Raw genomic sequence first — 72,089 nt, forward strand, 5'->3', positions numbered from 1 at the left:
GGCTGGATTATCCCATGAAACATGAGGGTTTATAACTCTGGATATTCTTGTTACTTTTATCAGTGTCCAATCCTTTGTGAATCATAAGCTCCTGACCTCACTGGTATTTTGGGGCAATGAGTTTCACAGGTTAAACATGATTTGTGCAAACAAGTATCTTCTTTTATCAGTTCTGAATTTGCCATCTTCCAATTTCATTGAATGTCTCCACTTGTCCTTATGTTATGACACAAGTAGAACAGAAGCTTCCAATCTACCTTCTCCATACCATTCTTATTTTATATACTTTTATCTTATCCTGTCTCCTCTTCATCTCCTCTCTAAGATAAGCAATCTTCATCTTTTCAGACTGTGTTATAGGAGTCTTTTCGTGTCCCTACTCAATCTTGTTGGTGCCATCTCAGAATCCACTCCATTACAACATATAACTTTTTTTGCAGGTGACCACATAGATCTGGGGAGAGACACACACAGTACAAACTCTTCTCGCCCATAAAACATGTGGCCTTAAATTTCATGATAGCACAGCCCATTGCCACCAGGTGCTAATTTTCCTTCATTTTTAAATTCCTTGGAAGACCACACTGTCCTATACCATAGCCAAGGCTGGTACATGCCTAGAAAGATGGACCGAGAGGCTGAGCTTTGCTCTGTCTCTGCGTGAGCATCACCTGCTCTCTGCACCTCACGCCTGTCCCAGTTAGTTGCTGTGTTACTTACAGTATCAGCGCCTAGAGTCATGTGGTTACATGGGACTTTCCTTTTGTATTGAATGTTTTTAAAAAGATTCAATCTCTCATCCCAGTGGCTGGAGACCAAAGCCTGGAAACGGGACCTCAAAGGCTCAGCCGCCCAAAGGCAAATCAAAATAGTTGAGTTCAGCCCCGCCAGCGGCAGGCGCAGCCAGGCGCTCCCAGGTTGGGGAAGGAAGGACAGACAGACAGACAGACACACACTCACTCACTCACTCACCCCCCCCCCCCCCCCCCCGGCCGCGCCGGCCGCCGCGAGTCCAGTTCCCTGTCGTCACTGAGCCAGTTCCACGCTCAAGGAAAGGGCAAAGTACCCAATACCAGCATGGCCGCTCGGGCTTCCATGTCGCTTCACAAGCCTTGTCACAGGCAAAGGAACCTCCCCTCTGCCCTCATCTAAGATGGCTCCTACACCCTACTACAAGACCGGCTACGCCCGGCTCCAAGATGGCCGCTGAACGCGTATCTTTACAATAAGAAGACGAGCGATTTGCCCGGCTCCAAGATGGCCGCGGGACGTCACGCGCCTCAGTAGAGGCCGCTCCCTTACAGGCGGGGGCTTCCGAGCGTCTCCCGGAGCCAACCGCTGCCGGAAGTGGTGGTTAGTCGCGTTGCATGCTGGGAGAAAATGGACTACGTGGGCGGTGGGGGGAGGGGAGTAGGTTGGGCCGAGGCGGGCCCTATCGCTGCGGGCTTTGACATGGATTCCCCCTGATGGCGGCCGCCCCGGGAGGCCCCAGATAACCCCGGCCTCGTCCCTGCGCGGAGCCTTCCCCTGCCCGGCCATGCCAGGCCCAGCCGCCGGGGAGGGAAGAGCCCGGAGGTAAGAGACGGGGCCGGGGCGCTGCGCCGGGCTCGGGTGACAGGCAGCGGGGAGCGGAGGCGGTCCGGTCCGGTCCGGTCCGGGCTGAAAGGTGGCTCCCGGCCCTCCCCCGCCCCTGGGGAACGAGTCCCGCGGCCCTCTCCCGAGAACCGGCGTTGACTCAGGAGACACCCGCCACCGCTTCCCCACCGTGCAAGACCCCTCCCCACCCCCCCCACAGACTAGGGGCACAGCCACGGCTGTGAGCGCCAGCCTGCGGGGGGGGGGGGGTCTGAGACCGCAGGAGCCCCCCACCCCGCCGCTTCTCTGGCCCTGTGTCGTGTGTGGGTCGGGTTTCGCCGGGGCCGGGGCCAGGCTCTCATCCTCTGACCCAGCGGCTGGTGTATGTGTGAGTCTGAGCAGGGCCTGGGAGTACCTCTGGCTCCTCCACCGTTTCGTTTCTTTCCCCACCCCTGTGCCTGGCACTTCGTGGTGAAGAAGGAGAAGGTGGTTTGAAGGGCTGTTTTCATTTTAGATTTGTGCCCCTCCTCCCAGAAAAGGGGAGAGGGGAACCTTCTGAATGTCACTCTACTCCCACAGAGGAGTTAAGGCTGCAACACTTAGCTAGTATAGTGATAAATGCTGTACAAAATCTGAAGTGGAAACAGATCGCGTCCCTTGGTGTCTGTCCTTTAAATCAATAGATGGTCTTTATTAGAGGCAACTGTCACGTAGACAGCTGCTTTCTGTTTAGTTCTCACTGTACTGTACTGAATCCACACATCAACAAAACTCAGTTGTCTGTTGGAGTTGTCTCTCTAACTAAAGGTCAAACAGAAGTCTTCCATTTATCTTGGAAGATATTATAAAGTAGTTGCTTAAGATGGGGGTTTCCTTTTAGAAATGGGATTTTTAGCCCATGTTTTGCTGTATTTAATCCTATTAAGCGCTGTGGCTGGAGGATTGGGTTGAGTTGTGTATGATATGCTATTGGAAATTAAGTTGTGCTGTGTTGTTCACCACCCAAACTTTTCTTTTTGTCTTCTATGACAAGGAATGCCAGACATAATGTTTTAATAACATTCCATAAACAAATGTAAAAGTACTAAAAGTCATGTTATGCTGTTTTCAAGCAGAGGAACTCTGAAATGGGCCAAGAAACTGTGAAAATGCTAGAATGATTCTGCTTTTTATTAAATTTCAGTGTGTACCTGATTTCAGTATCATACGTGACTATCCAATGCACTAACAGTTGTTTTCGTATTAGAGATGGTCTCTAAAGAGTAAACACAGCAATGCTGAAGTTACTTCAAAGTGGTCAGTGAAGACAAGCTGTTGGCTGCTTGTTAATAGTGGTCCTGCCTGACTGTTTCACTCTTGTCGTTTCAATTTCATTTCAATGTACTGCAATATGCAGTTACTGTTACAGTGAACTTCTGCTCATAAGTGAAGTTGTGCTGTAGAAAAAAATCATTAAAAGAGGATCCCACTATATTGCTAAGTAAGTTATTTGTTTCCTCTGTGGTTTAAATAGAGAACTGCATTTCATTTGAGCTACTTTTTAGTTGTTGAGCTCATTATAAAGTGGTCTTATTGGGTGCTGATTTAAAAATGCTACTGTTCTGAGAGGTTTATCTTAATTATTTCCTTTTCATTTATTCAATAGCTGTACTATTATAAAATAGACTTTTGGAAAATCCATTAGCTTCCTTCAGCATAGGAAAAAATGCTGGGTTATATACTATGTGAGTGTGTGTATATGCACACACAAACTTGCATTTAGGATGCAGTGTTTTTTAAAGTCTTTTGTCTTAATTCCCTAGTATAACAACTTCTGTACCTGAAACCAGAGATATAACTTAAAGAATACAATATTAACTATTTCTGGGTGGGAAAGAGGGAAGTTACTTTGAGTACTAGTAGACCTCTTCCTCATGTGTGGTTGACAGTAAATAAAGTGCAGGTAAGAACTTAAAGCAAATTGAAACAACATTAACTTTCATCTGCAGAAAAACATTAAACTTAAGTAACTAAGCAAGGATACTCTAAACAATAAATGTAAATTTGATGTTTCTTTGGCAGATGAAGTTGATGTGAAATACACAAAGCACAATCAACATTTTCTTTATGTATATGCATGTTCTGTATATTGTCCTAACCACAGGATGCTATGCCTACATTTGTATGTGGTCTAGAAAAAAATAAGCTTTACTGACAATTGTTCCATTTTAAGCACTAATCCTGACTAAAACTTTTTGCTCTTGTTTTGTATTTATTTTAAATAAAATATCAAAGTAGGGGTTTTTTGTTTGAGCTGCAATAGAGACATTGCACTCACTGTCTTTTAGGGTCAAACCTATAGTTTGACTGTCTTTTAAAATATAATTTGGCTACACTTACATATTTATCAGACTTTCTAAAATCTTATATTTTTATGCTAACTAAAAAGCATATAGAGGCAGGGAAAAGATAAATATAATACCTGTTTGGGCACTCATAGATTTTGTATATACTAGCCATTTCTCCTCTTTGCTATCACTGTTCTGGCTCTGCTGGTGGGAATGCTAGTGCAGAAGGCTCTCACAATCACTGTCATTTTTACAACTGTATTGTCTAACCCTACTCAGCTCTGGATATTTAGTGGTTAAAAATACTGGCAATTGCTATTGCTTTGTGTTAGGTCCCTATCATTGCATAGTGATGATAATGGGGAAACTTTAGGGGAAAAAATCTAGTGCAGACTAGGGAATAATGGCTGCTAAAAGAGTCAAAAGAAGGAGTGGTGTTTTGACTTAAGTACGTGCAAGTGTTTGCAGGATCATGGCCTAAATATGTGTTAATTTGTGGTGTCTAATTTTCTGTAACCAACTGTTTCAGTTAGTAAACATTTTCATAAATTTACATTTACTTTAATCTCTCATAGAATAGATCTAAGTGTTCAGACTTCCTTTTTTAGGTTAAATTAAACAAACATACAACCTTACATTTCTGCTTGAATGTCAAAAACTGGTTTTTTGGCTTGGTAGATTAGTGTTACATTTTTAACATCTAAAATAGACAAGACTATTCATTTTCTATATTTTAAAGTACTTGCAAAAGACTTGTGCATTTCACAGATAGGTCTACCTAGCCTATCTTTCCTAAGTCTACTCACTTTTTATTACCCTATCCTTCATAAAATATACATAATGTCCTCTTAACAAATATACACTAATAGTTTACACAACTAGCAGGCAGGAAAAACAGTGTTAAAAAACTGATGTCAGCTCTGGCTGTCTTCACTATACTCCGCAGAAGAATTGTCTATAAAATATTAATTCCATGTCTTTTTGCAACAACTTACACCATGTCTTTATTTTACATTTTTTTCCATGTAGTGACACATCTAACAGTTTGTTTTTTATTGAGGTTTTTTTTCTTGAAGGCTTCACAATATTGTTTTCTAATTTTCTTATGGAAAGTGTCTTCAGGAGGAGAAATACCTTCTCAGATTTCCCACTGACATTAAAAAAAATCTTCAGTCTTCCCCTTTATGTTCAAACCAATCAGACTGCACTGTTCAACTGCTCCTGCAAATGAAAAGGTGCTTGAACAGTGTCTTGTTTTGAAGTGAACTACTTTGTTTATAGTAGAGTTTCTTCTGGAAATATTTTTTCTAAATTTAAAGGTTTGGGTTGGTGCTGCGGGGAACAGTTATGTATTGGCAAGGATATTTGCAAGGTGATTGAATAGGTCTCTTCCATTTCTATGATTCTAAAATCTATTAAACACATTATTCAAATTCTTTAAACCTAAAAATTCTTTTCTGAATGAACAGAAGGAAGGCAACTGACTCCATTCACATTAGGAAGCAGGTAGCTGGGGAAGGAAATGTGAAACCTAAAGTTCATGTTACCGTTAGAAGACAATGGAAAACAGAGTTTGTTGTTTCAAGTCCTGTATTTATGCAAGTATTATGGTATTCTTAATATACCAACTATAGATAACATCAACTGATAAATGATGAATGATGTAAGTCTACTCTTACTAAGCCAGTTTAGTACAGCTGATGATTTTTTTCTTATCCCTTGAAAACATTTTTTTGTATGTTCAAGGTAATGTTTATTTGCTTTAAACCTGATGAGCTGTAGCAAAATAAAGGAGAGGCTGCAGGGGCTCTTCTGCCTATTGCAGCAGTACTCCACATACCAAACTTTGTGTGAACCTTACAAATGAGAATTCACCTCTGGTCTGATGTCATCTGCTTCTTGTTTTATTGCATATTAAGCTTGAAGAATTTGTTATATGTAGTTCAGAGCATATCGTTCTGAAATAAATCTGTAAGAACAGTTGACCCTGAGTAATCTAGTTCTAATCCCATGTAATCCAACATCTAAAACAAATACTTTTTAAAAATAAATTTAATTTTTATTTTTAATAAAAACAATTTATATCTGAGTTCCATCATGAAAAATCTTTCTGATTGGTTGAAAACTGATCTAAAATGAAACTTCAGAAGCAGTTAATGCTAAAATTTGAGTCATCTTGTAATATTTACGTGTCTTATGGATTAATAGTTCACATTGTGTAACAGTACCATGTGTATTACTACAAATCTAGAGCTTAAATTGATTCACAGCAAATGCCTGTAGATAGCTATATGAATTAAAGAAATTCTCCCTCTCTGGTAGTGAAGTTTTACAAGATATAGTAACTGAAACTCAATTACTGATTATTAGGGTAAAGTATTACATCTGCTTATGTTGAGGGGATACTATCAATTGATTTGTGGGCCAAAAATTTACATTGTATATTTAAAAGTTTCCAAAATCTGCTACGTCTAGAAACATTCTCTTAATTTCAGTAAAATTATTTTCTTGTTTTAAAAAAATTCCTTAGCCTAAACATAATGCTAGTTCCTGAAAACAGCAAAGTAAAATTTTAGTCCTATTTGATTGCCCAAATTGAGTGAAATACAAAAAGTAAAACAGAAAAATTGTTTATTAACCATGAAACAGTTTAAAATCTAAGATATTATTAGTAACCCAGGAAATGACTTTTTGCATATTTTTCTAAACAACTGTGTCTCTTGAGTTTTGTTGTTTTTAATTTTCTTTTTACAACCTAGCACTTGCTAATGGAAGTCTTTGCAGCGTATTTTAGAGCTTACTGCAACCACAGATAATTGATGTAAAATGTTTATAAAGGGATTCAAAAGAAAATGGTATTGATTATTTAAAAATGTAGTGTACATTATGTTTTGTAAATATAAGCAGAGACGAGGACAGTACATATTTTTAGACAAAATGACCCTAGTGGAAGTAGAAAACAGCTATTCTTCTCAACTGTTCAGTGCGTTCAAGCACTAATGGTGTTCTGGAACTCCTGGTGCAGAAAATCTTACTGTTGTGACAGGGATAGAATAAAAAACATTGATTTATTTTTCAGAGCTGTCAGTGGTAAAAATCTTTTTGTAGATGTTTTTTTTTTTAAACTGGTAAATTATAATACTGGAAAGAAAATTAAGCTTAGTAATTAAATTTAGAAACAAATTTATTACAATTTGATCAATAACTCTCTTCCTATGGTGGTTTTTTGTCATAGGAGAGTTAGGAATCAAATGATGGTCTTTTCTATCACTCTAAAACAAATGGGTTTATATTCTTTATGTACTGCATCTCTAATTTTTTTGCCATTTTTTCTTTCATTGTTACCACATCACCAGTGCATTGCCTAATGTTCTGAAGTTATTCTTTAGATAAGTAGAAGTACATGCTCAAGTCCAGGGCTCTCCTCTCTATTCCTACTCTCAAATACATCACTTTGGCAATGTTTGCTTTGCTGTTGACCTAGGTGCAGTTGATATTGCATGACCTGAAATTAGTGCTGATCCAAGGCTTCCACCGTATCTTCAGGGTCATGGGGAAAAAATTAGGATTTAGCTTAATAGACTAGTAATGAGTACAGTTATGAGAGAGGAAGCTGTCTTTCCGTAGAAAACAACACTTTGCTGCACTGAGGATCCCAAATCTCATTCTTACTGAGGTGGTTTTTGTTCCTATTTAAAGACCTCTCCCCCCTCTGCAAAGCAGGAATAAATGCTATTGAGGAAGGGGAGAGAGCAGAAGTTAGTGACTGAATCTATTTTCCTGCCAATGCAGGTTTTTTCACCTAAAGCATTTAAATGTTTTGGTGATTGGTGCAATAGAAATCTCCAACAGAACATTTTCTGGACTTTTTTTTTTCCAATCTATTTTCAGCTGTCTCAAGTGATAGGCCTTCTTCACTTCCCCTGGGAGAATCAAATACATTACAACCAGATATGTTTTATTGTTGGAATGTCTTGCTAATCAGCTTCAATTTTTCATTTAACTTCTTCCAGGTCTTTTAAAAAAAGAACTAAATAAGTTCATGGAGGATAGGTCCATCAATGGCTATTAGCCAGATGGGCAAGGATTGCTGTTTGCCAGAACCTGGGAATGGGTGATGAAATGGATCACTTGATGATTACCTGTTCTGTTCATTCCCTCTGAAGCACCTGGCATTGGCCACTGTCAGAAGACAGGATACTGGGCTAGATGGATCATTGGTCTGACCCAGTATGGCCATTCTTATGTTCTTAATTATACTTTTTTACCATCTTAAATAGTTCTCTCCCTCCTTGATATTTACACCTTTAAATATTTCTCCCTTTAGTCATAGCTTAGACATCTTTAGTTCTTTTCTTTCCTCATTAGTCAATCCCTGGCCTCATAATTTTGTAGCTTTTCTACGAGCTCCCTCTGAAATTGGGTGCTCAGAACTGAGCACACTATTTTGAGTGCTGTCTCAAGATGCATAGAAAAGGAGGTGTACCCTTGCAGCCTTTGTGTACATCTCCCAAAATTACATTGGTCTTTTTTGCTGCATTATCACATTACAAACTACTAATACTTAACATTTCACATTGTCGAAGTATTACACGAACATTTTCTTCCCTCACATCAATAAGAATAGTGTTAATGTTATCCATTCTTTGCTACAGATGGCGGAAACTGAGATACCATGATGATAGCTGAAGGTGAAGGGCAAAACTTAGAGCATGCCTACACAGCAACTAGATAACTGCGGCTGGCCCATGCCAGCGGACTCAGGCTCACAGGGCTCTGGCTGTGGTTCTGTTTCATTGTCGTGTAGGCTTCTGGACTTGGGGCTGGAGCCTGAGCTCTGGGATCCTCCCACCTCATCAGGTCCTAGAGGCTGGCCTCAAGCCCAGAAGTCTACATAGCAATGAAACAGCCCCGCAGCCTGAGCTCCGTGAGCCCCTGATATCTCAGTTTCCACCATCTGCAGCAAAGAAGGGATAACATTAACACTATCCTTACTGATGTGTGGGAAGAAAATGTTAGTGTAATAGTTCGACAATGTGAAATGTTAAGTATTAGTAGTTTGTAATGTGATACCCTTAGAGGGAGATCTATGGGAGTTGTAGTTGATGTAACTTATGCTTTGTTTTCCAGGCTGCCCAGTATGCAAACTGCACCCACCTGCCTCCTACACGTTGCCTATGAATTTGGCCCACAGTTTAAATATAAAGGAGGCTTAATTGGTGTAACTTGCAAACTAAGGAACGAGATGTAACTAAGAGAACTGTGTGTGAATGTGTAAATTTAAAACAAGGGGTGGCCTATTTTACTTTACACCTTCTTAGTTTCCAAGGAGTTGGTGGAACATATACATTACACAAACTCCCACTCCTTTATACTCACACAGTGTTAAGTGCTTCTAGAATGGTTGGAGGGATCTGAGAATGTCTTATACCATCTTAAAAATCATGTTTGAATTTGGGTCTTAGAAGTTAAGTGGCTTATCTGAGAGAGACAGAGAGTCACTGGCAGAACTGAGTTTGGAAATGGTACTTCCCAAACCTATGCTTAATCCACTGGGCCACTCAAACCTGTCAAATATCACTGGCCTCTTTCAGCATTACTGCATTCCAGTTTTCACTTTCCCATTGCATATTTGTATTTCAGATTTACTTTCCTGAGATGTATTTGCTTTCATATTTTTATATTAAAAACTGATGAAACTAAGAGCTGGTATAACACAACTCACCTTGATCAATATTAAATATTCAGCTTTATTGCATTTGTTTACCTCTAAAATAAAAACAAATGTTCATTTGCATGGTGGTGTCAGTTAATCCTTTTAACAGCAGTGAGTTTGTCAGTGGTTTCAGTGCCCAATTTACTCTCATACTGTGCATCAAGATACCTTTATAATTGATAGACATTGAAATCTAAAGTTACAAGTTGAAAACTTGAAGCCAGTTTGCAACAAGTCATGTAACAAGAAATTAAACTTGGCATTTAGTGGCAAATTTAAGCCATTGTTTTAAACAATAATAAATCTTTTCTTCTCCAAATATGTATTCTTGCACTTTCTGCAGAAATAGTGAAGACCGTGTTTCTGTATAACTAAGTATATATATCAGTATAAAAGAAGTAAAACATTGTAGGCTATTCTGAATATGGCCAAACCAATTTTATTTGTAAAATATAGCTTAGACGTGTGGTCAGCTCTGGGAGAAGCTATGTAACTTGTATCATGAAACACTAATATTGACTGATCAAAAGGAGCTTTATGTAATTCAAATGGAAACGCAGTCCTCTTTTAACACACAAGCCATTATGGGGGAATCTGAAGTGGTTGAGAAGAAAGAACTAAGACTCCTCAAGGTACAAACAATCTGGTCCTCTGAGTTATGGCTACACTACAGAAATTATAGCGGCACCTCTGCGTGACCACTGTAGCACTCTTAGTGCAGACACTCTTAGCGCCCTCGATGTAATTACCCTAGCTCCCTTGAGCAGCGGTAGCTATGTCAGTGGGAGAAGCTTTCCTGCCAACATAGCGCTGTTCACACTGACGCTTAAGTCACTGTAACTTGGCATTTACCGGGCTGGCTTATTCACATCCCTGAGCGACATAATTTATACCGGCATAAGCTGTAGTGTGTACATAGCCATTAGTAAGGGGAAGTCAGTTACCTCTTTGTATTGGAGATTAAGAAATAAGACCTGAAACAACAATGTAGCATATGCATGACACATGTAATATAACCACTGTTTTTTCTAATCATACAGATATGGAAAGGTCACTAATGGTGGTTCAATGTTTTTCTTCAGTATATCTCTGAATAGGCACTGGAAGTTAAAATTCGCATTCTGTGGGGGGATAGGATTGTGACACTTCAACCCGGTTCACTTACAGTAGCAATGTTGGGCATGATCTTTCAATTTTTATGACTTTGAATACAAAAAGAGATTTGGAGCTGCTCAGGAGGAGGAGAACTATTGTTGAAGATACATTTTGTACTGAAAATAAACTGATCTCTCTGGTATATCTTAGTGTCATTCTAAAAGTGAGTTTGTGAAAGTGTCCAGGCAAACAATGTAGAGGTGAACAGTCAAGGACACATTCCATTACCTCACATTTAAAACAAAAACCAAAAAACAGCTCTACTGCCAGAAATCCAAGTTAGTACAGTCTTCAACCCGTGGAAAAAACTGTCCCTTTCGTCCTCTCTCACGTTGGCACTTTCTACAAAGAAGAATCCATCATCCTTATTTTAAACAAATTGCTGATAAAAGTCTGTTCATAAATTCATGTTTCCAGAATGTTCAAATGATTGGATCTTGAAAAAAGCTCTTCTAAACTTTATAATTAATCCTTTTATTTCAGAGCCATCTACAGGGCTCCAATTGAGTGGGCCCAAGCCTTACCCAAAAATAAATGAAATACCGGTTTTGCCAGATTGTATAGGTCTAAAGTGTGATTAAGAAGATGTTTAAACTGAAACTAGAGTTCTCCATCACAAAAGATAAACCCACAATTCTAGCTCTTAGACTTCATTTGAGATGTCAGACAAAAACAGGGATTAACAACTAAAGACATTAATGAGGAAAGCTGTCATGATGAAAAGCCACAGATTTTATAGAATGTTAGCATCTGAGTGAATGATGGGATTCACTTCAATAGTTTATGGCTTAGGAGGGGAAAGCTCTCTTGCTGTAAATCTTTTTTTTTTTTTTTTTTTTTTATAAATATTCTGAATTTTTTAGAAAGAAAATTAGCCTATGGGCAGAAAATTCTAGTGGTTGTTCCCATTTCATAGGGAGAGAAGACAGTATGGCCTTCTCTTAAATTGAAAAGTGTAATCAGATTCCATTTTTGCCATTTAAATTAGCCATCCATTGGAAAAAAGACACTGAATTTTTCCACTAAAAGCATTTTTCCATTGAATTTTTAATTTAATATCCTTTTGTCTTCAGGTTCTTGAAAACTGATTTATCCTTTTACATACTGTGATGCACATCTCTTATGCCCATGTGAATTAGTGTATACATACTATATATATATATATGGAACTCCTCTTAGGGTTACCATATTTCAGGTTCCCAAAAAGAGAACACTGGGAGGGGGAGGGTGGTACTTGTGGTGGGGGTACTCACTAAAGGTGGGAAGCTGTGTTGCTCCCTGTCACAGTGGCAGGTGGCTGACACAAGTCTAGGACACAGTGCCAGCCTTCAGCACCTCCCTGCAAGACCCCCTCCTCAGGGCTGGTGCCAGGGGCTGGGAGGGCCAGATCCAGCAACCGTGGCAGGGGAATGGATCAAGCAGCTGCTGATGCAGATGAGGGACCAGTCTGGAAGTGGACTAATTGGGGCTGTTTCTGAGCTGCAGTGTCTGCTCTGAAAAAATTCTGGACATTGCCTGTTTGAAAAATCTGCCAGGACGGAGGCTCAAAAAAGAGGCAATGTTCAGGAAAAAACTAAACAGTTGGTTTATGTTATTCCATTTCAGTGGTTGGCGAAGTGATCCCTGTTTTGTTTTTAAAATGCTTTGAGATAAAAAAGCACTATGATATACACATGTAAAATCATCTTTGGTAGGGACATCATATAGCAGTAAGAACTATGTTTCTTTGGAATTCATTGGGTTCTTGCTGTTTATTTCTCACCTGAAATCCTAATCGTTGGTGTTTTACATCACAATTGTTAGCTGTGGAGATGAATGTGATTTTTAAAAGGATTGACTTTCTGTGATGAATAAGCAGCAGGAACAGTGAATCTGATTTCATGCAAATCCTTAAGTTTAAAAAAGGCAAATTCTGCACATGTGGTGGTAGTGCAAAGTAGACAAAGGCAGAATGTTTTCTAAACAGAAAGCTTTCAAGTTTAAGCAAGGCTTCTGCTCTAATTATTTGAGGATTTATTTTGATGCACCTTTCTATTAACAACGAACATTTGAAATAGGAGTACAGAGGTTTTATGCTTTCACTACTGACAGTGTAGCTGTCTTGAACTCAAATCTCGTTTAGTCAATGTCTTGTGGAATCTCTGAACTAGTTAGTCAATGTGGTGACATTTTAAAAAGTTTACAGAAAAAATGCTAGCAAGAGATATCCATATCTTGCATAAACTAGATGAATTCTCTAATTACCCTTCTCCCCCAGTCATTTATTTTCCCTACCTTTGTTCATATCCATGTACCCCTGATGATGCAGATGGAACCCATTTCTCAGTCCTTCGGTGCTTCTTTGCCAACCAGATGGATCATTGAATTGTATAAGGCTGAGCTGGGCTCAGTTTCACAGCAGGGAACCTACCAGCAGTGAAATTGACATTTTTGTTAGTTTCACAGTGGTAGCTGTGAGCTGGGGCTGTAGAAGAGAGAGTAGCAGCCATAAACTGATAAGAATGACAGCCACTAGCTGAAGTACATAAGGCAGTGTCTACACAGACACTGTGTCGCCCTAGCTACACTAAGGTAAGTGCTATGCCTCTCATGGAGGTGGAGTTATGTTGGTGTAGCAGGCCACTTACTTTGGAGGAAGCAGCATTCTAGTGTAGACCATGACATGATTAGGGCTATGTCTACACTGCAGCACTAATTCAAATTATCTTAATTCGAATTACAGAAAGCGATTTATAGAAATCGCTGCAAACTGTCCACACTACAGTGTTTGTGCTGGTTTCTTGCATCCACACTGGCCAGCCTTAATTCGAATTAGAAAGCAGTGCAATGTGGGTAGCTATTGCACAGTGCAGCTAGCCACAGTGGCTGTTTGGAATACTGTCTTCGTCCCAATATGCAATGCTTCTTCCCCTGCCCTCCCCCTTCTCTCCCCCCCCCCCCCCCGGTCGCCCCAAACAAACAGGAAAAGGTTTTTCACGCTGTTTTTTTCAGTCCCCCACAATCACCATTGCTGCAGAGACATGGTGACAGCTGAATTGTGCACTGTGATTCTGATCCTGACAAATACAATGCCGCTTATCCTGGATTACTTTAGAAATGTAGGAAGAAGGACTCAATGAAACAGTGTTTCAACAAGTAGCATTCAGAATAAAGTGTTCCCAATGTTACATTGTATCTAGCTAATGATTTAATTTAAATATGTAGCCAATGAAACAAAGTGGTCCATGAAACAATGTATCTAGGAGATGTCCTCTCTGCCTGTATTACAAGCCCCTACAGAGATCATCTGTGGGTGGTTTGATGTGGGTTTTGGGGAAAGCAAGGCTTGGATTTTAAAAAGTTTGAGCAGGCACTCGCAGCTTGCTGTGGGTGGGGGGGGGAAGCAAGGCTTGGATTTAAAACACTTTGACCAGGCACTTGTGGCTTGCGCTGTGCCGGGGTGGGGGAAAGCAAGGCTTGGATTTGGGAGAGGGTACTGAAATGGGGCATCATGGGATACAGTCCGGAGGCCAATTAATTCGAATTAAGTCCCTCTGTGTCCATACTCTCACTACTGCGAATTAACTGATGCACTTCAGGCGCTACTCCACTTGCAGAGGTGGTTTTATTGCTGCGAATTTAAAGGCTCCTTAATTCGCATTAACAACGCGCTAGTGTAGATGTGGGAGTAATTAATGCGAATTAGGGGACTTTAATTCGCAGTAAGCCACCACTGTAGACCAGGCCTAGGTCAGCATAAATTGTTTAATGTGGTCTTAACTCTGTAGTGTAGACCAAGCCTTTGTAAGTGGCAGAAGTAAGTGACCTGCTACACCAACATAATGACTACCAGCTGTGAAATTGACATTTTTGTCCCTTTCATGGCACTGTCTGCTGCCCTGGGCAGGTGGCAGCCCTGAAGTTGAAAAGAGTGTCAATTTCATAGCTGGTAGGCTTCCTGCTGTGAAATTGAATGTGCTGGGCTCACAGCTGGGGCTGTCATGCCAGGGTGGATTGGGGGCACCAGCTGTGAGCCCTGCGCAGCTGTCAGTGCCCCGCAATGCCCCTCTTCAGTTGGTGCAAGTGCTCCTTTTGAAGACGAGCACTGGCAGAAGGAGGATAGTGTGGACATCAACAGCGACAGAATTACAGTAGTGGCTGTAGGTCAACCTAAGTTAAGTCGACCTAATTTTGTAGTGTAGACAAGCCTTTTGTCCCTGAGGTCAGGAGGGGGAAGCATCCTATGGGTTTCCCTTCAGACAGTAGTTCAATGCTTCTTTAACTAATCAGAGGAGGTCATATTGATTGAGGCTGTAACCCTCCCCCAGCCATCCTCTATGCTGCACATGCATCTTCTGCAGACTCTAGCTTCCAGTTTCTACCTATTTAAAGAGGAAAGTTTGGAAAAATATAACTTGGGTTTCCCACAGCATATCCCATATTGGGGTCAGATAAATCAAATCCTTACTGTGGATTTTCCTACAAAATATCATAAACCTCAGCACTTCACCTATCTTCTATGCTGTAGTAGTTTTATTCTTGTTTTGCTAGTTGTGATAAGAATGTATGAAAGGCACAGTAGTACTTATACACTTAGCTCTTTTCTAGTTACAGATGTTCTACTTTGATGGACTGACTTTGTATTGTACTGTCAAGGGATTTAGCTGCTAACTGAAAATTCAGATATGATGAAACTGTCAGAATTGTCATAGGATGTTTCATTAAAACTTGTTTCAGTGACTTTCAAAATATGATTTTTCTTGACCTGATGATTTTCTTTTTAGAAACAATTTTAGAACAATCTGATTATCCAGAATGGCTTCAAAGTGGAGAAATAAGTAGTAATCTAGCTTTTAAAAAACATTTGCTTACTGTTTTGAAAGTTTAAAGATTTCTTGGCTCTCGTGGGAGTAGGGAACTTCAATGTCAAGATAACCGAAAGCTAGAATGTCAACACAATTTATGCCAATTTATATTACAATACCTGATTTAAAAAAAAAAATGTTCTGCAGAACTGTTGGGGTATTTTTTAAAAGTTTAACAAATATTTTAAAGTATTTTTTTACTTCAGTAAATCCTTTGATTCTTGAAACTGATGTAAATATTCTTCTCCATTGCTTAGTTTTGCAATTTTGGTATATCATTTTGTGTGGTTTTTAAAGAAAGCATGGCATTACACATCTCTTTGGATGGCTTGGGCAGAGGGGAGAGGAGAACATGCAGTATACATGGGAAGCATTGGGATTAGTTTGATGCTGCTCCAGTAAGTTTTGTTACAAAATTAAACTCTGCAATAATGTGATAGAAAATTACTGTTCAGGTTTGCAGTATTGTGTCACGGTTTCAGGGTAATGGCACCTATATTTTCCCCTTCAGGGTCCCTCAAGGGCGCCCACCTAAAGGTTTCTGACTCCAAGCCATCACCTCTCCTGGCTGGAGGCCTACATCTCATTCCCTTTTAACTGAGGGTTTTAAGGTGGCACAGCTCCCTGATGTACACTGCAGTATCCCCAGCAAGCCAGTCTCCTTAAAAGGCTAATGCTTGTGCATTGCTTTCTCTCTGAGGGCTATGACTAGCATGTTGCCAGCAATTGCAAGTTACCACATGTTTATTCTTAGGATAAAACATTACAGAGAAAGCATATTATTTAAAAAAAAAAAAAAAAGCCACACAAACCAAAACCCTACACACATGCTCAAAAGTTCATGAGAGATCACCCCCAGCTCCAACATAAGGTTCTGGTAGGCCTCAGTCCTTCAAACCGCACAGTTGGGTTTTCCTGTGGTTACAAGTTGACATCAATCTTAAGATCAGGAACCAGAACCAAGGCTGGGCAGATCTGCCATTTGTTTATATAGTTTGTGCCTTTAGTCTTCAGTCTCCAGAAACAGTTGATTGCCCTGTCTTCATGATCTGGCTTCTAAAGGCTGGTTTGGTTTTTGGGTTTTTTTGCATAACCAAAGCTGTGGCATTACCCATTCCCCAGAAATCCATTTAACACATATTGGCCCAAAAGTCCATTCTTGTCTGACACATTTCAATGTAGCCATTTGAACTCTTTACACTTCTTAGGGTTTCACATCTGTTGCATGTTGTTCTTCAAATATTGGATCTCGGCCAAAGAGCTATGTTTGTATTTTTCCCAAGGAGCATATTGGGTTCTTGGAGCCCTCTCTCCTCTCATGTCCTTTCCAGCCATCTCATTCACCCTCTTCAAGGTCCATTTCTTTTGGACTGATGAGGGCTGGTTGTGGCTCTTCCTAGAAAAGCCAGTGCTGCTTCTGAACCAGTGGTGTGGGTCAGTTTCTTTCCTCCAGAAGCTGTTTCCTGCTTTACAGCCCTTCCTGTCTGCAAAAGAGAATGATCAACCTTGCATCAGCTTGGATTCCCAAATCAGTTTAGTTGCATTTGGTAAACCTAACCCCTTTATAATTTATGCATGGTTTAGTCCACTGGTATTCAACCTTAGATTCACAAACCCAACTGTATTTGCAAGGGCAGTGGCAGTCAGGTTAGAATCAAACATAACTAATTCCCACTTTTTTAAAAAAAGGCAAATTAAAAAGAAAAGCCCAATATTTTGGCAGGCTGAAGCAAGGATGAATCAGGATGGGGGAATGATACTGCTGCCATTCTCCACTGCTGCTCCTTTCTTTACCCCAATCCCCAACACCACCACTACACACGCTTCCTGCATCTCACTAAGCTCCAAGGATGGTGCTGCTTACAGATAAGTAGGATTCACAGAGTCCAGGTACAGCTCAATGTTCAGCTAGCTCCCCTCCAGCTTTTAGTAGTGCCTTTCCTCAGATGAACATAATTAATATGATTTGAGATCAGCAGGGTTAGCACCTACTATACAATATCTCTATTCACAAAGCAGCACCAATACCCCCACAAACACACATCCATTAGCAAGATCTTTCATATTATGACTATTTTTACTGTAGATTTAAGATTTATAAAACATAATTGTCATCTGGGTGCACTTACTATTTAATCATCAGTTACTTTTTTTTATAACCACAGACAAATTTGGGGATTGGAGACACAAGATGTAACAGTTGGTCCTGTGGTTGCAAAGCGAGAAATGTTAAGAAGCTCAGATTTAGTGGATTGAGCACAGGTCTGGTGTAACCAGGGATTCCTGTGATCTCACTCTGTCACATAAACTGAGCAACTGAAGCAAACTGAAGCATTGTTTAGGTTAGGCATAGTCCAAAGAGAACTTTAACAAAGTGGTAGGGTTACATGGTTGTCGTTCTTCATCCAACTCAATGCTGATCCAGTGCCCTTTCATGGTGGCATCTTTCAGATAGGAGTTAAAGCTGAGATCCCAATCATTATGTGATTAATAGATTCCATGATACTTTTCACTAGAGTAGGGATATTTAGCAGCTATATCTTGGCCAAATTACATCTTCAGTATTTTTGTTTCTATGTAAATTTACCCACCGTGTTGTTAGTATTCATATGGTTTTACTCTTCAGTTTTACTGCATAGACTATTACAGGCAAAACTTCACCAAATGTCTGAATCTCCTTTTTTTTTAAATTGACTTCTGTATCATATCTGTAACTCAAAGCCTGCGTTTCAGGAGAAGGAACTCCAGGCTGTCTTTCACTATCCAGTCAGCTCCTCTCCCTCTTTCCCCTACCATTCCAAAGCTAGGGTCCTGTGGTACTACCTTTGTGAGGTGAGTGCCATGCAAAGGGGGAGAAATCCCCACTTTTTTGATGCATAACGTATAAAATGGCTGAATATTGTCCCATAATCCACTATACACCCAAAAGATTGTGGTGTGTGATGGATCAAGGGTGTTTTTTTTTTTTTTTTTTGCACATCTTGTGAGTCACAGCCAAGAGAAGTGAAGAACCACTGGAGCCCATTTTGACCACCTCTCTGGGGAGTTCCTTAGTTTGTCAAGACATGTTTCATGTCTTTGGGATTCTTTTTGGTGTGGAATCTTGATGCAGTTAACAACAAGTCTTAACTTTGTGGTGATTTTTGTGATATATTAAAAACCCACCCCAAAACTGAAGAACTAGAACATTTAACTCATGCTGTTTTTTTCCCTCTTTATAAAGTCCTATGGAGTCATCAAAAATCTACATTTTGGCCATTCTTCCTGGTAATTGGTTTGTCAAAGGTACATAAAACACTTCCTCTCTCAAGCAGTGAGATAAATGTGGTGCAATCTGTAAGACATTTTGCACATACTTTATCTGATGGCAAAATACAACTTTCCCTTTAATAATGTTGCCCATGTGCTGTTTAGATCAGAATAAAACATTATACACAAATTAACAATCTAACATTTTTACAGTTTAGGTTCTCCTTAAACTGCATAATAACTTTCAATATTTTATATTATGTCAGAAAAGTAATAATGTCCTTTTTTCCTCTTTAGGTATAAATTAACCTTCTAAAAGGAATTAAACAATGGAACCAGACATAATTCGGATGTACTCTTCTTCCCCTCCACCACTAGACAATGGTGCTGATGACAACGATGATGAATTTGGGGAATTTGGTGGATTCTCTGATGTTGCCACTTCTGGCGTAGGTTTTGCTGATTTTGATACACCAGACTACAGTAATTCAAAGGAAGAATTTATACCCACAAAATATTTTATGCCAATTCATAATTACTCTGACAATGTAGATAATCTTGCAACCTTTACCTCTGTTAAAAATGGTAAAGATAAAGACTGCACTGCAGAACTTCCTAAATCTGCTAAAGAACGCTCTGATATATCAACTAATACCAGCAAAGAAAAATGTAAGTCTGGAATGTCAGATACTTCCTTTGATATAAGTCTGGAAGATGTAAAGAGAATAGGGGCACAAAAAGAGAACATTGGGAAAACAGAGGGTTTCTCCTCTGAAGGTATTAGAACTGATATGAAAGTTACAGGTCAGGACCAGCAAATAGATATTTGTAATGGTGAGAAACTCCCATGTCTAGAAATTCTAACAAATGGGTTTGCAGCATTGGACACTGTAAATCCTCAGGGAACAGAAGATCTGGACAGCGTCAGTGACTCAAAGAGACTAAAAACTACTAGCATTCATAGCACCGAGTTAAGTGTAGACTCCATGCCTAGCCGAGCTGAGGATTTTGCAGATTTTGCTGCATTCTCAAACAAAGAAACAATCCATTTAGAAGAAACAGGACATAAAATATGCAAAATTTTTAATGAAAGAGAAGTACTGATTTTACATGAAAACAATATAATAAATAGAGTGGCTGAACAATGTTCTATGAAGGAAGTGTCTTCAGATAGAAGCTGTGAATGTGAAGGAGAGACTTGCACTGAAGATGAGCAGGCTTGCATTTCCGAAACCTGTTTAGTAGATAATGAAGTCAGTAGTAATTGTGAGCAAGACCCTACAGCACTGGAACGTAACGACTTCATCATTTGTAGCACACCTCAAACAACTGAGTGTTCAATAGGCACCACTGAAAATGCAGAAAACACTGAAAGGCAAAAATATTGTAACATTGGGAATGGCAAAGAACTTGATTTTTCTGGGGTTTCTGATTCTTCAGAAACAGAAAGTATCAATTTTACTAAAATTCAAAACCCCACCAATCCTCCAGAAGAAAATGATTTGTGTAATTCTGAAGATGTAAAGAATGGTGAAAGTAGTGTTGAATTTCTGTCTTGTAGTGACACAAATGAAGATGATTTTGGTGACTTTGGCACAGTCAGTGGTGCATCTCCTGCTTTTATTAGCGATACTCAAGAATCAGTGCATTATTTAAGTTCAGAAGAATCTTCTGAACAGTCTGCACACTTCAGTGAACCAAGTGGTGAATTTGGTGATTTTAGGGATACATATATTGTGTTAACTGATGACAAACAAAAGTTAGATCAGCCTGAACTAAATCAAATTTTAGACTATAGAGCTACCGATACACTTTCTGGCTTGGAAGTCCCACCTCTTCCTGAGTTGGAAAATGGAGATAATAGTGAATTTGGAGAATTTGATTCAGTGCCAAAACCTCAAGATGAGTGCAGTGCTTTTCAGGACTCTGATGACTTCGCAGACTTTAGTTCAGCTGGTTGTAACCAAGCTGCAGAATGGAATGCTTTTGAAGATGAACAAAAAGAAAGCTGTTCTTGGGCTGCTTTTGGAGATGAACAAGCTGCTGAATCTCATTATAGAAAAGAAACATGGCAGTCACATAGGACAAATGCATCTCTTAGTATTGACAGTCTGGTGACCCACAAGACTGACAGTGTTGCTTTGGCATCTTTCCATGGAACTGCCAGTAGGCAATCTCAAGAATCAGCACCTTCAATTCAGGTAACTTGCTATATTTTGTCCCTTTTGGGGATTTTTTAAATTGCTTTATAAGGCTTGATTCATTCAAAAGTGTGCTTTTTTTTTTTTTTTTTTTTTTTTTTAAATAATCCATTGTGCATGCAATTCTTTCCCAGTACACATTTTTGCATATGTGTAAACAGTAGCTTTTGTTATTTCACAAAGAATACTTGTTTATGAGAATTTTTGTTAGATTCTTGGAAAATGTATTCATTTCACAGATGTATTCCTCTGAAAGATGTAGAACTTCTTTGAATTTTCCATTATGAGATGCCCTTACAGACTTGCCAATATGTCATCTTTCAGCTGTTTCATAGATTTCCTTACTATTTTGGGGTATAGAAACAGCTTCAGTGGCTTTCATTATAATTTGATGCACAGAAAATGTTGTATTTTCATAATACAATGATGTTCTTTTTAAATCGGTACTTTAAAAAAGTATGTATATTGTTTTAAAGTGAGTAATTGAAAGCTGATAGACTACATTTCTTGAAATGTAGTCTAAGATAAGTGACTGATAAACTGATCACCAATATTAATCTTTTAAAAATTTGATAAAAATGTAAAATGCTTTAAGACTTTTATTTCTGTTAGTTCCTGTTCATGCTGTCCACTCTGACTTCCTAGTCATGAGCAGTCAGCCTGTTGCAAAATTGTTCCTGGCCTAATAGTACAATACGCCCTATGAAGTTGTTTCCCCAATGCTTTAAATCTTAAAGTCACACTAATTAGAAAATTCAAAAGTCAATTGTTATGAAAACTCCTATGTAAGATACTGCCGTAATGTTTAACACACCCTTCCCAAATTAAAGCTATTAATATTAAAGAGTGATTTTTTTTTTTATCATTGCTATACCTAAGCAAGAATTTGGGGATAGATGACTGTTCAAAAGACACTGGTAAAATTCACTGCATTTTTGCCTAATTGTGAAACTAAATACTAATTTCTAACTTGCTGACTGGGCTTTTTCATCAGTCATCTGATTCTCTTACATCAGGTTAGATGTTTGACTGTGGTTGTATGTTCTTGACTTAAGAACAACTGTACTGAGTTTAAAACTCCTTTAGCTGAGCACATACTATGTAGTTGTAGCTTTGTCGGTCCCAGGATATTAGAGAGCCAAGGTGGGTGATGTAATATCTTTTATTGGACCAACTTCTGTCAGTGAAAGAGAGACTTTTGAGACACACACAGTTCTTCAGGTCTGGGAAAAGTACTCCAAGCATCACAGCTAAATGCAAAGTGGAGCAGATTGCTTTTGCTAAAGAATTTGTTTCACCTTATATTTAGCTTCACAGCTAAATATTCCTTTATTTAATTTATAGCTATCTGCTTTTGTGTGCTCACTTATTCAACACAATTACTGTTTAAATGCAGAAATTATACCTGTATAGTGGCATGGTGGACATCGTTTCATGAAGGGGAAAACTGAGTTATTTACCAGTATCTGGAGTTCTCCAAACATCAACTCCACAGATCATCCTTCATTCCTGTTTCTCTCTGGAATCTATGTATTCTGGACACAGAACAGACAGCAAGGTTGCTATGTCTTCTATATGTAGTCTTAGAGCCATGAGGTGCATGAATCAAGGGATTTAGCACTATGCTATGATCTATGCTAACTACTTTAATGATTCTCGGGTCAATTTTGATGTTGGCTTAACTACAAGAGCTGGCTGTAATGGCTACTGTATATTGAGAGGAATTCAGGTATTAATAAGTTACCCACTTTTGCCTGTAAAATATGAATTATATATTGGGGGGGTGGGTTAATTTCATATAGTTGGTACTAAACTAGTGCAATGCTTATGTAAACATAACAAGATCACAAAGGCACAACCAGGGGGTTTTAAGGGCAAAATGAAACTCTTGGCTCTGAACATATTCGGTTCCGTCAGAAATTTAATTTTTGTAGTATTAAACAGATCAACTATGTCAAATACTTAAACGTTATTTAATTATTTCTGGAATTTGTAATTAGGGTAGTCTCTCTTTAAAATAAATTGTCCCAGGTTGCAGTTTTTGAAGGAGACCTTCCATGCTTCTTGTTGCAAGTAGACTCTGATGTTGCATAACTTCATCTGTTCATTGCTGAAAACAAATATTTTGACATCCTATTTACTGGAACATTAAAATAGTTTTCCCCCTTCCCTAAAACCAAAGGCTGATGGGCAAACATTACATATGCTGTTTAATATCAAAAACTTTCAAAGTGTCCAGTAACTTCTCATTTCAACTGTAAAGATCCAATAACAGTTATTGCAATATAAGTGTCAGGCCTGCTTTAAGTATAAGGTCTTATTCTAATCATTGTATAGGGTTAAACGTGATACTGCACATAGACTTCTTGGGACAGAGACTGTCATCTTTCATGTTATAGGCATGGAGCATGTTGACAGTGCTTAACAGTTAATCTAATTCACTGATTGCTGCACAACAAAACCAGTAAATCATCTGTTCATCCCTGAGTGTTGAGATGTATGGTGCAGGCTATTTTCTATTTCTTTTTAAATCATACAGAAAAATCCATTACCACGAACAACCTTTTAGATATTTAAGAGCAATCCTCCCACTTCCCAACACCTTTTTAAAAACTGTGAAAATAGTACTAATAGTTTGGTAGGCTTCTATAGACATCTAAGTAGACAAGACCAGGTCTGAGCCTGTAGATGGATAATTCCACTGACTTCAATAAAGCTACTCAGATGAGTAATGGCTCTCAGAATCAGGCACTATAGAGAAAACAGAAAAACAAAGGATGAGGGATGGAATGCAATTTATTATAGGCAGAGCTGGCAGCAACACCTATAATTAAAGTTGGCTAACACTTTCTGCTACAAGTCCATGTAGTCAGTTGCTTGTAATTTGCCAAACTTGAAACGTGGGTAAAGGATAAGAGGAGATGAAAGAGGAATAGAAAGGGACAGACTGGGTGTTGGCGGAGGGACAGGGGCAGAAAGATCTGTATCCACTAAAGTACGCTTCTCCCCAGACCTTCAATAGCATCCAGGATTCTAAAGTCAACACCTCTCTGCTGTCTAAAAATTATTTGTGAAACCCACTTGTAAAGTGTTTCATTTCCCGCCAATGACTGATCCACACAGAGAAGAACAGCTTACTACTGCTACCTTTTCCTCCATTAGCTCAAGCGTGAGAGGTCTGTGCTGTGGATCTAAAAGTTCCAACCCCACTGATATCCCATCGGCAGGTCACTATGGTTTCACTGCATGGAATTCCTGTGTTATAGTTTGCTTTTTAAAAATATAGGAAACTACATAAAAAAGATCTTAAGGATATAAAGCCAAGCACTTAAAACTAGGCAATGTCAGAATGCAGGTTGCCTGTGCAACATTAATACTGTCTCCTTGTGCATATATAATGCTCCTTCCCCACCTCCTACCCCTACACAGGACTCTTGCCTCATGCAGTGCACAGGATTGGCAGTGCTTGTGGAATGAATTAGGGTTGTGTCATGAAAATGGATATCTGTTGGACCTGAGCTCATTTATTGCCGTAGTTGGAAGGCAAGGGACTGCAGGAAGAGGAGGGACACGCTCATGGTTAAGACAGTTGGATGCTACTCTGGAAAACTATTCTCTTCCCTCCTTTGAGTTCCCATGTGATCTGAGCAAGTCACTTTAACTTAAACTTTTCACAGATGGTCGATAATTGTGTGTGCCTCATTTTCTTGATTCCCAGTCTGAGACAGCTGGTGTCTGATTTACAGAAGTGTTGAGTGTCCCTGTCCCTGGATAGGCTGCCCTTTGAGATCCTCTTCCAGTCCCCCTGTATGCACCTTTTGCAAGTGGCAGGTCCATGCCTCCACTTCTCTTTGGGATGAGATGCCACAATCCAAACACTCTCTGATTGGGTCTTTGGACACCTCCCTGGGTGCCAGCTCTGTTACCTAGCAGGTCCAACTGGGTTTGGACCCTGCCAAAATTCCCTTTCAGGAGTCTATGCAGTGACACAGATGCAACTTGTATAAAACAAATTAGGCTTTATTTGCCCAAACTACACAGAATGTAAAGAAATAGATTTAAAAATCAGAGACCTATACTCCTATTGTCTTACCTACACTTAACATGGCCCTCAAGGTCCTAGGTGAGCATGACTTAGCCTTGTTGTCCCCTGTTCTTTGTGGGCACCAAGTTACAGCTTGCTTACTGCAGACTCTGGCTCTCAGGTCAGTCTTCCTGTGTGTCAGCCTTGCTGCATGCTGGCTCTCACGCGCTCTTTCTGGTTCTCTCTTTCTCACTCAGCTTCACGCTGAGCTGACTATTACCCTTTTCCTCTCTGCCAGAGTACTTTCTTTAACCCCTCAGAATCTTTTGATCTCAGCCCTAGCCTTGGGAAGAGAAAAATATCTTAATCTGGATGGCTCCAGCAAGATAGTTTCTTCCCCCAGTTAGGGCCCAGGCATTGTTTTGATTCCCTTGAAGTGAGTACCTGAGAGGCTGTGTTATCTGTCATTGTTTTACCTTCACGGTTCTTTAAGATTCTCCTTTACAGCCTTCTTTGATTTAACTCAGTGCATTCAATCAGGCAGCAGTATAAAACTGAACAGGAAAAACGTGATACATAGCATTCCTAAGAAATAATTCGGATATTGTCCCAGTTTGTGTCACCGAGCACTGGTAACTGCAAGTGAAATTGACTCAAGTGGTTCATTGTAACATAAAGTGCTATAAAATTTCTTAAGTATTCAGTAAAATCAGGCCCTAGACACATTAAGTTGGACACCTGAAATTAATGGATACTTGTATCAATTTTGGGTATGACTTTGTGGCTCAGTTCTCCATCTGTAAAATGAGCATAATACCATCTAATTTCATAAGGGTTTGTGAAGATAAACTCATTAATACTTGTGAAGTGCTCAGATGCTTTTTGTCCTAAAATAGTCCAGGGGAAAATGAGTAAATCTGAACTGAGTGCTGAATTTGGATAATATGCAGTAAATAAAACATGGGGATACAATAAAATAAAAGGGTAATTAACAATTGGGATTATTTACCAGGGTTGTGGTCAATTCTCCATCATTGGCAATTTTAAAATCAAAATGGGATGCTTTTTCTAAAAGATATACTCTAGTTCAAACAGGAATTATTTGGGGGAATTATACGGCCTGTGTTGTATAGGAGGTCAGACTAGATGATTACAGTAGTCCTTTCTGGCCTTAGAATCAATGAATCTCTAAGGATAGAAAGAAATATTGAATAGCTGCCCATTCAGTGAGCATCATCTGCTTTGTGTGTTTAATGAAGTGGGGTTTCTATGGAAAAAATAGTATGTAATCATATAATTGAAGGCTGTATCACAACATACATGGGGGTGAACTACGGTTGCATTGGCAGAGTTAAGTTCAAATAATTTGTGAAATTTACATTGTAAGTTGTAACCTTACTTAGATTGTGCATGTTACTACTGCTTATTGCTTCAGTGATAAACCTTTCCTGACAACAAAGTTCTAAAGTCTGCTAGTAGTTTATCTCTGAAATTTGCCGTTAATTTCTCTGAATGAAGGAAACTATTCTTTAAAAATGAAAGCCAGGTAGGTCATAGAAAATGTTTTACTTCATAACAAACATAGTTTGACTAGGAAGGACCTGGAAAGGAAGACATAATTGGTCTGTGACTTTTATGGTACCCTGTATTGAAGAAGATCTGGAAAAATGTATTTAAACAGTTGATAAACCTTACAAACTAAGTAACAATATTCAGGTCTTATCTATTCTATTTTTTCTCAGTGATAGTTGAAACAATAACATCTTATTGAGAAGGAAAGTGAATTTTACTCTGTATTTTAAAAACTTTTTTGTTTAAAGTTTTTGTTTGTTAAAACGTAACTTAAGCAGATGAAAGAGAAGTTTTGTTTGTTAAAGATTCAGTACCCTCTTCTATTAAGGGATAAGAGCTTATAATAAACATGCAAACCATCCAGTAGAAGGAGGACGACAAAGCTTGATGTTCCTGATTTTTCTTTTATTATATATTTATTTTTTGTCTCCAAAGTGCTTCTGTGAAGACTCCCTTCCTTCGGAGGGAGCCCACACTGAAGAGAAAGAGGTAAATTGTTAGAAGGGGCTGGAAGGGAAGCTGATTTCTTGGGATAAAGAATCCTTTGATCCTCTCAAAATAAAAGATTGCACTAGTTTAGCTAAGGTGGTGTTTATATTTAAAAAAAAAAAAAAAAAAAAAAAAAAGTTAAACCAGTGTAGCTCTGATGGCAACACTTGCATTAAATCAACTGTTAAATTGATACAAGTGTCTCCAAATTAGGAGGGTTGCAACAATTTAAATCCATTTCTAAACTTATTGAGTTAAGTCCCTTGAAAAACTTTGTAGGCCAGCCCTTGTAAAAGGCTGTCTCGGAAAGCTACTCTTCTCTTTGGAGGCAAATACACTGGTGACAGTGTGGTCCATTTAGCATAAATCCCAGCACCAGGAGCTTCCAATGATATTTAACAAAAAAAACTTAGCTAAATTGAACAGAAATACTTGTGAATTAGATCCACTGCTCTGGAGAAATATCTATCGTGGGAGATATACTTTAACGTTCTTTACTTAATCCAAATTTTCTCTTCAGCCCCATTGCTCCTTGGTCTTCCATCTTCTGAGACCAAATAATTCTCTTCCTTCATTTAACTTGTGAACTTGAAGTTATTTATAAGATCATAAGACCCCAGACTCTTTTCTCTTCTAGACTATAAATTTAGGTACTTTATTCTTTATATGCATATTCTCTTCATATGCCTATGACTATGCATCATTTTGTTGCTTTAATCTCAGTAGTCAGACCTGAATGCGCAAGTTTCTCAATGTTTTTGTGCATTTAAAACAAAGACCTTGAATTAAAGGGATTTTAAAGATAAATAACTGTATTATTTGGATCCTTTGCATAGGATGGACTTTTTCTTCCCTGCTTCTCCTGTTATATCATGGCAAGTAGGATCTGCAAAAATGCTTAGTCTTACACTTCCTATATTTGTACATCATTAAGCTTGTGGCAGGGTGCTCAATGGAGGCTCCTCTCCCCTCCCCACCTTTACTTCAAAGTAACATCTGCCAATAGAGACCAAATTAGTTGGACTTCAGGGCAAGTTGCAAGGTGTGTCCATTATCCAGGTTTTAAAGGGATGTTGAATGGGAAGGCTTTAAATGTATTATCACTGAAAATCCAAGAGTCTGGGTTAGGAAATATTTAGTTTTCTGTTTGCATTGAGCCAGGGTAGATTTATTATATAACATTTTTTTATTGATTGGCTATGGATAAAGTGCATTGTAAAAATAGAAAATAAACTGTGTACACCAAGCCCTTAATTTTTGTAAGACCTTGTGGTTAAGGCCCTAATCCTGTACTCTTTGCTCATTTGAGTAAGGATATACAATTGAGTCCTGTGTTTGGAATTTGGCTACTAGCAGTTGTCTTACCTTCCAATTTTAAAATAAACATTCTAACCAGAATTCTGTGGCAATTGGACAGATGACAACACCCTTAACTGTAATAAATGACTGCCATCAGAAGCACTTATACAGTATGACCCAAAATCCCTCTCAAGAAACGTTGATACTAATGCTAATCAAATAGTAGGTAGTATTTTAACAGACTTTCCAAATAAGAAACATTATAGAAATTTATTAAATTAATACATACATACATACATATACACATTATGACTTAACAGAATAGTAGTTCTGCCTTGTAGCGCCTGCATTATTGCAGCAAAATAGCCTTCAATAATAGGATCTTGAAACAACTGACCATCATACGTACCATATGCAGTTAATATGCACAAAAGGCCTAAACTGTAATGCCCATGACCCTTAGGATTATATATAACTGCTTTGACCCACTTGAGGGGCCACTTATTAAAATTTCTTAATCCTAAAAACTAAACAAATTAATCTTTCCCTGTGTTTAATTGCTTGGAATATCATAATTAACTTTCAGGATGACAAGTTATGGTCTAACTCTCTTAATTTCACTTGATTTAAGAAACCCTCTTTTCTCCTCAAAGTGTAATAGTGCATGCATGCGTGCAGAACTTTCAGGAGCCAGAAATACATCTAATGCCACAAAAAAGAGGAAATAATTTGTTCTGTTCAACAAATGTCATACTAAATTTTACAGAGATGAAGTTCTGGATAGCTCAAAAGCTTGTCTTTCTCACCAACAGAAGTTAGTCCAATAAAAGATATTACCTCATCCACATGGTCTCTCTAATATCCTGGGACCAACACAACTACAACAACACTGCATATTACATTTTAGGAAGCGTGCTTGCTGCCCTGTTTCATATTGAATAATTAGATTGTGATTTTTTTTCACTTTTACAGTGTTGTATAACTAGATCTTCCAGGAAGACCTAGTACTTGCACACGATGTATATATTTTTTCCACTGTTTTTCCCCCAATAAAGCAGTTGGATGGGATTTATGGAACAAAAAGGATACAGTTCTAAAATAGCAGCAGATTTTTGTAAACTGTTTGTATTTTGGTAACTACCTTTCCACCCAGGAGATGCCAACACTGTGTCAGATTTCCAATTAAATGAACAAGTGTAGTTGCTCCCTTTAGAGCTATTGCCTTTGTTCCCTTGATATACTTGGGCTGTGTGAGTCCAGGGAGCTGGAATTCTCCCCAGCTCAGCTCTCCCAATTTACAATAAAAACCTTCCTACTTTCCACAGTATATCAACTATAAATAATTGGCGATCCTTCTAAATGGTTTGTGTAAAACTTTAATATATAAAACCATGTGCCAAGGATGTTTTGATTAAATAGTTACTGCAGCCTTGGCGCAATATTATCTCTTCCTCTCTTAAACTCGTATCTGAATTTTTTATGTGGGTGCTGGCAATAGCCTGAGATGAAGTTCTGCTCTTAAGGGCTCTTTCTTCTGTCTTCCTTCTCTTGCGGTCATCTGAACTTCCCTACTATCAAACTACCAGCTTAGGCAGTGACCTGTTTTTCTGTGAGTGATGGTAGGTATTCACAATAGCAGGCACTTTCCTCTTGTAGATGACTTCTTACTGAAACAAAGCTATCCTTGGTCACTTGCACCATGGGATTGAGTATATTACCAAAACTTGACCTTTTCAAGGGAAACTTGATGGTGCGCTACTTAGCCAATATTGTTGGGCACCTCTTCTGTCTTCATCGTGAGCATTGCTGTGCATTTCTGATGGGTTGTAGCATGTATTTTAGGAATGCTAAGCAAACCTCACTAATTTGTAAATAAATAAATAAAAATAAATTAAAAAATAGGAACTGATGTAGTTGCACACAGAGTATATAATACTTACATTTGAAATAGATTATGCTTCTTGTAAAAGCACTAACAGAAAAAATCTAAAAGGAAATGATTAGTAGTTGAATTACATTATTTTTTAAGCCTTAAATTTAAACTGAAGAGAGATTGAACATGACCAACAAACACAAGATAAAACGCTAGCCCTTATAATCTTGCTAACTGTTTGGGCACTAAGAAATGTGTAGTCTTGTTAGGGGAAAAAGTACACAGGAAAACAGGAGCCTACAAAGCTGTGTGAAGAATACTAGTAAGGTAATAAGGGTAAAAATAATACATGGTGCATTTGCATGGGTGCTCACGTACCTTTGATAAAAGCCACTCTAGAAATAACTAAAATATAGAACTTACTCTCTCAATGTGATTTAAAGACATCCAATGAATTTAGCCTGTGCACTAAGCATCTTACTTTTAGATGAGGAAATTGAAGTATAGGAATTATGAGTTGATCATGTTAATCTAAACACAGTCAATAGCTAAGTTGGAAGACCTGGATTCCAATTCCTGTGACCCGTAAGACCATCCTTAGTATACTATATAAAATCCAGATAACTCTGTAATAGTCCTGTTAATATGTAATTCTCTTGTGGCCTAGTCATTTGAGGTGACAAGTACCTTTAGCACCTCTTGGGTTGAGCATGCTCAGTACCTTGCCTATTGGGGACCAGAAGTGAGAGACATTCTCAAACAAATATTCATAAAGGCAGTTATGGCTGTAGATGGCCTTTAGTTACAACTACATTTTGAGAATGTTACAAATATTAAACAAATAACAGAATCATGAAACTTAAAACCACCCCTACCACAACCTACAGTTAAAAAGAAAAGTTTTTTTAAAAATGTGGAAATTCCAAATAAGGATCTGTCAGTGGTATCCAGCCTGATTCCCAAACATATTTTAAAAAAGTTAAGGGTAAACAATCAATATGTAGGGACACATTGTCTGCCTTGTTCAAATCTTTGTGCCACTGAGGTGTTTCAAAGGGAATGGAAGTCACTTGGAAGTCCTTTGCTGTAGGTTCACTCTACATGGGGAAAATACCCAGTTTGAAGAAAACCCAGCTCCTGTGCCTCTCTGCCACAGTAGTTGGTACAAAGGAGTGTGTCGGGCAGGAGGGTGGCTGCACCACATTGTTCTCTGGCTATCTTCAGTTGGCATATAATCCCTTATGGACTTTAGCCAGATAATACAAATTAGAGCAGCCTCCAAGCTGCTGTAGGTGCCCTGGGTCCACTGCTGTGGGTAATTGTGTGGTGAAGGAGAACCATCCTTACTAGGCACTCTCTGAAGCTTGGACCATGAGTCAAGCTGTTCTTCTGCTCTCTCTTGGACTCCCACAGCCCAACAGAGAATCAGGCAATGGAACATCCTAACGCGACTCTCTTCCCTCCTGTGCAGTGCAGCTGGTGGGCACAAAGGGAATGGCTGAGCAGCTGCAACCTGGCAAGGGCAGCAGCTACTCAGAGTTGTCAAGGCTCACATCTCCTTCCTGTAGTGAAGGGAATGATTCAAACATTTCATTTATTTTAAAATCACCAATAATGGCTAAAGAAACACTTCTCTTCATACTCAAACATTTTCCTAACACAACTGTCTTCAAAGGCCACAGTTTGAACACCACTAGCCGGAACACCATTTTTCTGTTACATTTTCTACCTGATGAGGTTGAGTATATCATGTATATTACTATAGTTTTAACACTTTCCAGTTTGAGTACCTTTTGGAAATGTGTAGAGTAGGTGGTTTAAAAGAGGAATATTAGATCTCACACTTGAATTTTGGATTAGGAGGGTGTACAAAAAATATAGTAATAAGCATGTACTTTGAAGGATAGATTGTGTAAGAGGTTGCTCTCTTGCTTTTCACTGGATGAACTGGAGAAAAGACTGTTCAGATTCTAGAGTCTATTTGGTGAGTGAGACTATTCATAGATCTGTGTGTATAAAAGAAGAGGTGAGACTTTGTGGTCATGTTGGAAATGTAAATGAGATGATAGTAAAGATTACGAAACCTGAAGGGATTGTTTTTAAAAAAAAAAAAAAAAAGGGGGGGGGGGGGAACAACCCACCAAACGTGGTCCTTTAAACCACTATAAATTTGTTTTTTAACCATTTTTTTTTCTACACAAAAAGGAGGAACACTGAAAGTGGCTATACATAATTGCCTTCAAATGCAAACTGGAAGGTGTATTCTGATTTTTCCATTGCCATAATCTTATGTGTTACTTGTAACAGTGGTAGGTCAATATTGAGAGAAATGTAAGGTTTTGTTGCATTTTGCCTCTGGATGGGAATTTCAGTGAAGGTGAAGCTGTCAGGCTCCTTTTCACTCCACCACCTTTTAAAGGATCACGTAAAAATGTCCCAGCTCCTGTAGGAAGGCAAAAGAAATGGTGTAGAGAGAGCACACCTCCACTGCCTGGGAGTCTGCTCACAGCTTACAGACAGCATCAGAAAACCCTTTGGTTAACCATTAATGGGAAGAGAAGGGAGCTGCTAGGAGGAAGGCCACGGTGTAGCTCAGTGATATGGCAAAAACAACAAGAGTTCTGTAGCACTTTAAAGACTAACAAATTTAATTTCAGTAGGCATAAGCTTTCGTGGGCTTCACCCCACTTCCTCAGATGCAGTTGGTAGAAATAATATAGCAAAAAAAAAAAAAAAAAGCTTATGCCTCCTGAAATTAAATTTGTTAGTCTTTAAAGTGCTACAGAACTCTCGTTGTTTTTGCTGTATATAGACTAACATGGCTACCCCTCTGGAACTCTTCAGTGATATGGGTTAACTTTACAGAAGAGCTAAAAATAGAACATTGGGCTAATGTTTTTATAAAAATACACTAAATAAACTTGGGGGGCAAGAAATAATATAGGCAAATTTCATATTTTAAAATGATTATGTGGGTAAAAACTCAAGTTGCATCCCTTTCTCCCTTCTGTGATATGTATCTATTTAGATTGAAGCTCTCCAGCTACAAAAGAATCTGTCTTATTTATTTCTAACATGTCTAGTGCACATTTTGATGCTATTTAAATCTCTAATAATGAATGCTATTTACAAAGCACACAGTATTTGGTAGTATTATGGAAAGAATATGTATCGCATAGCATGTGCCCATATTTATGCTATGAGCCTGTTAAGTTATAAGCTAAGCATGGTTGGGCCAGGTCCGTACTTTGATTGAGACCTGATAAATGCCTAGATGATGTAGGAAATGTTGCTAACGATTTAGAAGCTAGATCTATTCCCTGTGAATTGGTACTGAACTGGTGCCCCGTCACCAGGGGGAACTGTGCTGTTGCCAGTATTGTATTTCAGAGGACATTCAAAACCAAGGTCTTGACCACTTGTGTTCAGTAAAGATATTATGGTATTACCATTACAGTGAGGGACATTAATACATACCCTAACTAAATATCACTTTGAATACTTGCCGCACATTTTGCCTACCAACATTCACCTTGCAGTTTCAACTGGATGTTGTAATAACTTCTTGTGTCAAATTCTTATATAGCAGTGCTGTTTGTGGTGAGTATATCACTTACCTGCACTCAATTGTTGTGATTCTTAGTGTTGCAAAGAGGCTTATTATATAAAAGCATATTATAACTTTCTTTGAGTGCTCTGAACTATATATAGTTTCTCATTTTGTCATGCATCAGACTTTTTTCTTTATTTTTGGAAAAAGCAGTTAAGAAAAACTTGAAATACATTTCCTTGGTGTTTGTTTGTTAGACAACATTGCTAAGCCGCCTGGAGCGAATATTTGAAGTTTGCTTTCCTTCCGTGCCTATTCTTGAAATAGAAGAAGAGAGAATTTCCTTGAGCCTTTTGCTGGAAGAAGGCAACAAACAGATGAAAACAGGGGAGACTTTGGCAAACAGTGGGTAAGAAACACTAATATGGCAAAGTTAAAGAAAATCAAGTGAATAAATCTGCTTTTAGTAAACACAGGTCTTTACACAGATTTTAACTTTAAAAACGATGTAGTGGTGTGTGTCAAATTCTAATGTTACTATGTGTTTTTAGAAATCCTAGTGTAAAAGTTAATGATCGTAGTTCAATATATCTGTTTGTGACCACATGTTCTGATAGGATTTCATTTAATTGGTGGTTTCTCCTCTACTTTTAAGGGATGTCTAATTGAGATAGTTAATTAGGATGTAGTTTATTACTTACACTTGTTACAAATTGCTGTATTAATTCATGTGTTGATGAAGTCTAAGTAGGCCCAGCTCTGTCTGCTGTTGGCATCATTTTCCAATTATAAGTCTGAATAATAATTGTTCTGAGAACAGTATACAATTTTAGCTCCCCTGAGTACTAGTGTTGGGCACAAGTTTAATTGGAATTTATAATGTCAGTCACATTAAAAATTAGAATGTCTAAAGATGCTGAGTCATATTATTCTTCCTGTATCATGGCCTGTGTAGGGAACTTATGGAAGTGTGGACAGAGCTGCAGGACATCCATGATGCATATGGATTGAAATACCAGTGGGGTGGCTCCCACAGCAACAAAAAGCTTTTATGCTCCTTGGGAATCGACACAAGAAATATTGTGAGTTTTATTGATAAAACTTTTAACTAATTAGTAATTGTTTCTTTATAAATTTAGTTCTGCATGCATATGTTTCCTTCTGAATGCTCACACCTCTTCATAGAAGAGAGACGTTAAAAATGAGTTTTCGTGTCAGTATACTTTAGTATTACAGCTATATAGTTCAGGAGAATTTATATTCCAAGTATAAAATTGTTTAAAAAAAAATGAAAACCTTGTTTAGTTATAAACTTATATTGTATTTCCTTAGATATGAATCTCATAAATATAAGCCTAATCCATTGAACCATATTTTAAAATATTAATTTTATTTATGATTAAGACATAATGGGAGAACTTCTTAAGTAATGTCTTTTTTATCAGCTCTTTACAGGCAACAAGAAGCATCCTGTTATAGTACCCATGTATGCAGCAGGACTGGTAAGTACTGTAGTATGCTTTCCACAAAAACTATGTATATTCCATAAAAATTTTAATCAAATATATAAAGTTCCATTAAGCACCACGCATGCTGAAAGTAGAGATTTTTGTAGTATGCTCTAACACTTGTTAGGCATCAACAGACTTGTTAGGGAAAGAAGCTTGCAAAACATGCAAACAACTTGCTTTATTTGTTCAGTAAATTATGCTGAATGATCCAATCTCCTTTTGGTGAGAAAAGATTAATAAGGCAATATGTTAAGGTGTGTATAGGTTGAAAAATTACTCTTGGCTTAATCCCATTTTAATATTTAATGAAAATCCATGAGATTGGGATACAGATTTTTAAAAAGTTCTAGAAAAAAACTCAGTTAAGAAGTTTAAACTGGCAGAGTTAAATCCTCAGTCAGGAAATGGCAGTGTGAACACAGGAATTGCCAAAGTGGATCAGAGCATAGTCCATATAGTCCAGTATACTGTTTCTAATGGTAGCTAGTACTAGATGCTGCTGAGGTAAATTCAAGCAAACCCATTGTAGACTATTATGATACTACTAAGCAAAGTTTCTTTTCCCTATCCCCATCAAACATTACTCTACTTACTCATGCAGCCATTACTCTGATCCCTTGTACATAAGTCTTGAGTACATGATCACATGCTGTTTCTCAAATATAATATTTTTTCAACATCCTTAGATATATATTCTTGTAGTGCTATGCACTATTCCATATATGTCAGTCAATTAAAGTCCTGTATGTACAAGATCTGCAGTGGTTGAGTCAAGGGCTCCTATGAATTCCTGCCTCATACAAGGAACAAAGTGGGCATCTGGCCATGCATGCTTCTAAGATGTGCTCTATGGACACCATAGACTGTCTGCTCTAGAAGTTGCTTAAAACTAGCAATAGTACATAAAAAAGGTTTTTCCCTTCAATGCCTATTGAAATCTAAAGTGCTGTTATGTCATGATCTCTTCCATTTTTAATTAAGAATTCCAGTAATCACTCAATGTTTTTTGTCTGGCATCTCATACACCTGGCAATATCTGAAATACAACAAGCATTGAAAGAGCAAGAATAATCTCTCTGATCAATGTTTAATAAGCTTTTTCTGTTTATAGGAATTTTATTTTTTGAAATGTTAATATGTGGCTCCCTTATAGGAGAAATTACAACTGTCTGGTACATATTATGCTCTGTTGTCAAGATTTACTAGGAAACATTTTAATGTAAAAATTCACAACAGTTCCTTTAGACTTTGACTTATCAAAGCCTATTTGAGCACTGCCTTGTCGTACCAGGATATCCTATTGTACTTTAAAATCTCTTATTAGTAAGCAGTGACTTATCTTGTGTGTATTTAGGAGCAGATCCATCTATTGTACCAGTAAGGTAGCTACTTGGCCTATGATGTGCACAGTATTAGTTTCCCATCACAGCAGCCCATGCCTAATAGAAATCTTTATGAAATTCTTGTTGAAACATAGAAGACAATTTCCTAAATTTTATTTTTATATATTATACACACCTACATGTGCATATACATATGAATTCATTATTAACTATAAATAAGCAGTATGCAGACAGTCTTTTAAAGCAAAATGACTTACCACCTTCTCTTTCCACACAACTTCTGAAGTATCCTCCATTCTGAGACTGAATCTAGTTCCTCTGCTGATCCAGGGAGTTTGGGTCCTGAACATTAATTTCCTCATGTGGTAGAACCACTTGACCATTGGGCCAGCTAATTTTGCTGGTGAACTTATTCAATTTAAACTATATGTGGAACGAGCCCATTGTTTGAGGCATGTTTCTGTGTGAACAGAAGTCTTCTGCGTGTCTGAATGCAAATTAAGCCTGTAACTATGCCAATTTTTCTCACTTATGTGCAAAAGAGCTTGAAGGTTTAGAACCCAGTCAGGTAGTTCTCCTAGGCCTTGAATACTTTATTCTGAATGAAAAGCCTTGTCTCACTGGCCTCCCTGAGATTATTACGTGGATTTACATCCTTGGCAGTAGTAATAGCAAATCACACTGAAAATAAGGTATTGGAGACAAAATCATACTACAGAATGACTCAGTTCTTTTAAATAACCAATTTGTCTTGGGTGGTAAAATGGAGTAAATATTACCTTTCCTTTCTCCTGTGCCACTTGATCCTTGTGACAGTTCGCTCACAGCAGGGAGGGAAAATGTCATTTGATCATGGAACAATATCTTCTAATTTGTGTAATGTTACTAACTCAGTTAAAGGGTTTGGGTCTCCATTGTTTACTGTAAAATGCTCCCTATGATCCACTAAATAGAGCCAGAAGAGGTCTTAAAACATTGAGTATGAAAATAGTCCCAGAAATAACATTTGGGAGCCACTGACTTCAGGATGTTACTATTTTAGTACCGTATTTTCCATCTTTCAATGTTTGTGTAGTTCTTGGTATATATGTACATCTGACTTTTATTTTTTAGGGTATGTTAGAGCCTACCAAGGAACCTCTGAAACCAATATCTGCTGCAGAAAAAATAGCTTCAATAGGACAGACTCCCCCAGTATCATCAGAGATGAACACATGTACATCTGATCAGTTCCAGGTAAAAAACTGGAAGGCAGGTTGCCTGATCTGGCTTTATAATTTTACAGTTCTAGGGCCAAAGGAAACTGAACATATAAAGGAGTTTTCCCTGCATCACAGTAAATCCCACTCTTGGATCCACCCTTGTGTATCTGGAAGGAGTCCCATAGCTGCCAGCTGCTAACAGGGAGACCTGCATCTGCTATGAGCCCTGATGACCTCTACTGTGTCTAATGCTTAGCTGCTTTCTAACAACTGACAGTGAATGAGTTGCTGATCTGATTGGGCTGCCTGTACCATAGCAACTGGCCCTCTTATAGACTCTCCGACTCTAAGGTCAGAAGGGACCAATATGATCATCTAGTCTGACCTCCTGCACAATGCAGGCCACAGAACCTCACCCACCCACTCCTGTAATAAACCTCTAACCTATGACTGAGTTATTAAAGTCCTCAAATCATGGTTTAAAGACTTTAAGGTACAGAGAATCCACCAACAAGTGAGTCATGCCCCATGCTACAGAGGAAGGCAAAAAAAAACCCAGAGCCTTTGCCAATCTGCTCTGGGGGAAAATTCCTTCCCTACCCCAGATATGGCGATCAGTTAAACCCTGAACTTGTGAGCAAGACTCAGCAGCCAGACACCCAAGAAAGAATTCTCTGTAATAACTCAGAATCCACCCCATCTAACATCCCTTCACAGGCCACTGGCATATCTGCCACCAGTAGTCAAAGAGATGACTACTGGTGGTAGATCTTCTGGCTAATGTTTTTCATTCAAAATTCTCTCTGGGTTTCTTGTACCTTCTCTTCCTTAGTGCCCTTTTCTTTTTGTTTTCAGATTTTCTGTGTGGAGCCACTTTACCTGTCTGATAAGACATTTCTTACACTTTCTAAAGTATAGTTTTAAACCTGTGCTTGTTGCACCATTTTTCCTTTCTCCCTTCCTCTTTATTTCATCTTTCAAAATAGTAGGAAGCAGCCCCGCCAGTTAGAGAAATACCCTGTGTATAGTCATAAAGTGTCCATTACTCCAACATCTGTGCAAAGACTGCAATTGGTTCAGCTCACCCACTTGTACCAAAATGTCTCCATGAGCAATTCAGTCATAGTGTTATACTCCTCAAGGCTTCTTGACTGGGTTCTTCTCTAACCTATAAGTCTGATGCAAAATGACTTCAGACAGAGTCTAAGAGCAAGCCTTTAAATGTACCAGAGTCTAGTTTTTTTTCCACTGGTTCCTGAAAGACTGCATCAGTGCTAAGTACTTGTATGTAAGTCTGGTGAAATGGCACCCAGTTTCCAGTGTCTCACTTATTTGAGTCAGTGGGACATACTGTGGCATCTAAATCATCAGCATGTCATCTCAGTGATGCTCAGCATAGATTCCAAGAATCCAAACGTCCCTCAGAGTTCAGGTCAAGTAAATTAAACAACTCAATTCAGCTTGATTGTGAATTAGGCCCATGACTTCTGATTGAAAAAACAGCTGTGATTCCAGCTCCATTTGTTCTGGTCCTTAGTCAAGCCTGTGGGCTAAGCACTTCAGGACTTATTGATCTTACGGAGCTCCTTGTTCTACCATATTGCCTTGGGAGTAACACAGTTATAGCTGTCATGTCTTGGTGATTAAGGTGTTTTTTGCTGTTCACTCTATTCAGAACTGTCAGCACCATGGCTGCTCCAAGTGCATCTGTGTTTATGCTTCTTTAGTTATCTGTATCTTTCTATTCAGCACCACCAGTACCAATAGTCTCAACGTGGCCAGATTTGACTCATGTTCAGTAGTGTCAATTCATCCCCCATTTAGTTTTGTTCACAAGTCCTATGGTAAGAATCGGCACCTCTATTCCCCACACTCTCTTCTCTTTCCCTTGACTCCCCTTCTTAAAAAAAAGTTATTGTCTAGGAATCTATCTGCACTCTGCTCCTGTTTTGAGTATCTTCTACTTTGTATTATGGGCATCTGTTTACTACTTTGGTGAAGTGTCAGGTTGTTATCCTCATCTCAGCATTCAGGATAACTTTGTACTTTCTTAGTTGCTTAAAGAGATTCCTGGTGAAGTTTGATCTTCAGGAGTGGAGACCTGCTGTGACCCAGACCTTTAGAGAGAAAATTACCAGATATTCTTTTCTGATGGTATTTATCACAGCAGATCTACACATACACCTCTTCCCCACTGAGTTGGAGATAAAATGTAATGATAGTTAAAAGTATAAAATATATTCTATTAGATGGCATCCTGCTCCAATTAAACTCAATGGGATGAGGTCTTAAAAGGTCCTGTTAATTGCAAGAGGGCTCTCTGGGATTGCTAGTAATGACAGATGCACGCTGCCCTCTTATTGGCCCCTTGCCAAAGACAGCTATGTAACCCCCTTCAGTAACATACATGAGAATGATCCAAGAATGTGGATCTGAACAAGAATTACAGGTAAGAAATTTCTTCAGTAAGCGATTGCAGGATACATAATAACTTAAATTCCATGAAGTGCAGTAAAGTAGCTCTGAAGTAGTAGTCTAGAAAGAGAGGCAATATTTGAAAAAACAAAACAAGAATTCCTGTATAGTAGTTTTTTCCAGTGAATACTTTCACTTATGATCTGATACATGAATTGTATACAGTTGTACAGTAGGTCTTTTCTTCCAGTTTTCCAAAAGTCCTGTTTACAGTGCTGTATTTGTGGCAACATTTAAAGTTGCCTGTATATTTGTATTGCCAGTTTGTTTTGCAACTTTGAGACCACAAGCAGCTCTTTTTGTTCAGACGTAATCTCTTGAGTGGGTTATTTGTAAGGAGATGACTGTTTAAATCTTAAACTGTCTCTTTTGAATTAAAAAAGCTCCCACTCAGTAAAACAGCAATAAACTATATTTATAGTACTCTAGAAGGTAATTGAAAAATAGCTCAGATTATTAAACCAGAAAGTTAAATATTGCACAATAAAACTGTTTTTTTATTTCCTCTTCCTCACTTCCTTAGCACACCTAAGGGTAACTCCCTGATAGTTGCATCTACTCAATTGTATCCTTAAATCCCATCCTACAATCCCAGTCTAACTTTGAAAAAAAGTGTACCCCATAATCACATTTCTCATACTTTTTGTTGGTCACTTAAAGTTAGGAAAATGGTGGAAAATGCCAGAGCTTCCAAAGGATTTTCTGCCTTTGTCAGTCTGGCAGAGATAAAATTCCCACATTGGATACCCATTTCCATTGTTTTTCATTGTCTGGGATGCCTGTAGGGAGCCTTGAATTATCGAGGTTTCTGGAGTCATCCTAGGGCCAAAGCCAAGACGTTATTTCTATTCATTTAATTGCATCTGAATCTTTTGTCTCCAGCCCCTTTCCTTTTATTTTAGCAACTATATCAGAGACTATAGTCTTTTGTTACACTTTGCAGATGTTGCCAAAATTTATCTACAGGTTATATGCATTTTTGACAGCTTGCTGCTTAGTAAGTATCTGAACCAGCAGAATAACTTCCTTGCCCCCAAAAAGCAGGACAGTCAGTCTGTGTTGGAGCCAATTTTTGCAGTTAGGATCCATCTAACACTTTCTCACTTTTTGCTAACATTTGAGAGTAAATTCAGTGTTCATGAAAGTGAAAGATGCCCAGTCCAGGTTGGCAGTGATACAATCTTACCCATACAGCTCTGACCCTGCACCTCTGTCCTGAATCTAAATACTTTTAACAGAGATCTCCCAGCTATTCCAGGATGGTTGTGAGACTAAACGGGGACTCATAGGAAGCCATTAATCTGCATTTTCAGTCATGATTAAAGCCTGGATTTGAGCTCATTTCTCTCAATGGAAAAATGCGTACATTCTCACATTGCTTCTTAGCCTGCCAGTAGTTCCCTGTCTTTGTGAAATCACTTTCAACTCGAATACGTTTTTGGTTAAACAAGGCACATACAACATACTGGGCATGACTGTCATAATGGTACTAGCAACAAGTTCTGCATTGGCACCATTATTTTTCTTTGCCACTACTTTGAGTGCCAATATTTTCATTGCTAAGGATGAATAAAAATTAGATGTTAAATCCCTTAGACACCAGGTTGTGAGAGATTGCTTAAAGCATACTCATCAGTACTGGAAACATTGCAAAGACATTAGGAAAAAAAATATTTTGCCAGATAAATCTTTTACCATCAATAAATACAGAACTCCCATTCACCTCTTATTTTTTGGTTTCTGATAATATTTTTCAACAAGCTTGGAGGATTCTTTATTGTATGGACCTGGCTCAAGCTTCTGATCCTCTACATTGTGAAATTGCATAACTTTTCAACATTAAGCTGGTCCAGCTTTTTTAAAAAGGGGAATAGTTGATTAAAACAAGAGCCCACTTCTTACTGAAATAGTCATAATGTGTCTTATAACCTCTAAGAACCTACCAATACATTTTAACTCCAGTAAAACATTTCATGTTGATTACCAAATTCTCCAACAACTGTTCCTCCTGTCTGAGGTCTAATGAAACAAAATATACAGTGCATTGGACTTACATAGTTTAAGGCAGAACCTTCCCATTACTTCTAAAAGCTAATTTCACTGGGGAGCAGAAATGTAACAAGCAGAACTAGCAAGGTCTACCTATACCAGTATTTGTAATGCCACTTCTGTGGATGTGCTCAGAATACAAACAGTTTCCAACGTACACTACAAGTTACCATTATATCACTAGTTATGAGGAAGTTGAATATATATATATTCCCCCTTTCTTATGTTCATACTATATGATCTCTGCTTCTCGCTTAACTTACTTAGGTGTGCAGAAGGATTGAACAAAAGGAAATGGAAAGCCAAGGTTACTCTCCCAGAAGGAGCCCCAGTTTCCATTTTGAGTCTTGCCCCTGTGTTTTGTGTGCATACGTAAATTCTGACAACCCATCTCTTTGTCATCAGACAGAAAGTTTGGGACTTAACTCCACCTTTATTGGTTAGGATCATAAATCACAGAGTTATTGTAATATGCTCCTCGGGTGTTGTGGGGGAAAGCCTCTCTCTAGAAAGGAAACATGGGTTCCTTCATGGTGAGTAACGTTCATTTTTTAATATAATTGTGCCAAAGCATACAAAAGTGCAGAACATATTTTTCTTATAAATATCCTATTTAAAATAAAGAGCCACCTAAGCTAAACTGTGTGTTCACAACCTTTCGTGCATAAAGCCTGCACTGTATCAATAGGAATAGAAATTCTTAAATTTTAGCTCTGCATTAATGTTTTTGTTTTAACTAAATTAATGGTGACAAAATTAATAACCTGTTGGGGCTAGGAAGGGTACCTAATCTGTTTGATTCAGAATTGAACCAGACTTGGTGGTAGACTTCTGATATTTTTATAAGTGTATTAAGAAAATTTGCAGCTCACAACATCTGAAGGTTAAAATATTTGGTACTTGTCTTATGCTTAATTTTCCCCTTAATATTTAGGTGCAAAAAGAATCTTGTGTATGAAACATTTTACATCGTTATAACCTGAACTGACTATAAAATCTGATTTCTGACTTTTCAACTCTAGGAATCTCTACCACCTGTCCAGTTTGACTGGAGTAGCAGTGGCCTTACTAACCCTTTAGATGGTACGTCTCTCCGTAGAGCCTCTAGCACCAGAGCTAGAGTTAAGAAAGCTACAAAGTTCAGACAAACATCTCTCTGCTGATCTTTTTTTTCTTTTTTAAATATATATTATTTCTTACTCTTAACTTTGGAAATTCAGGCTTTCTTTCTGGTTAGATTTGCCACAAATAAAGCAATCTGTAGTGTTAAAACACTAAGATCTAGGTAAGATTTTATTTTCCTGGATTTATGCTGACCACACACAGCTGCAGTATTAACACCTCATTATATTTTTTCAGATTATAATGAAGATCTGACTAGTTCAGGATTTTGGATTAACATGTTTGGCTTTTAAACATGTATTTTTTCCCAATACACAATTGTTTGTTTAGACTTCCTTATGAATGGCAAAATTAAGTATATGGTGGTTATTTCAAAGCACAATTGTTTAACCAAAAACTGTTTGCAAAAGAGACATTTTTTGATCTGGAAGTTTTCAGGTTACAAGTATTTTATATATTAAAATGGAAAACGTATGACTTCATGCGTAATCACTTTTGCTTAAACTCAGTATCTAAATATGTTCAATGTAATAAAGAGTTAGCTACATTCATTACAAACATATTTGTCTACATAGTTAAAAATGCACTTCAAATAATTTAATATAATTTTTTTAATGAGGAAGTGAGTTGTTGTCCCACTAACTGTGTCTCAAATGTAAGACTGAGGAGAAGGAAAAGTAACAAGTTTTAAAAACTTGTGTGGCAGGTTAGAAACCTGTTTCAAAAAAAAAAAAAAAAAGAAAGAGGTTTCTGCTACCAACAATTACTTCAGAATGTGAGAGTTGCTAAAAAACTAGCGAAAATAAATTACACCTGTTACTATATCACTGCTATCTAGGACTATTATTCCCAGGACTGTGGAAAATAACAGCTTGGATATCAGTACCATGGTGATGAAGGAAAGCCTGGATGGGCCCTCTTGCTGTTGTCCGGTGTCTTATTACTTCAGTCAAATCATCCTGCTTTCTTTTAACAAGCAACTTCTTCAAAATGTATCCTGTTTGATTTCTGTTTCAATGTTAAAGGGGAACAGTATAACTTTTACCACTGAGAAGCTGGATGTAATCATGGCATTCATTACAATGTATTTACATTATTTTAAGCTAAGATACTGACACTAAAACTAGCAAATACAACTTGTCCGAATTTCAGTTCTGTTCTTTAATTGGAGAGTCAGTTAAATCTTCATACTAGAAGAATGGTTTGTTTTCTTTGAAATTTAAAACCATTCTACTCATACTAGAAATTGACCTAAGAATTGTTTCCCTTTAATTGGGCAGATCTCTCTTGCTGGTTCTACTCCACTTTTAGATTGAAATAAATCTTTCTGCTTATAAAGTTACTAGTGTTGAATTATTTGCTGCATTGTACATGAGAAAATGTACATTGAATTAAGTTGTTAACATCTTTAGAAATTATAAACTAATACTGTAAGAGTTGTTTTCATGTCAATTTTTAAATTGTGTAATTAGTACTAATTATAACTTGCATGTTCAAGTGTGTGTCTTACCCCTTTTTACACATAAACCCCTCCCTTGGCTTACCTTCTATATGGCTGCCTACCAACACGGTCACTGAATTTCAAGCTAGTGGAGGTTCCACTCTTCTGAACCTTGATTTCTTTGGGCCCGTGGATGACAGTAGCTCTAGCAGCACGACCACAATGCCAGGTCAGCAGAGTGTTAAAACCACAAATAGTCTTATGACAATTTACTAAAAGCATGAACACATCACTTGACTTTCCTATAAACAAGGATCTTCTACATTGTATTTCTCTAAAATGTCTTTCTAGTACATTTTTTTAAATCTGTGTTGTTTTCTGACTTTTTAAGTGCTAAGTATTTAAAAGGTACTGTCAGCTCTGTACTGATGCACATTTAAGGAGCAAATGTCTCCTAAATTCTTAAACATCAGATATATAAAACACTTCCCCACTCTTCATTTCAAATGAGAAATTTTGAAATCTTAGTTTTTCAGAATAATTCATATAAAGCAATTAGAACAAAATACAAATATATTACTATAAAAAGGTGAGAATTCTTCCCTCTGTTCAAACAAGACTAGTACAGTACAGTTGATTATTGAACTTAATATAGGTATGTGTGAACTTATATATAATTAAATCCTGAGAGATTGGACACAGCTAACATGTGGCTATTTAAAAATTGTACTTTTGTTCCTTCCCTGACACTTAGTACTAATGCCGCGATAAAAGATAAGTGTTTTAATAATATTCATAGTTGAAAACGAGCAGTTGCATGTTTCTAGGACACTGAAAGATCAATAAATATTAGACCATTGACTGTAAAAGAGAAGTAATTTCAGACGTGCTTATGGTTCATTCTCTTGATAAAGGGACAAAAGTACCTGTCACTTTCTCCTCTGAATAAAATGGGAAAACAATTGAATTTCTATTTTTATTGTGGCTACATTTTATTTAATGTGGTTTTGACATGCTTTAAATATTTTTGTGAGCTTGTGAAAACCCGTGTCTAGGATTTTAAGATTTTATGCTTGAAAGTTGTACTTAAATTCCTGCAAAATGCATTTATTTCTTCATTTTGTGATCATTGCTGTATTTCACTTTAAATTAAGGGAAAACAACTTTCCTCAGTTCAGAATTATTTGGTTTTTAATTTTATTGTTAATTGTGCTCTAAATTCACTTTAACCCCCTCTTCACGAGCCAAATAATGTAAGTATTGTGCAGAAGTGTCGGAATAATGTGATAACAGGTTTGCCAGAGAGGATTGGGAGCCAAAATAGAGAAGTTTAGAGCATTCTTTGATATTTACATCATTCCTTCGGGGATATTGTTATAATCGCTAAATTTAAATCCATCAGTTAACTTCTTTCAGTAGAGTTTATCAATACTTAATAAATATATTACCATTCATCTAGAAAAATACATTCTCATTATCCTGCTGTTGTGAACACTCAAAGTGCTTACTACAGTGATGCTTTGGTGGCATTTTATTGCTCTTTGGTTTTTGGTTGTTTTTTTGTTTACAAATGTATCCTCCAACTACAGGTACCTTGGTATGCTATATCACCATTGCCTACAGTATTTTCCTGACTTGTTTGTGGGAAAGTCATTTGTTTCCTAGCTTACAGCTCTGTGTGTGTCTGTGTTTAACTTTGTTTGGGAACTTTATGCAGAATTTGGTTGGCTAACGTTTCTCAAATCTCATTAAGGTTTTGTAGTGCTGCCCACAACCATTCTCTGATCATTTAAAAGAAATATAGAAGATGGAATTTTTATTTTAAAAAAAATCTACTTTGGCTTTGTAACTTATTTTTGAGACAAGAAGCCAATTATTTGTTAAAAACAAAATGTATGCCAGGAGTAAAAGATTACTTCAACACCTTTTAGTGATTAAATATTGCCTATACTAGACTCCCCTCAGTCATATCTGGATCCAAAATAACTATATAGAAAAGTAAATTTTAACAATAACTTAAGGGGATTACTATTTCTAATTTATACATCCGTTATACTATATATGTAGCACTTTTCTTCATTGCATTGTGCAAACACAAAATTTATTAGGAGCTACCGAGTAGCACAGTAAATTGAGCAGTAATTTCATAAATTGTACTATGATGCAAGTGAATGTAATGTCTGAGATGAAAATACCTAAGTTTTTCACTTGATAAATAATATGACATGTTAGCTGCAACCTTCTATGAGCTGCATACCAAAGGGCTCACTCTGATAACATATAAAAAAAATTGCGGATTTCCTATTTACACCTTAATGGGATCTCAAAAGCTTTTGCAAGTCACTCTTCCTGTTAGAAATGGATATTCAATGGAGCTGGGTGTGTTTTGATCATTTCTGAGTTCTGTAAACATCTGATACTGTTTAAAATGCGTGGTATACTGGTCTCAAACTTGGTGCATTTTCCCATGTTATATGTAAATCTGGCTATGACCTCACTTTATGAGAATTTGGAAAAACAAGTACATGTTGACTAGTTTCTAATGAACAAATATTTAGGGCAAACACTTTTCCCCCCTTTGGTGTAACTAAGGGATTCTCCGTTTCAATTACTTTGTCATCAGTTTAATTTATTAAGCACATCTAAGGAATGTTTAGTTTCTGCAAGTGATTGATATGCTGGCCACTTCCTGGGGGTTAATGACCCAGCAATGAGGAGCTGATGCAAGATGCAATTGAGGTCTGTTAATCTTATCCACTTGCACCAAGGTTATGGCTATTACAAAATGGAATTGGGGGAATAACAGGCATAGCTGGTGTTTAACTGGTGAATTATTTGAAGTTTGGTATGTGTAGAGCATTTCTAAAAAATGCTGAGACACTAGCTAATATCTAACATTGCAGGCAATTTATAAGATAATATTTTTAGATTGTTTAGCTATATGGTATTCTGAATAGCTTGGCCTTTAGTTATTTGACATTCATTTTCATTGTAGTTTGAAATACTTTTTCCTTTGTCTAAACCTAACCATGTGTTAAACAAGTGATGGGTATAAATTAATAGCACTTTGCATTCTAAATTCTGATTATTTTATTCTTACCCGAAATGCACAAAATACTACATTAAAAAAATAAGCATTCATCGTTCTGGACCAAAGTATATGTAAACTTCAACAATTATACATGAGATGTATTAAAATCATCCAGCTGTACTTCAAATAGTCTTCAGACTACAATTATTATATAAGCAGAAAACTTTTTTTTACATTTACCCCTCTTGATGTATTTCAGTAAATCTTGATTGCCAATGATTTTTAGAACAAAGGTCATGCGTAAAAGTCCTGTAGCTACTACTTTGGTGACTGTGGTAAACAACATTTAACAAGCAATAAGCAGAATTTTGCCCAAATCTATGATAATTTTATTTTTCATTTTGTTACAAACATTTTATGAAATGCAGTATTTTTATTCTTTGGGATTAATGGCTTGCTATTAAAATGTAAAATTCATTCAAGGTACAATGTCAAAATGTTCAGGTATAGCTTAAGATGATAAAAGCTGGAAAATCAAGGAGGAGGAATCCAGTTACTTTAATCATTGGTGCTTTCTAAATACTTGTGAGAGAGGAGAAAATAGAATGGGCTAAGGATTTAGGTATAATTATAAATCTGTGCTACTTTACAATATGTACTGTAGATCCAGTGAAGTGGGATTTAGAATGATTGATCTTCCTCACTTCATCAATTTTAAACCAAGCTCTTATTACTTAACATGGTATCATGTGTTTTAATAATGTTTGTGCAATTTAATACATAATATCTTATTTGAAGCCCATTGTGATTTATTGTCACTATGAAACATTCATTTTTTTAAACTTGATTTTGTGTTTTTTCTATTTTTAAATGGCAGTTAAGCTGGACATGTACCAATCAACCACTTGTTAAATTATTTTTAATAGAGCCACTTGACTTAAAATGAATAAATGGGAAATGCTACATCTATAAATATGTTAGCAGTGTATGATGCACTCTAAGGGGTAATCCAAACTTCTAATGTTTGCCTACAGGCTGAGACCTTGTATGCCAAATTTAAGTCCACTGTATGTATATTTCCTAGTGCACTTGTAAGATGTTGGAAGGGGGTGAGGAGAGGTTTGGAAACACTGGCAAGTTCTGTCATGTTCTTACAGTATTTTGCTGAAATTTTAAATTACTCAGATGTTTACAGAAAATGAAGCCTTTAGCATCTTGGTCTGTGGCTAATTATGATATATTTGCATCAACCATCACTGATTATCATTTTATACTATAAGGTGTGGATCCAGAGTTGTATGAGTTGACAACTTCAAAACTGGAAACCTCTAGTGCAAACAGCAAAGTGACCGATGCATTCGCAAGACTCATGTCCACAGTAGAGAAGGCAAGCACATCTACAAGGTAAATCATGGTGACCCGTTAACAATTTTAAAAATGAAGGATTGGTCAGAGACTGAGAAATGAATGGCCGTGCTTTTAGATTCCAAGTCCTTGAATGAAACAAATTTTACATTCATAAAGACGTTAAAGAAGATTAGTCCACATCACAAAATCATCAGATTTCCCCCTATTTTGATGATGATCTAATCAAATAAGGAGACAATTGAAATGAACTAGTGTGTGCATATTAATTTCTCTGTTGGAATTTAATTATTTGTAAAGTTACCAGAAAGAGAATCTCTCAGGGAAATCATTAGGTGCAAAAAATGAGAGGATAAAGTGAGTCCTCACAAACTTAACTATAGCTCTCATTAGTTAGGGTTCACATTGATTTAGAGGAGTAATCTCTGATGGTTCATTGTGGGAGAAGCTCATTTTTGTTTTGCTTACTCTACTTAAATCACAATATGGAGAAGTGTACTTGATTTCTGGCTAGAGAAGTTTTGCCAAGCAAGATAAGTGGGTGCAAAGGGATAAACTGCAAATTAAAAATCACCTTTATCTGTGGAATGCACTACAACAACTGCCAAAAGAAGTTGATTTAGGAATAAGCATGTACTTCATGTATCTACTTTGTGGTGTACCTATGCTTCATGGACACTGCTTTTTTTTTTATGTACAACCTAACCTTTAGTTTACATATGTGTCCCTGAAGACTTGTATATCACATTAGAGCAGAACAAGCACTCCGTACTCATAAGAACTAGTTCACATTTTCCTGGATTATTCAATGATTGTGCATCTTAGGTCTGTCAAGAGAGATCCCGTTGCTATCTTTAATATTCAAATGTGTAAATTCATGAATCTGCTAGAATTACTTGAAACAATATTTTCTTTGACAGCGACCCTTTAAAATCTTTCTGTTACTGAGTAGGAATATATGTCTTATAAAATATGTACTAAACATATTAAGTTTTAAAGGGTAATATCACAAGTAAAGTAAGTGTTTTGAGTAACTTTTTGTACTAGTTTGTATTTTTGCCAACCTCCTTCCCCCGCATTAGTCTTTTATGCTTCCACTTAATATGACATTTACCATAGAGTTATGCTGTGAAATGAATGGTATTGCAGTTTAATATTTTGTTATGATTATTGTGCCAGATTAGGATATTTAAACAAAAACAAACTAGATGTTGAAAGCATTCTTTACAGAGTTTATTCTAAGTCTGGAAATATTTTTACTGTTTCCCCACAGCATGAAAACATCAGAAGCTGATGTTTAAAGAGAACTTAGTGACAATGATGACATTTCAACTGTAAACCATTAGGGGGAGCCCTAAACCTCAGTGCTGTCTTGGTTTCTCTGATTTCAGCTTGACTGTTTAACAGTTCTGTATATAGTAAGACTGTATATAGTAGGACTGAAAAATCTAGCATCTTTATGGAAATACAGTAACTTTTTGAAAGTTTACTACAAAATGGTTGGAAAGCACTGAATAGAAGAGTACAGTTTTTAGTCTTCACGTGTAATAGAACTGCTGTAGAGTGGTTTCCCAGAAATTTTAATTCTGACTGAAAAGCAACTGAAAATTCTCAGAAAAGTGTACAAACTCTAAGGTAGATATAGTGCTTGGTAATGTCTTTGTTTACCCTCGTAAGTCTCTCTACAGATTTGTACCTGGCAGACTTTTCAAAATATCAGTTGAAGTTTTTATTACATAGAGTTAGAAAGTCTTTTATTCAAATGAATGTCTGTTGGCATACTACGTAGTCACTTTTGATTGTGCAGGGGTTTTGATTCAGCATCCAAAGTATGGTAGGAACTTTGCAGAGCAAACAGGTCACCCCTGCCTCTTGAGGTCTAAGCACAGATAGTTCGAGACTAACAAGGAACATCAAAGTGCAAAAAGAGGAGTAACACAGCCATGCAGTAGCTTTAGTAATACCCGCTTTGCTTTAGCATTATTTTTTTAGATTATTTCAAGGTTTTTTTTGGGGGGGCGGGGTGTGAGGGATTGATAATATCATAAAAGCATGGAAACAAAGTGGTGGAGGTAATTTTGTTGGAGAAAAGGTGAAGCCAGAGACATGGGAGGATGTATATGAAGAGGATCAGGATAAAGACCAGAGAAAAAGTAGAGGTACATGAAGAGGCATAGGCGGGGGAAATGAGGTAGGCCCGTTTACAGGTAAAGTGTTGTGATAGAAATGGAAGTTAGTCCCAAGTCCAAATATTGGTTATGGTGAGACGAGGATGCTATAACGCCTGATCTGGTGTTTGGGGGCTTTTATGGCCTGCAACAGAAGAAGCATGTGCTGATCCTGGCAATTTATGTTGGGAGTAAATTGGAGCTGCTGGAGTTGGATGTCCCAGATTAGCTGCATCTGGTGGAGAGTAGGGGGATGGGTTGGCAGGCTTTCTCTTGTCCCTATGGTGCTGGTGACTAGGAGAGGGAGCTTATGGGGGGAAAGAAGGGAACCTTAGAGTGCTGTTAATCCTGGGAGCACGAGTGAGGGCTGGTTTGGAGCAGTTGGGACCTGAACTTCCCAGTGCTAGTTTAATTTTGAAACCAAAATTCAGTTATTAAATCTGGATTTAATCATTAGCAATGTGATCAGCTACTAGTCTTTTTAAAAAATTAATACCATCCCCTCTGAAAAAGAAACGTTCTGAATATTTGTTTTCAATATTTAAGTAGATGAGGTGGTGGTGTCTGTTACAGCAGAGCGCCACATATCATGCAGTGCCCTTTCAAATTTAATTTTTTAAAACAAGAATCTTTACTAAGTCTTTAAAATAAATAGTGAAGATTATATTAATGCACCAATCTGGATATGCTGGCTATTATCTGTTCCTGTCCTGACAACTAATAGGAAGGAGTAAAGATGTGGCCAGTAGCTCAGCACAACACTGACAAGAACTTCACTTTTGTTGATACATCTGTCCTTTATTTCTTCTGAAATTTGACTCTCAGATCTGTGGAGGGACAAATGAGATGGGTAAAGTGAAAGTTTAGAAACTTATTGTGGAAATATCAAGTGACTTCCTCAAGCCACCGAGCAAGGAATCTCAATTGCGTGAAATAGCACCATTTTCACCCACAGGCTGGTCGCTCACAATTGTACAATTACTTCCTCAAAAGGGTGGGGGAAGGAAGAGAGGGAAATTTGACAGAATAGTTCCTTACATATTGGTGTATTAAATTTAAAGATAAACAAGCTAAAATGGAGGATCAATGATCCTGTAAAGCATGCTGCTGAGACTCTGCAGTCAAGCAGAACACCTTAAAATTGTCAGAGTCCAAAAGTTTATCTACTGCCTTGATGAAAGAAAATGGAGTGTGGAGCTCTTTCCAAGAAATGGTTGAAAATCTCGTTCAGACTTAAAAAAAAATTTACTAGTGGGAACCGCTGAACACTGCAGATTAGCTTTTTAAAATTAGGGTGTCTGTGTAGCAGCCCATTGTTGCAGTTGGTGCTGGTATTGTGATGATGACTCATTCACACAAGTCACAGTCAGTCTCTTGGAAGGGCTAACAATATGAAAGACAATGAACATCAAAGAGGGGGGAAAGGGATGAAATGTACAAACGGAGGTCAGGTTGTAGGCTGGCACAGATATTGGTAGTTCCATATTTCTTCAGAGGCAGTAGGAGTGGTTTAACCTTTCTCCAGCTGCCTTCCTGCCTAGCAGTTGTTAGCAGGTTAATTTCTTGTGAGCCTCACACAAGTCAGTCTTTAAAGATCATTTTAACAATGAAAGGGTAGCAGTCTAGCATACCTGCTTGGGGAAGGGTGTTCAGTCCTTAAGAGATGGCTTGGAAGAAAATACCGAGATTGTTGTGAGCAAAACAGATGAATGGGGCAAACACATTCTGCAGAAGACAGAAATTCTGCCAGGAAGTCAGCCCATACTCACCCATGTCAGGTTTCAGAGGTAATCAGAAATCTAAAGAAGTATAACTGCCAAGGATCCATTCACTCATATGTCAGTCTTATGACTCAAGCTGAAAGACATGCTTTTTTCCCCTAAAGAGAATTGAAGAATGCAGGTGCAGAAGCATCTCTCCTATGCCCAGGAATACTAGGGTTTAACAAACAGAATAAAATGAATAGAATAAAGTCCACACCAGGGAGTGAGAGAGAGAGAGGAATGGGATATAGTGCTTTAAAAGGGCCAGTTTCACAAAGCTGAAAACAATTAGAAGCCAAATAAGTTGGAGGAAGAATTTAATCTAAAAAATGTAACTGATAGTTTGTAATTGTTTAAGAACACTTTTACTAGATGCTCCAAAAGCCACAATCGAGGAAGAAGGCCATTGATTTTTTTAAAAACCTCATTTAGAGGGGAAGTGAAGGCAGCTATAAAAAATGAAAATATAATACATACAAGAAAGGGAAAATTGATAGAAATAAATATATATCAGAAGCTAGGAATTGTAGAAAATTGATAAGAGAAGCAAAGGAACACAAGGAGAAATATATAGGCAGCGGAGTTAAGAACAATAAGAAGGAATTTATAGGAAGTATATTAGGGAACAAAAAGAATACCAATAATGGTATTGATTTATTAGAAGATGGAAATGGTAGAATTATCAATAATAATACAGAAAAGGCAGAAGTGTTCGATAAATATTTGGGGGAGAATAGATGATGTAGTCAGATCCTAACATTCTTTCCATTCTGCTAGTATCTCAGGTGATGTGAACAAGCGCTATTGAAGTTAGATGTTTTTTTTAAATCAGCAGGTCTGCGTAACTTGCATCTAAGAATTTTCAAAGAGCTGGCTGAGGGGTTCATTAGACCATTAATGTTGGTTTTCAATAAGTCATAGAACACCGGGGAAGTTCCAAAAGATTAGAAGAAAGCTAACGTTGGACCAATATATAAAAAGGGTAAACAGGATAACCCGGGTAATTATAAGCCTGTCATTCTAATATCGATGCTTGTCAAGATAATGGAGCAACTGATACAGGACTCGATAAATTAATTAAAGGAGGTTAATATAATTATACCAATCATGGGTTATGTCATGGTTAGATTATGTCTAATTTGTTACCTTTTTGATGAGATTACAAATTTGGTTGATAAAGCTAATAGTAAAGATATAAAATTAACATGGAGCACATTAAATGGATTAAAATCTGGTGAACTGCTAGTTCCCAAAATGTGATTGTGAATGGGGAATCATCATCATCGAGTTGGTGTGTTTCTAGTGGGATCCCGAAGGGATTGGTTGTTGGCCCTATGCTATTTAACATTTTTATTAATGACCTGGAAGAAAACAAAATCATCACTAATAAAGTTTGCAGGTCACCCAAAAATTGGGGGAATGGTAAATAGAGGATAGATCACTGTTTGAGTCCAGCTTACCAGATCACTCTATAAGACAATATGCATTTTAATATGGCTACATGTAAATGTAATACATCTAGGAACAAATAATGGAGGTCATATTTACACAATGGGATGCTCTATCCTGGGAAGCAGTTACTCTGAAAAAGATTTAGGGGTAGTGGCGAATAATCAACTGGACATGAGCTCCCAGTGCAATGTTGTGGCCAAAAGGGCTAATACAATCCTTGGATGCATAAACAGGGAAATCTTAAGTAAGTTATTTTACCTCTGTTGGTCACTGGTGTGACCACGGCTAGAATTCTGTATCCAGTTTTGGTGTCAGTAGCTCAAGAAAGATGTTGATAAATTGGAGAGGGTTCGGAGAAGAACCACGAGAATTATTAAAGGATTAGAAAACATGCCTTATGTAATAGACGCAAGGAGGTCAACCTTTTTAGCTTAGCAAAGAGAAGGTTAAGGAGTGATTTGATTAGTCTTTAAGTACCTCCCTGGGGAACAAATATTTAATAATGGGCTCTTCAGTCTAGCAGAGAAAGATCTGATGCTTGGAAGTTGAAGCTAGGCAAATTAAGATGGGAAATAAAGTGTAAATTTGTAAAAGTGAGAATAACTCACCACTGGAATAACTTACCAAAGGTTGTGGTGGATTCTCCATCACTGGCAGTATTTTAAATCAAGATTGGATGTTTTTCTAGAAGATCTGCTCTAGGAATTATTTTGGGGAGGTTCTATGGCCTGACTTATACAAGAAGTCAGTCTAGATCATCACAATGGTCCCTTCTGGCTTTGGAATTTATGAAAAGTGACAAACGCTATTGTGGGATTCAGCATCATTAGAAAAGTAACTGGCTAGGATTAATGCAACTGTCATGCTCTTTGTATTACTTCCATCAAAGCAGGCCTTGTCAACACAACAACTGTCAGGCAATTTAACATGTCTTAAGAGTGATAAAAACTGTTTGCATTGACATTACTACTTCAGATTTTTAAGTTTAGAAGTCGTGTAGTATAAAAACCCTGTTAGAACCACTAGAGCTGCCATTCTACCTAAGGTGCTTATTGTCTTGGTTTCTGAATGCCATACAAAATATAGTAGCATAGAAGCTCATAACAGTGGTGGTGGTAGTTATATCCATAACTGTAATCTGGACAGAATTAAAGCATTTTTTCTGTAGAACTGTACTGATTATCTGGGAGGACAGGCTAAGTTGCAGAGCACACTAAGTAGGTAAGTGCTTGCAAACAGGGAGGAAAGCACGGAGATTCACCATGATTGTTGCATTCACCTGAATGTGTGCATTTTGGTGCATCTGTGGCATTTTGGGGGAGGCACTGCAGGCATTAGGCATTAAAGCTCTAGGTCAGGGGTGTTAAACATACAACCCGTGGGCCGCATCTGGCCCGCGAACCTTTTTGATCCGGCCCGCGTTTGGCCAGTTTAAGTGAGTCGTACTGCCGCCGAAAGTTTCCCTGCGTATGGCATGCCACTTCAAGAGATTTGTCGGCGGAGGGCATTGCCACTTTAAGAGAGTCTTAAAGCGGCAATACCTTCCTCAGCAGAGCCCAGCTGCTGAAAAGCGAAAGACGCCCTGAATTTTTCGGCGGACGGTATTGCTCGTAGAAATCCCTTAAAGCGGCAATGCAGTGAGTCCGGCAACAGGGTCCCCCGCGAAATCCCGCCACCAAAAAGGGCTGATGCCGTGCTGCCAAAAAGGGGAAGATGGCCCGAATTTTTCGGCGGAGGGTATTGCATGGCCCCTGTGAAGTACAGGTTACGTGAATTTGACCCGTCACCATCAGCGAGTTTGACACCCCTGCTCTAGGTGATGCCAATGTCCTCTTACCTAGCACAGTCTGTGCTTGTCAGAGACTGAGCACCAGACTAGATGCCTCACTGATCTATTCCTATATGACATTTCTTATCTAGAAGAACTTGCTGAGCAGAGAATGAAACGGATAAATAGCAAGAAATTTGGGAACGCTCTCTATGCCAGACCAACATCAATAACAGTTTCTGTAATTGTGGTCTTTGAATCAACCCTCTCCTCCCTCACTTCCTCTTTCAAACTGTCCTGTGTCAGATACAACTGTGAATCTGCTCTTACCACTGTAGTGCCTTGTTTGCACCTTGAGAGGGCTGTACTGGATTGTAGTCTAGCAACCTATGGTATTTGCCAAATCCTGATAATGCAGCGGATGATGACCACATTTCAACAGCTCAAAGATAAGATGCCCTCCAGCGGCAACTAGAGCTCTGAGTGTAAAGGAAGAAAGCACACGTTGGTTTTTCTACTGCTTTCTTCATTAAATCCAGCACACTGCTTTGTTTATCCTCCTGAATTTGGTAATCTGCCTAGTCAGTGGCTCACAAAATTTCAGTGCAGTAGAGAGGAGAAAATATCTCTAGTCTAGTGAAGGAAGGTCAGAGTTGGCATTCAGGCTGCCTCATGTGGAGATCTTTAAAAAGTGGTGCTTTCAGATGGCAAACAAAAGTGGCTAGGTATGTTGAGGATGAGTTTGAATACAGAGTTTGGGCACCTCTCCTGTTTAAGAAGTCCTGAGAGAACCGCAGAGTCAACACACTAAGACCCTTGCTTTCTCATAATCCTTTGGCCAGCTGAAGGAGTGGTATTAACAGGTGCTGAAAGGAATTACATCCAGAGAATTACTTTTCATTGGAAGAATTAATGCTGAAGGTACAGGCTCTAAATTGAGCCTGGGGAAGGACAAACAAGTTGTACGGAAATTTTTAATTTGTTCTACTTAATCTATCTGATTTCAGGCCTTTGTCTTTTTGTTCTGTCCTCAAAGAAGTTTGAAAGTGCAGCTTGCTTGTAGTAGATGTCCTAAATATTCACTTCACTAAGAAAGCAATTCCAGGGTCTTGAAAGGGGACATCTCCTATAGTGTTCCATAGTAACATTCAGTTCTTCTGTCAGTGGGCAGCATACCATAAGATAAAATATGGATTTATAAGGGATGTTTTGTAACAATTAGTGTCAAGTTCTCATTCTGTTTGAAGAGTAAATTAGGTGTTTGAAGGAAAACTCTCATTGGGTTATGCCCAGTGACAAAATAGTCAACAGACATGGGGCAGCAGAAACACCTTTATTAATTTGCAGTTAATTCTTGTGAACAGTGCCCATGGAAAAGAGTTGAAAACATAATGCGAAATGTAAAAGTGATTGCCTAAGCTACATTCAATAGAAGTAGCTTAATAGTACCTGCCCTCCTACGAAAAAAGGATTTGGTAAAATATTATGGGTGGTTATTGGGTGCACCTACTAATTATGTAGCTGAATTGTATCTCGCAGGCCTCCAAGCCTCCTTACAGAACAGGAACATCTGAATCAAAAGAGTACTTGGATTTCTCTGTATGTTCATGATAGTACTGCTAATACCTTACCTGAAGGCTAACAATACAATTATTTCTCACATAAAGCGAACAAGCCCAAGACAGTACATCGGAACTTGCAAAAACTTAATGTATGAGTAGGAAACCAATTTCCTTCACTGCAATCACGTTTAGAAGCTCTGTGCCAAATTTCCATGTGAGGTAATGTTGCAAGTAGGCAGGATATCATTTGTATCGCTTTACAAAAGTGGTCTTACCTCAATCAGTGGCTCTCTCTCCAGGAATGTCAAGTAATGGATTAATGCACTCTTTCTCTTCTTAACAGGAAGCCTAAAAAGGAAGAACATCTTAGTGAAGAGGCTGCCAAGGTGATTTCTAGCCTTCCTGACTTAACTTTCATGCATGCCAAGGTGTTGATGTTCCCAGCCACATTAACACCTTCAACAAGCTGCCAAGAAAAGGTAGACTAAATGATGTGAATTGGACACTTTCTATTGATTTCCCCCCCTCTCCCCCCGGGTCATAAAAAGCAATCTTGCTTTAAATAAAAAAATTCAAGTTCAGATGATTTGTTGGTAAGCAGCACTAGAAAGGTATACATAGTAATGTATATTTATTTACATACTGGAATCTAAATTTATATTAGAAAAAAGTGTAAATAATTGGGGGTGAATCTTTTTGAAGACTTATTCTTTTTGTTGTGCTGGGGTGTATACATTTATGTCTTTGTGAAATACACTGGTGTCCTTACAAAACTTTTAAAAAAATTGTTTTTAATTAAAAACTCAAGTCTTCACTCTGTGAAACCCTTTTCACTGTTTTCAGCTTGTATCGAGTGTCTTAATTTCTTTTTTGCATATATTAAAATACTTTTTTTTTTTTTAACTGAAAAAGCCCAAAAGGTCACGTAGTTGTTTTTTTTGTTTGAGGGTTTTTTGGTTTTGGGTTTTTCAGCTATTTCTTTAAAACAGGCTATTCCTTATGTTTGATCAACCTACATTTTTTTTTGGTTTATTTCTTCAAATTTTGACAATATGGCTAAAACACTATTAGCCTTTTGAAAGGTCAGTACCTTTTTATGTTAAGTTATGGATCACTGTCTAAATACTTTGTCTACATTTGATCAGTTTGATTTGGAAAAAAAAAAGGACCAAATCTATATGAATGTCTTGCAATGAAATTTACCTGTTTTTGTTCTGTTATACCACTATTCCTATGTTTGATTTTGCACAGTGTAAAATGACATAATCATAGATTGCTATGGTTTAGGCTGTATATACAGTAAAAACTATGGGTTGTAAATGTTTGGGGAAATTCCTATGGAAAAAAAGATATGTAGAAGAACCTCTAACAAGGTTAATGTGCATGCCCAAGGTCTTTTGAGATTTAAGTGTGTAAATTTCCTTTTAGCTTACACAAAATAAAATAATTTAAAAGATGTGTATAGTCTGGTATCTTTTCATGCAGAGTGTATGTGTCAGATGTTTACACTTTTTTTTATAGTGTTAAGGGAAAAATTGGTAAGCTGTACTAAGACAGGATACAATAAAATCTCCCTCTGGCTTCTGGGCTGCACCAGGCCCACAACACACTTCCTTGGGACTTACACAAGGAGAAGACAGACATGGTTTAATTGTGTCCAGCCTCTGAATTGAGTCAGTTTTTTTTTCTTCTGACACAGACTTGCTGTCTGTTAGGGCATTGTGGCATGATAAAAGTGAGTGAGTCTGATTACAATAGGACCTCTTCAAAATATATTGGCAATACAGAGCAGGTGGGGGAAGCCAGCTGTGCTAGCCAACTTCCCAACAATCATTAAAAATGTTAGTGTGGCATTTTCTTAATTTCTCTGACAAATAAAATGTCCTGTTTCAGCTGTTTCGAGAATAATATAGTTGGTTGGGGGAGGGGGTCAGAGGAGGGAGATTCTCTGTTCCAGCTCCCACTGATTTCAATGGCATTGGATTGGACTCTGTGTGCTAGCACATCCTTAAATTGAGAGGTACGCCAGGCATGTAAACTGTCCACATCTAACATGTAATCTCAGTTCTTCACTCATCTAATTTAAAGTACCAATATTAACTAATTCATCAGTTAATATTCAGCTCTGAGAAATCTCCATCAAATCTGCTGCTTCTTCCTATGTCATTGTCCCAACAGTCCAAAATTTTGGTCATAAATTCTGTCTGATGCCATTGGCCAATAGCTAAATCCTGGAATACATCTTCATAAAATTCAGCCTGTTAAATTGAAATGTTCCTGTTTTGTAAAGTGTTCCAAAGAAATTCACCTAAGTTCTACCTCTTGTAATGTGGAAGTTCCAGTTAGTTTGTGATGGCCATTCAAGATTTAATTATTAGCCTCACAGCTGCAATAAAGTAAGTTTGCAAAGCCTCCACTGGCTCCTTTGATCTCTGACTAGTGCTCCAGTGCACAATATCATCATGTAAAGCTACATCCCCGCATAGCTGAAAGGATTTATATAAAAGCCATCTGCTTTACCATGTATTTCCTGAGAAACCTCTTTAAATTGTTTCTTCCAGACAATCTTCATTACAGCATTGTCTTGTACTATACATTTCATCTCAATACTAGCTTTTGATTCATTCTGAGGGTTTTTAATTTGTTGTTCTTGCAACATTTACTTAATATAACATTCAGTTCTAACACTGGACTGCTGTAGTTAAAATCAGTGCTTTTGTTTTCATAACTGAAAATGTGTCCATTAGAGCCAGACTAGTGATATACTTGGAGTAGAGAGCTCCAGCTATTGTCTGAGGAGAATATGTTGGGAGCTGACTCATGATCGTAGGCTGACGGCTAGTGGACTAAGCTGTTAGAGAGAGGTGGGGGTGGGAATGCCAGCTGCAAGTTGATCTTCAGTCTTCTCACAATTGCATCTAGTGGCAGCTGCCCATTTGTCTTCCAAACTCAAAGTGCAATACTGGTGGCCCCTGCAGAAAGAAGGGGAGGGAAACAATGGGGGGGGGGGGAGATGTCTGTTGTAACTGATGCTTTAATCCTGAGACTTCATGTAAAACCTGGTTGTTAGTTGTTTTTTGCGTGACATTTTACTTTGCTGAAATGTATAAAACTCCTATCTAAATTCATCTGTTTAATTGGTCAATATCCGAGATGTTTGCTGCTTGGTTTAAAAATAAACCAAAAACAAAACGCACAACCACTTTTCCCCTCCATATTAATTCCTCTTCTTTCTTTGCAATTATCTTGCCTCTCTGACTGCAAGTGGACAGATACTCTTCCCCACAGCTGTCCTTTTTATTGTAAACAGGTCTATAGATTTTTCTCAGAAGGTTGCCTTATGTTTATGTAGCAATTTTCATCTAGAAGACCTGGGCACAAACAGCTGTTTACCCATTCTGGGCCTGCTGAGACGAACAGCAGATTCTATCTAATTGAAATCTTGCTTGTAGTTTCAGTTGGATGGTGGCGACTTGTGTCTTCTCAAAAATGTTACGCTGGGTAATATTACGGGAGCATGTAAATGTGGACCACGTTCACTCCAGAGCCTGCTTGAGCTTAATAGTTGTAGTTTCAGTTGGCTATGCACACAAGCACTTCAACAGATGTTTTAGTTGGAAACCTGTTGTCTGAATTAGAGTAGTCTAACACACCTACTGTGAAAAGTGCCACAGGCTCTTTAATTATATCAGAAGAGCTGGACTTTGATTTGGATAAGACATAAGACGACAACCCGCCCCATACCACATTGTGGTTCAGTATTGATTCATAGGGAACAGTGCCACCTGCTGCATTCCTGACACCAGACTTCCCACAACTTCTGAGGTTTCACCCCAAAATTGATTGATTAGCTTTGAAATCAAAAAGGAAAGTTCATAAATATGTTCAGGTGAATATATGGACACCTTATTTAATCTGTGCAGCAACTAATACTTCATTACTACAAATGATATTATCTAGTAATGCAATTGCAATGCTGAGGGGTTTTAGTTAGGCTGAATTTGCTGCACTTATAATTAGGATTTTAGGGGGTTTCCAGTGATGCAAAGTATATTATGGGAGGGATGGGTGGGCGTAAAGCAGAGCAATCCAGGCCACATGTCAGATATTGGTCCAGTTGCTCCCTTGTCTTAAACAGAGCCCCTTTTGCCTGATTCTGTCCCACTGTGTCTTTGTAGGATGTCTCTTTGGTTTACACTGCAGAATATTGTGAAGGTACAAGATAGTTGCAAAAACAATTAACTCATGTAATTCACATACAACTTCTGATGCATACTGCACAGTGACAATTGCATGAAGCCCTGTGGGTGTCTTGCCTAGAGAAGCAGAGATGCTGCTCTGATCTCTGGTTTCACTAATTGCTGGAGGAGGGTTTCCGTTATGCAAAGCTTACTGCTCCCTTTTTTTAAAAGGTCCGAAATTATATTTGCTAACTTATTTTTCCCCTTCCTTTCAGGAGTTTGAAGTTCTTGTATATGAAAATACTTCTCAACTGCTTGATAATCAGTATCACAATTTTTGTCAAAAGACCCTTAACACAGTGTCAGATTCTGATCACAGACCACAGTTCCTCACTGAAGCGAATGGAGTTACTCTGGCTTATACCGGTATAAATTCAATGCCAATCTGTCCCAATGTGTTTATTAATATTGGTGTTTTAGCTTTCCTGGTTACTAATAATCAGTATATGATTTCTAAAACCTTTCACAACAGGAGTTTTGTCTATTTGTTTGGAAATTCTGTAAAACCTGCCAAATATTCTCTATATTCAACTTTACGGAACAAAGCCAAAACCAAATTTCTTTATCAGCTGGGGATGGCTGTATCTCCGGCAGATGTAAGTAAAGCAGTGGATCACCAGCCGTCATTCCTTCTGCAACAGTTAAAATGTGAGTATTGGTCTCTTCTCCAGTGGCTACTGTCCATAAACCCTCTGCATTTACAATTGCCAGTGTGAGTTAAAATGTACATGTTTCATTCAGCTCTCTAATACTTTTTTCTGTAAGAGATTATGCTCTTTTCCTACTCCCCCTTTTTAGTCAAAATTAGACAAGCTGTTTGTGTGTGAAATTCTAAGGCCTTTTCTTGACTTTTCCCCCTAAAATTTTCCACTGGTCCAGCTCTAATGATTGGAGCACTAGTGTAGACAGTACTTGATTCTGATAGGATCATTTCAGCAGACACCTGCTGAAAGGAGGGTGCATGTTCTGTAAGAAATGAGTAAAAACTAAGATTGCCAACAACTATCATTAGGTACAAACATTTTGGAGCAAAAATATGGGCCTCCAATATATAAAGGCCTTATTTCAACTTTAAAAAAAAAAAAAAAAAGGCCTATAAAGAGAGAGCATCAAACAAAACACTGGTGTTTTCTTTCACAAACATCAATAGAAAAATCCAAGCCTGTTCAAAGAATAAAATTTCCCTGCACGCTCTCATTACACTTCTGTGCTTTCCAGCTATGCTCAAATGGCAAAGCCTTTTACCAAACAGATTGATGGGCCTCAGAAATAAGTGAACCTCTTTCCCACTAGTGGGGAGTAGGGGGAGGAAGAACGGTCTTAATCCATGAACCATTTACAGCTCTGAGCTGTGTGATGTGACTCTTTGGAGCATTTTTTAAAAAACACTCCACATTTTTAAGCTATGTGGTGTGAGGTGTTCTGAGAGCAACAGCTGTAGTGAGGGGGGGAGGGGTGATTTGCTACTATGGTGATGAAGGCTAGATAAGTACCTGGCGAAGGGGAAAACCAGTAAGTAAAAGAACCGATAGCCTCTGAAGCAATGGTGGGGCCTAGGTCTCTTACAGTCCACTTCTGTGCTGTGGATGAGATTTCCAAAACTGCCTAATGAATTGATATGCCCATTAATTTTAATGGGAATTGAATATCCAAATGAGGTAGCTTTGGAAATCTCAATCCACAGATGTAGAGGCCATTTGGAATGGTTCAGTTACCTCTGAAGTCACGTTCCCAGAAGGTTTGAAATTATGCATAAGTTTGGTTTATTCGGTTGGGAGAGAAGGTTTAATCTCTTCACTTCTCTAAAAGTTTTACAAATATAAACACTCAGCTTTGGTCCAGTGCCTGTGTTGTAGATGGTTTGGAGTAAATGGTTAGCGTTCAGCATTTTCTCCAGTGTATGAATGCAAGACTGGAAATGCCTATGTTAGAGATCTTTAATGGGTCATCACACCCAGGGGGAGGAATTATGGAAGTAAGCATAAAATCAAATCTTGTACTTCAGTTAAGTGGATTGACAAGTAAAGCATTCAAGTAATAAAGTCAAGAAAAAGGATAAGTGTGGAATGGAGATGCTGTGGGAGAGAGACCTTGTACTTGGGAAAACACATGAAAAAAGTGGTGCAGATCAAACTGGAGGGAAATAGAATAACAAGAATAAAAAAGTACTGAATATCCAATAGCAGTGTCTTACAAACAAACTACAGGCATAGCTGGCAGGCCCCATCTAAAGTTAAGTTTGCCCAACACTTTGTATTACAGGACCCTGTTTTTAGTTTGCCCACTTTAACTGTTTGGACTGAAGTTTCCTATGCTGGATGTGTCTCGAGCTGAAATTGTTTTGGAAAACTTAATCAAAAGTGGTTAGTGGTTTCCAGGAATAAGGTTAGGGAAAAACGTTTTTGCCTATTTGTTTTTAATTTACACCCATGTCATTGAAACACTCTAGTGCCTCCCCTGCTAAAAGCATGATTTGAAATTTGTCTGGGTGAGGGTCTCCCTGGAATCAGGGATGTGCCTTTTTGTCATCTCAATGGAAGACCTCCCGTTTGCCAGTGTTTGAAAAATCTGTCTGCACGTGCTTAGTAGAAACGTGTTAGAGTTTCAGCTAAATTCTCTGAAAATCCTTAGCCTGCGCTGCCAGGGCTGAAGAGGACTTTCCCTGCCATTGCTGGTACAGGACCCTGGGAACAGGAACCACTAGCAGAGAGACTCTCTCCTGTGCTCTCTGTGCCCATCTTGCTGGGCCCAGGCAATGCTGAGGCGGAGGAGGAAACAGGCTGCCTTCAATGCAGCGGAGTGAAAATGGGTGGGTGCAGGAGGAACAAGGGGAACTAGAAGGACCGAGGGTCTCGGGACCTAGAGGATGGTGGGGAGCAAAAGAGGAGGGAACTCCAAAGTATAAATAGTAGGGGCAGGCACCCCAAAACATGAAGGGCTGGATAGCAGTAGAGGTGAAGTGGGGCAGGTGGTGGGGTAGGTCTGCCTAGGAGCAGAGAAGAGGGAAATGAGGAGTAGATCTGGACAGGGAGGCAGGAGCTGGAGGGAGCATCAGAGAATGAGGCTAGGCTGGGGGCACAGGTAGAAGAGCTGAACCACTAAAGCACCACCCCACCCCCAGAGCCTGGAATTGAACCCAGGAGTCCTCTGTGAAACCCACTGGCAAAAGGGATCCACACAGACGATAATCATATAGAACCTAATACTGCTACCAGTTACTCCATTGGCTAAAGTAGCAGAACTCTGAGCTGTGGCTCTAAAGGGTGGAACTCCACTGATGACCCAGGCTGGGGGTTAAGAGGGTTCCACAGGACAGAATGTCTTTTCTTTTGTCCAGTTTTTCTAAATTTGGAAATTACATTAAGAAAACACTAAATGAATGTTAAGTTTGCACAGTCAAGCAATCAAAAGTTGGAAATGCCAGAACTAAGGCTGCGGGTGCAATGTAAATTTGGTCCCCTTGTGTGAATGCATTATAATAAAATTTTTAATTACATCATGATGTATGGTTTTTTCCCCCCCTCAGGACTCCTGCCTCATTCAGTGCACAAGCTGGACTGTGCTTTGGGAATGATTCATGGTTGTGTGGTGAAGGACACCCTTGACTGTAGGCCACCTGCTTCGTTAGTTGCAGAACATTGGAAAGTGTGTCGTGAAAGAGGCATGGGATTTCAGGAAGAGAAAAGGTGGTCTTATGGTTAAGGCAGTTGAATGCTGCCCTGGAGAACTGGATTCTATACCTGGCTCTGCCACATCCTGTGTGATGCTGGGCAAGTCACCTGAACCAAACTTTTCACAGTTGGCCACCAACAGTGTGTTCCTTTTTTAAGTGCCCAGCGTAAGACACACTTGTAGAAGTGCTGAGCACTCATGAAGTATTTGGGAGCTGTGTTTTGTAACATAAACTGCTAAGTATTCTGGAAAATCAGAAGCACCCAAAATTAGTGGATACTTTTGGCCTTAATCTTTCACTTCGGTTCTCCAGCTGCAAAATGGGGGTGGGCTAATACCCGTGAGGGAAGATGGTATTGTGAAGTTTAGTTCATTCATGTTTGTGGAGCTCTCACACACTGTAGTGAGAGCAGCTTAGAAATGCAGCAGGAGGAAATAACTCTGTGTACAGTGCAGCTTTGGATGGCACATGTTAAATAAGGTCTAGGGCCACATATTGAATGTGGAAGATTAAGAAAAAATACAGAATAACTGCTCATTGACTGAAAAAAAGTATGTGATTATGTAATTAAACTGTATTGTAATGCATACACACAAGGGGGTTCAATTAAGGTTGTACAGGCAACCTTATTTCTGGCATTTCCGAACTTGAGTGCTTGACTTTGCAACCTTAATTTTCTTTTAAATGTAGTTTTTGGCATGTAATATAGTTTTTATAATCCTGTGTTTTCAAATGAATCCTAACTCTCCTCAGTTTTGCTTTGTAAAGTATCAAAATTTCACAGTCAACTAACTTTCACCGTTCATGTGATCTGGAGCTCTCTTTTCTCACAGATTCTTCCCACACAACCTGCATTTTCACCACCAGTGTTATTGAAGAAGGTGAATTTACATACAAACCATGTTAGCCTTGTCTACTCAGTTACAACCCTGGTAAGGAACACATTTATGATATGGATGTGTTCTAACCATGCTATAACATAGTTTGGATTTGCCTGTGTCTTTTAATCATGCTAAGGGGACCATGCTATCGCTCTTACCATGGTTATAACATGGTTTGATCTGGTCCTTGAAGGCAAAATCAAACCATATTCTAGCATGATCACCCGTGATGCAAGTGGGTTCCCTATCATGGTTGTAACTGTAGGATGGACGTTATTTAAAGTGATAGGATTTTTAAAGCACGGAGGATGGGTTAGGAATACAGTGGAAGGGCTGATTTCAGTGCAATTTAGCAGATATACTGAATGGTGTGTTGTCTGTGCCTTTGTCTCTGCTTGTCCCGTGAAATATGACCAATTCACTCTTAAATCACTAAGGGACAAAATATTATCTGGGTGTTTTGTTTCCCTCTGACAGTGAGAATGGCAGCAAACAGTGCTACAAAGGCCAGGTGTGGCTTTCAAGGCAGCTTTAATCTTATAAATGGCAGGATGTAAGCAGCCAGTGCTGAGACTCACCTGAGCCTTAAGCTCTTTAGACTAGTAATTGGAAGGTATTACACAACGGCTCATTTGGTTACACCTGACTCTTTATAACTGAGCTGCACTTGCTCAGAGGGAGGGTACCTGGGAAGACTAGTACTGTGTTTTAAGTCCCACGCATAGACCGAATTTAACAATGCATCAGACACCCAAATGCGTCAGTGCAATAACGCAGGGGCCCCTTGCCGCCGTCACGATGGCACAAAAGCCAGGTGAAACAGGGTGTCTGCAGTGAACACTGGATTTTTCTTAAGCAAGGCAACCCCCTTTTTGTGCATGCAACCCTGTGCCACTGCAGGCATGGCTATTGGCACAAGAACTAGCCAACAAATGTTCTCTTGGCCTAATAAACAATCCTTCCTAATCGAAGGGGACAGGAACACTAATGGGCTGAAGACGGTTTTGCTCCCCTCTCTAGCCGGTGAAGCCTGTAGTCATCTGTACTTCCTGCTCTTAGGGGCCTACATTTTTTTCCCCCTGCCCTTCCCCCTCTCCCCCCCAAAAAACCATGTTATTCGCAGTCCACACCACTACTACCGGGACTGTCTTCGGCACCAGGGGAACCATGGCCACCGGTCCCTTGGCCTTAGCAATAGCCCACTAATTTCTGGCTGGCGAGCGGGAAGAGAAGTGCTGCTATCACGGCTGCTCAGGGGACACGGGTTGTCACAAAGCTCTCAACTCCCTCCTTGGCAGCGTATGGACAGCCAATAGTGTGAGTAGCAGTCTGGTGCTGGACTGTATCTTGTTCTGTGCCTGTACAGTGCCTTGCACAATGGGGTCCTGGTCCATGACTGGGGCTCCTGGGTACTTCAGTCAGACAGATAACGGCACTGAAAGCAAGGGGCTTCAGGACTATAACCACAGCACTGCCACTGACTCTCACTGGCTTTCAGTTGAACCCCTTCACCTTCCTCCCTGAGTGTCCCCCTGAGATGTAGTGTTATACTGAAGACTTGTAAAGCACTAAAATTCACCAGAAAGTTCCTGCAGCCCACAACGGATGAAAGCCTAATGGCCCACAGGCCCCATCTTACCTGGGGAATCTCCATCCTTAAAGGTTTTTAAGGCCTGGCTTGACAAAGCCCTGGCTGGGATGTTTAGTTGGGGTTGGTCCTGCTTTGAGCAAGAGGTTGGACTAGATAACTTCTTGAGATCCTTTCCAACCCTCATCTTCTGATTCTGATTCGTCCCTTGCAAAGGCTGGCAGCTACATATGGACGCAATCAACTGAACTCTGCTGCTCTCGTGAGGAGAAGGCTGGGGGCCAAACCAGAGATAATACCCCCAACAGCTACTATTTGATATGAAGAGTCAATGTGTTTAGCCAGAAAGCCTTGAGAACCTCCCCAGGCCCTTGGCCCAGCCCTGCGAGAATGGTGCTGTGATCATGGTTGACAGGAGTTTAGAGGGGACTTGGGGGCATTGCTGAGGCCCATTCAAAAATGCAAAGGCTGGTTCTAGGTATTTACACGGTGATCATTGGACGCAGTTTGGTTCTTAGAACACATTGAGTCTAAGTACAAACGGAAATGTGGTTGGTTTAGAACCCGATTGGAAACAGACAAACATGGGAGTTTCTTTTCTTTAAATTCACCTGGAAAAACAAGCTTATTTCAGATGTTTTGTCCCAATCCAAGGGACTGATGTTACTTGGGCCCTGCTTGCACAAGACCGTTCTATTGCCAAATAGCTTGTGAGGCTGTGTTTATTTGAGTACATGAAATGATTGTGCATCTTCCTTAAGCACCATAAATTCTGCTGTTGCTCAGTTAATGCTGAAGTCAGTAGAGAGTCTGCACTGAGCTGGTGAGCTGACAGTGCAGCATGCAGCTGTCAAAATTTGCAGGTTAATAAGCTTTCATTGCAACTGCTCAGCCTAGCTCTGACATGGCAAAGTGAGCAGCTGCACAGCTGCTATCAAGCACTTAAGTGTTCAATTTTCCCTCCTTTTCTCAGGTTTTCTCAGTGTCCACCGGTCTGGAGTCTGCCCTGGCAGCTTTCCTCCTCCTTTGGCTGGGGAGGAGGGAAATGGGTGGAAAGGGAGGACCAAACAGCTGTTCCTCCAGGCTCCAAACCAGTGCCACTCCTTAGCAGGCTGGCAGTGTGAGTTCATACCTTCGGAAGGCTGCTCTTTCATGCAGGGAGACTGAGGGAGCCAGTTCTTCCCCAGCCCAGGGACAAAGAGAGAGAGTTCAGCCTTTTCCAACTTGGACCATCAGGCTAGCACAGTGGTCTTATGTTTCTAGTAGGGGATAATAGACTTGTACAGTATGGTGAAGGACTTTGCTGGCACTTAGGGAGAGCTCTGGTGCATAAGTTCTCTGCATACTACTGAAGTTTTGCAGTCTTCATATTAAATTCCCTTTGTGTATTAAAGCCACCCTCTCCTGAGAACCAGGATTATTTGTGTGTGAGAAAACTTGATGTTCCAGTTTAGAAGGGCCAAATTCTGCTCTTTTAAGCCTGTGTAACTAGTAGAGTGATTCTATTCAAGCCAAACTGGGCCAGATCCTCAGCTGGTGTAAGAAGCAGATTTACCCCAGCAGCGGATCCAGCCCAATAGATTTGTGCTGGTGGGACTAAGAGTAGAATTTGGCTTTGCATAGTGGGATTTTAATCCTATGATATTCTCTGCTCTTCATGTGGGTTCCAAATATTGTAAATGATTGGTATCTAGAAATGCTGGTATAGTACAATACATTAGCTAAACAGACATACCAGAGTAGCAATCCAAAAGACAAATGCCACTTAGAGAGCAATACACAACTCTAAAAGGATAAAGGCAAACATCACCCTCTTCTCCAGTGTGAAAGGAGGATAATAGGGGCCTGATTTTTCAGAAGTGCCTAGACCCCACACCGCCAGTGGCAATCAATGAGAGCAGCAGCTGCTCGTCACCTCTGTAAACTCAGCCCCAAGAGCTGTGCTTCAGTTCAGGACTGTTGCCCCAGGCACAGCACTACAATGCTATGTTGAAGTTGTCCGTTTCCGTACACGTTTTTGTTCTAAGTGGCAGAGGTGCATCTTGAAAGCTCGAGGTGAGGAGTATTGCAGTTGAAATTTCATTAGTAAATAACAGGGCTTGGGTACAGAATTCCACATCCACTTCACTGACATCTTACCCTGCAGGATTTGATTGGCAGGGCTCAGAATTGATTCTTGCTTTCTAAGGGAGGTCCACAGCAATGGTAGAGACCTGAAATACAGGTATGGTACCTGCTTTGCAGCAAGCCAGCTACTTAGCAGTAGAAAGGTGGGTTACTGAAACAGATGCTTGTTTCTCAGCTGCTTTTTCTTTTTCAGTGGTTCAGGGTATGAATGCTCTTCTACCATCTGTTTAACTGCGGCTATTGTGAAGTGGTCCCCACACCGCTGCTGGCCTTTTGGGACTCTAGAAACCTGCCTGAAGATTCAGTACAATTACTGACAGGAGCAGCACATGGAAACAGAAGTCATGGCAAAGACTCCAGTCAGCAGGGGCAGAAGCAGACCTAGCAGGGAGCTCTGTACGTGCCTTTGTCCTGTGCTGATTGGTATTTGCTTCAACCCTTTCCCTCCTTCCCCCTCCCCACCACAAGAGTCTCTTCACCTATGGTTCACTCTACACTTGCCCAGCCTTACTCTCTCCTCCCCTTCCCTTACCCCTCCCTTCCTCCCTCTATTTAGCTGTTCCCCTTCTAAATACCTCCCACCCCAAAATCATGGCATTAACCTGAGAATTTCTGCCATCACATAGGCCACTCTGCTTGGTAAACTCTTTGGGGGCAGAGGCCATCTGCTACTGTTTGTATAGCGCCTAACACAATAGGTTTGTCCGTAGGCACTACTGTAATAAACAGCATTAATAATGGTGAAAAATAATGGAATTACTAAATGCATTAGTCTAATGCCACAGCAAGGTGTCAGTGATGTAATGTTTCTCTAATTAAAACATACCTCAGCTGTTCTGTTTCAAAGATCGCTCCCATGCAGTCACTACACTTCAGGGCAGAGACTCTTTCTCTCACTGTGCCCACAGTGCCTAGCATAATAGCCCCTTAGCCTGAGAGATGAGGCCTCTCGAGGTGCTACTGTAATACACATTATTAATAATAATGCCCTTAGTTCCAGCTGTGAAATCCCAAGGCTTTCATGCACAGCTGTAATGGAGAGTGAAATTATTTGCAGTCAGTGAGGTTCCCGTGGCAGAGGAGGACTCTTCTTAGCAATTCTGCAGGACTTAAACAATAACCCATTCCACTCTTCCAGGGCGGGGTTAATTCTGCAGTGTGTGTGTGGTAAAACACAGTGAAAATGTACAGCAGAGCGTGCACTTCAGAGAGATTCTCTTGCCCCACTGCCCAGGAGTATGTCTAGTGCCCATGAAATAGTAATGCTGGGACAGTGCACAGAGTCCAGACAAAGCTACACTTGCTTTAATGCCGTGGGAGCAGCTTCTTGGTCACTGGGTTCTCCCCCTGGTTTGGGTCCATGCTGCTTATTTCCTCTGAGTGCAAGATTTTTTTTGTTTCTTTGTACCCAATCTCCACTATTTGCCTGCAGCCCCTGCTTCTCTAATCTTTC

At 38.8% G+C, this 72,089-nt stretch overlaps 1 protein-coding gene across 4 annotated transcripts; it reads left to right on the forward strand.

Moving 5' to 3' along the window:
* Nucleotides 1–1,403: 1,403 nt before the first annotated feature.
* Nucleotides 1,404–59,582, forward strand: AFTPH (aftiphilin). Of its 4 annotated transcripts, XM_067565246.1 has the most exons (10): nucleotides 1,404–1,575; nucleotides 19,164–21,067; nucleotides 34,132–34,283; nucleotides 34,830–34,956; nucleotides 35,320–35,376; nucleotides 37,842–37,964; nucleotides 43,477–43,537; nucleotides 45,163–45,246; nucleotides 49,329–49,452; nucleotides 58,470–59,582. In XM_067565246.1, the coding sequence occupies exons 2-10, from the start codon at nucleotides 19,196–19,198 to the stop codon at nucleotides 58,612–58,614; spliced, it is 2,745 nt and encodes a 914-aa protein (XP_067421347.1). In that variant the 5' UTR covers nucleotides 1,404–1,575; nucleotides 19,164–19,195; the 3' UTR covers nucleotides 58,615–59,582. The 4 variants fall into 4 exon arrangements, with proteins under 4 accessions (XP_067421347.1, XP_067421348.1, XP_067421349.1 ...); XM_067565247.1 differs by lacking the exon at nucleotides 45,163–45,246; XM_067565248.1 differs by lacking the exon at nucleotides 37,842–37,964.
* Nucleotides 59,583–72,089: the final 12,507 nt, after the last annotated feature.

Source organism: Emydura macquarii, unplaced genomic scaffold (assembly GCF_026122565.2).
Source record: "Emydura macquarii macquarii isolate MOO-44397 ecotype Brisbane River unplaced genomic scaffold, CSIRO-AGI_Emac_v2 contig_2676, whole genome shotgun sequence".
In the NCBI taxonomy this organism is placed as follows: domain Eukaryota; kingdom Metazoa; phylum Chordata; order Testudines; family Chelidae; genus Emydura; species Emydura macquarii.

What these genes read in the sequence shown, in the direction of transcription:
- AFTPH (XM_067565246.1), top strand. Translation starts at nt 19,196, where the DNA reads ATGGAACCAGACATAATTCGGATGTACTCTTCTTCCCCTCCACCACTA. An exon ending in GTACATCTGATCAGTTCCAG is followed by an intron (nt 37,965 to 43,476) that starts GTAAAAAACTGG and finishes TTTCAACTCTAG; the next exon opens with GAATCTCTACCACCTGTCCA. An exon ending in CAGCACGACCACAATGCCAG is followed by an intron (nt 45,247 to 49,328) that starts GTCAGCAGAGTG and finishes TTATACTATAAG; the next exon opens with GTGTGGATCCAGAGTTGTAT.